The sequence below is a fragment of the Dasypus novemcinctus genome, chromosome 4, assembly GCF_030445035.2.
Source record: "Dasypus novemcinctus isolate mDasNov1 chromosome 4, mDasNov1.1.hap2, whole genome shotgun sequence".
Classification (NCBI taxonomy): Eukaryota; Metazoa; Chordata; class Mammalia; order Cingulata; family Dasypodidae; genus Dasypus; species Dasypus novemcinctus.
In genome coordinates this window covers 83,655,155-83,727,243 of record NC_080676.1, presented here as the reverse complement: position 1 = coordinate 83,727,243, position 72,089 = coordinate 83,655,155, and the positions used below count along the sequence as shown (strand labels likewise).

Here is a 72,089-nt window from a genome sequence, read left to right as displayed (position 1 = left end):
CTTATAAGTTTGAAAAGAATATAACAGGTAAGTGAAACAAGTAGTTAAGATTTTTATAAGGTTTAGAATGCAAGAACTCCAATAATGGTATTTGTTTAAACTGGTATTTGTTTAAAGCAATACATTTAGAGTCCAAATAGTCCTTACATTGTACATTTTAAGTTTTACAACTCCATAAAAATACTTTGAGGACACAGTTTCAATTACATGATTATTTCTTTGCCCATTCTTCTCTCTCTTTTCTTTCCTGAATAACTTCTTTTAGATATGATTCAAGGTAGAATTTATCCTCCTCCTATTTTGTCCACTGCTTTTTAGGCAAGATCTGATGCTTCGTGGTCAGGTCTAGTGCTCTCTTAATGCGAAACATCCTGTCATGATAAAGGTTTTCAGTTATGGCTTCTTTTACATCTTCATTCTTGGCTATTGTATCATCTTGCGTTAACCCTAGTTTATTGAACCCTGCAGCACTGCAATACCATTTTTGAATACCATCCAGCCAACGGCCTCATGCTGCAATAGCAGGTCAACTCGCCATTTTCACCTCAGATCAGCACATTGCTCACAGGGTCTCAAGTGCCATTAAAAAAAAATTATTTGTATAAGCCAGCCTCTCTCTCTCTCTCTACCCTATTGCTCTCTCACCTTCTCTCTCTAGTTTTCTAGCTCTCTATCCTATCTCTATGTCTATGTCCATCTTTGTCTTTACACAATTATAAAGCAAGAAGAGCCCATCATGCATCTGAATCCACATGTTGAATCATCTGTAATCTAGATCTCATATTCCCTGGACTTTTCAACTCCAGTGACTTTCAGTAGAAACCAACAAGGCCTAACACAGTGGGCCTTTTCATTATGAGGGTTGGGTCTACCTTCTAGTCCATGATAATGTGGTTTTGTCTTTTCCCACCTTCTCACCACCTTCTTCTACTCTGCCATCTCTTGAATCTGCTCTCTGCCTTCATAGTAAGCATTACTCATACAAACCCTGACAATTCTTATAAGTTTATCAGCCATTCTCTGACTTTACTTTCCCACAAACCTTGCTTGTGCCAGGCATAGGACTGTCATTTAGAAATTTTCTTTCTAGTAGCCAAAGTGCGGGACAGTTTTTTACCATAATTCTCAAAAATATTAGTAGGTGTTCTACAGACCAAAATAAGTTCTATGATGGTTTTAGATAAATAGTGTTTTTTATTACATTCCTAACTTAGAAATCATTGGTATGTATTAGCCTCTTAGGAGAAGTCCTGTAGTAAAGGAGTTAGGTGAATTTTGACTGACTTCTAATTTCCCAAGTTTTTGTAACCACAGTGTCCTCTTCTATTTGATAATGCCTCAGGTAATTTATGGTTTGTCAGTCACAGCTTGGGAAATTATGGCAAAATAGAAAAAAACACAATTTAAACTTGGAAAATTGATGATGAGGAGGATAATATTAGCAGCTAATATTAGTACTCAAAATATGCCAAGTACAGTTGTCAATGATTTATATGTATTAATACATTGAATTTTACATAAAATAAATGAAATACTATTTATTAATTCTAGTCGACAAATATAGAAACTAAGACTCAGTGAAATTAAGTAATTTGCCCAAAGTGACATAGCTGAACTGAATTGGATTTGATCTCAGATAATTAGGCTGTAGAGTCTAAGCTTTTAGCCACTATACTCTTCCACGTCTGTTACCTACTAGTTGGATAATCTGAAGCAAGTTGCTTTAATTCTCTAGATCAAGGTTCCTATTCATCAGACAGGATGAATGTTCAGTGACATGGCTGTCATAAGAAAATCATAATTTAACAGAGTCTAATACAGTCTCTGAAAAACATAGTAAGTATTCATAATATTTATTAAATAAAGAACTCTAGATTTGCTCATCCTCCTGGCAATGTACACACAACTATTGGTCCCTATCATAATCAAAAGAATGAGCATAAGCTGTGCTGAACTGCTTCAACTAAAAATTCTTACTCTATAAATTCAACTGGATCCATAAAGCTATTTGTTAATTTTTCATTTATCCATGTTGATTGCCTATTGCAATTTGTACCACTGGCACTTCAAACACACTGTGCATTCCTCAAACCAAGGTGGCTCAGTGGATGATTCAAACCTGTCAATTTAGGAGTTATAGGACATCTACATATTCTCTGCCTTGCCATTTCACCAAATGTCACTGTCCTTTCTCCATTGTTTTAATGAAGGAAAAGAATTCTTTCATTCCAAAGCTAATACCCAAAGTATATATATGAATACTTCCCACTAAAATCCATATCCTTCATTTTGCCCATGTGGCTCCATCAATCACTCCACCATCATCCGTTGTATTTTCTCTTTCTTCCTCCACTTCCTTCCCACCCTTCCTTCCCTGACTTTCTTCTCTGTCACACTGTTTTGGTTTCCTAGGCTGCTCATGCAAATATGAAATGGGTCAGATTAAACAATGAGAATTGATTCACTTATGATTTGAGATTGGGAAAAAGTCCAAATGAAGACATCATAAACATGATGGTTTCTTCCAAAAGTCTGGTGTTCTGGGGCTGGCTGCCAGCAATCCTTGTCCTTAGCTTGTCATATGGCAAGGCAAATGGTGGCATCTCTTGATCTTTCCCTTCTCTTCTGTGTTTCATTGATGTTCAGTTTCTGGCTGTTCCTTCTGGCTTTCTATCTTTCTACCCGAATATCATTCTCCTTGCAAATGATGCCAGTGATCAAATTAAGACCCAGCCTGATTGAAAGGGACCACATCTTAAATGAAGTAAGATCATCAGAGGATCCTATTCAGAAGGGGTTCACATCCACAGAAATGGATTAGGTTTAAGAACATGCATGTTTTTCTGGGGTACATGCAGCTTCAAACAACCACACACATACCACCCTCCCACTCCCAATCCATTTCCATACAGTGAAGGTGCCACCCACCCATGTACCACTACCAGCACACAGCATGTTTGATCATTTGCTCTACTCTATGACACCTACTTCTTCTGTATTTCCCCCTTAACACCAAACTTCTCAAAAGATTTACTTAGCACATCCAAAATTTCCACACCCAAAATTCACCCTTCAACCATGTGTGACTCAACTCCATGTATCTTTTGCCAGCATCTTCCTAACTGACAAATGCAATGGGCCTTTGGTCAGTTCTGACTCTCGTTAGTCTCCCTGAACTTTGTTATTCCTACCTCCTTCTTTAAACTCTCTCTTCCTCAAGGATCTCTCTGATACTGCATCATTTTGTTTCCTTTTCCGTCATTTCAGCCATTTTTTATTTCTGTCTCTACTGGCTTTTTCTCTCATCTTGTATTTAAAATGTAGGCTGACCCCTACTGTTCTAACCTCTGCCTTCAGTTCTTTTCCCATTACTCTCTCACCAGGAGATTATCCACTCCATGACTAGCAATCCTTTTATGCATATGATGCAGAATCTACTAAATTATAATAGTAGGGGAAAGGACCGTGTCAAATTCCTCTTTCTAATTTCCTATATATCTATGTCTAGCACTTCATTACACATAATGGGGTTTGTATGTGTATATATGTATATACACACACACAAATTATTTCCTTGATCTAGCATCGGCAAATAATCAAAATAGTGCCTGTAGGCATGGGGTATTTATTAACTTCAAGTGTTAAAACAAATGTCTGGAAATTTGTTTTACCTCTTGGAAGACCTGGGAGGAGTTCAGGTCTGTGATGGCCTGGGGGTTGAAAGCATTGCAGATGCTGCTCATGGAGATGTACTAGTAGTCAGGACACCTTCATTCCACATGAGCCCACTCAGACTGCATGTCAGCATGGAGGAGGATCAATGCAGTCCCCTTATCCCTGCCTTTCCTGACATTTTCCTGGAGAATGACCCTGACGTGGGGCCTCTGCCTGGCAATGGGTTCATCAGACAGTTCAGTTCCTATTTGTTCCCTTTAGGAGAGCATTTGTGACAAAAACCATATAAGGTTAAAAATGGTTGCTCCTAGGCTCTTCCACTTCACATGACTTTTCAGTTGTCCCATTCTTCAATAACTCCAGGTTGTTAACTCTATGTAGGTAGTGGTGAGCACAATCTAAATGGCACTGAACTGTACCTAAAATGAAGTACTCAGGATTATCAGCACTAGAGACCCAAAGAAGAAGAACACGCAGAACTGAAAATAACTTTAATAAAGTCATCCGCAGGAAAAGATGGATTTCCTTTTTATCCCCCATAATGGGATAAACTATAATACATACACATATTGAGAGAGGAAAGGAAAGAACAGAAGCTCTGAAAGGAAAGAGTATGGAATATCATGACATCTGGATTTGTTCCATTTCTATCCAACCAGCACCCAGAAATCAGTAACCAAGTGGCATACATTGCAGCACTCTTATTTAAAAGACCTGACTGTGTACTTCCCCACACACAGCTCACAAAGTAAGGATTCCAAGAAATTCCTATCAAGAAAAAGTCTTAAAATGCACTGTAGGACTCAGACACAGCTGCCATCAATTACCATTTAAGCAGTTATTAGTAACCGAGGTAGGATGCACTAATATTTAGGAAAGTAAATAATTAAAACAAAATCCTGGAACTTTAGACTGAGCATTAATGAGTGAGCTATCTGTGTAGAATTACTTGAAAATTCAGCATGAAATTTCTCAGAAAAAGTGACTCATTCACACATTACACATTTGTCTCATAGACATTCAGTAAATTTTGGCTTCTCTTTTATTGCCTTCCTCCCCTGGAATATAATATGAGTGTTTCACAGTGAGAAGTTTTTGTATGTGCTTCAATGTAGAAGTCTATATATTGGTCCCATAACTGATATATATATATATGTGTGTGTATATATATATGTATGTATATAATATTGTTTTACAGAATACTTGCCATTCACTTACCTCATAATTATCCCCTCAGTTTTGTAGAGTAAATAGCATTAGTCTTTCTTTAAGCATGAGGAAACACACTCAGTAAGGCGAAGTGTTATGTTCAAAACAACACACCTGATGACTTTCCAAAGGATAATCATGTTTAGACCAAAAAACCCATTCCAGGGCTCCTGTTCCAAGTCCTGGCCACTTTGCAGGGTTCCAGAGTTGCAAGATGAGAGATACCATGGGGAAAGCCTGAATATAGTCTATATGTACCCACCTACCCACACATACAATCATGAGCAGAGACTCTTACAGTTGTGAGAGTAGATATCAACATAACATCAGAACTCTCTTTTAAATTTCACTTAATGATTTTTTTACTTATGCGCAACTGAATTGACATTTGTATCTTTGATTTATAACAAAGAGTGGGATCACATACCAATAAAGAAATAGAAATGTGTAGAAGAGTGTTTTACAACTTATTCAGTTATTGGTACTTTCATTTCATTAGAAAAATTAAAAATTAAATACCAAGTTACCTAACTCGTACACTGATCTGCACCTACCACTGGTTCCACTTCCACTTTCCAAAGACAGGGAAGTGGAGAGGCCCATCAGTAAAGGAAACAATTATGGGTGCAGAAGACATGAGAGCGACAACAGTTCTACTGGGATTTAAGGTTATCTTAATTGCCTCATAAACAAGTATTTGTAAGGGCTTACTATATGTTGAATATAAACTTATTTCTTGGTGAGAGAAATATGAATAAGTCAAGGTCAAGGAATTCAACCAACAAAAGAATAGAGGCATATAAATAAATCAGCACATGAATGTGATAGGGTGTTATAATAATTGTGTACATGGTAATGAGAGAGAATACAAAGGAATGAGTGAGGGAAGAATAACACTTAAAGTGACAAAACCAGAGAGTATATATCTAGAGAACCTGAGTGTTGGGGAGATATGGGAAGGGATAGATGCAATAAAGAGAAGACAAATTATAGGAAAAATAAATGTGGTATTTGGCTAGGAAGGGCACCTCAGAGAAGGGAGATGATAGACTTTTGCTAGTGAAAAGTAGAGAGAAATGAAAGTATATGATGAAGGGCGCCAGCTCTTGAGGCGCCTTTTGCAAATGTTAACATGTGTCTCTGTCCATTTATTGGTTAGATCCCTGGGCTGAGGCCATGTTCAGAGGCTTAGACCCCAACAGGGAGACTTATTCAATTATCTACATAACCAAAGGATGTACCACAGGAAATGGTCAAGCTAATTTTCCATTTCACAACTCCAGGTGAAAATAAAACTACCCACAATTTCATATAAAAATCAGTAAGCATAATCTTTCTTGTAGATCAAATACACTATGAGATATATATAAATATAAATACATAAACCTTCTTAGATTTCATTTTAATTTCTTCCTTTCTATGCAAATAAAAATCAATAAAGGAAATGGTCACTCTTCAGGATATATGTATAATTTTATCATAAAACTTTAAGAAACTCTATTCTTAACTAAAGAGGCACAGTAAACTCAGAGGTAGAAACTCTGTCTTAATGACTGGGACCAGAAAGAAGATATTTCTTTTAAAAGATAATTGTCAAGTAATGGAGAAAATAAAGTCAAAGCCTGGTTGGTTCCAACTCTTATCCACAAAGAATAGGTTTTGTGGAGGCACAGCCTAGCTTTAGTTCTGATTTTTCTTTGGATAAACTGAAAAATGAGCAATGGATATAACATGGCATAGAGGAAACTTTGCTGTTGTTGTACTTTCTACCTATGTAAGTTTTACCTGAAAAAAAATTCAGCACTAGAGGTGTTACTATTGAGGAAAAAAAGAAGAGAGATAGTAGCATGGTGGTGGGAATCGTAATATAATGCAGACACACATTACACGGAGATGAGTCTTATTGAGATTGCTCTTAGTTTCCCTATTTTATAAATGAAAACTAAGATACAGAGAAATTCAATAATTTTTTTTTCAAAATCAAACAGCTTATGAATGAGCACTCTACCACATGTTCTATAATAAATTTCTTTTTTTAGTATTTTCAGAAGAAATAAGTAGAATAGAATTAGAGGAACAAAAGGTAAGGTATGAAAATGTAGGAAGAGATTTCAAATCCTAATAGCAAATGAAGGTCAAATTTTAATCATCTGTCACTCATTCCTCTCTCGCAACTGCATTGCACAGAAACCACAGACGCTGTCTAGAGAGAGACACTAATCAAGAAGTCACACTCAGATATCCCTGTCTCACCTCAAAAGGTCATGACGCACCTTGGATAAATCCGTACAATTTCTAGAAAGCCCTCTCTGTCATTCTTTGGCAAGATGCTTGGTCAAGCTTTGTTTTAAGAACCTTGAATGATGGGGCAAAAGAAGGGTAGCAGCACTGTGAGAGAGATTATTCAAAAGGTTAATTACTGTATGAGCAGGGAAGGATGAAAAAAAGGACCAAAAAAGACATTCGGCCTCCTGCTAAATTTGCCTTTCTTAATCCTTAAATGCCATGATGCTTAAATCCATATAAGGTAGAAAAAGGGGTTGTGGGAGGAGAGAGGGTGGTCAGGCTATTTATTTGAACATTTGATAAAAACCTCAATTATATTCCCTTCCTAATCCTGTGTCATTAGGAGCAAAATGGTATATTTGGAGACCATTTAGATATAAATGCCTGCAACCTTCCTATCAGACCTGCTGACTTTTTCTTTCTTTCTTTCTCCCTCTCTCTTTTTGTCATTGTAGCCAATTATGTTGAGATACGATTTTCGGCCAGGCAATGTGGCTCTGGCATCAGGGGTTCCACAATAGCTTGGCTGGAGACCCTCATGGCCTCTAATATTATTATTTTTTGGCAGGGTCATTATGACGATAATAACTGGGAACAAATATCTCTATTCAGGGAAAAGAGAAAAACAAAACAAAGCAATACAAAAAACCCCTACCATCTAACATTTCGATAAGCCTGAATTTGTAACACAAATCCAAAAGATGAAGTCTACATAATTAAATTTAAGGTTAATTCTTGAAATTGGTGAGGATAATTAAAGAGCGAAAGAGGCCAATTTTGTTTGAAATTACTGAGTCCGATCCAATCTTTCCCTGACCTCCATACAAATGTTGATTATTTATAGGTGAGGGTGGTAGTCAGTGATATAGTTGACAGTTTTTACTGTGGCTTAGCTTACAATGTGTCATTCAGACCTAGGGTGTCTTTCATCTGCATTTTAAAATTGAACCTGAAATTAGCAGTGAGCCAAATGCTGGTTCTAAGGTCCAGTGTCTTTTGGGCCTGTGTATCCTCATTCAGCCTCAGGGGTAGTATCCAAAGTAATGAGAAGTACTTTGTCTATATTCAAAGCCTGAGAGCCCTTGGAAACAGACTTGCCTTGGTAATTCACAAGGAGCTCATTCTCTTTGCATGTGCCCCCAATACCATAAGCAATAATTAAATAGTATCCTCCATACACACACTGCATACCCATGCACATACACAGACATTTGCTGAAGGGAAGTTAAGTGTGGCACAGGAAGCATGCTTGTGTCTATCTTTCTAGAGGCAGAATGCCTTTTCAGTTCATATTCCAACTAACTCAAACTTAACTTGTGGGAAAAAAAAAAAGGAAGAAGAAGAGCTTAGATGCTGTTGGCTAGAACCCAGAAACCTCAGATTAGAAAAAGGGTGAACTGGGGCACAGCACAGCCTTTTCTGGCCTAATAAGTAAGGCTGGCAGCCAGCATTATGCAAAGCTCATTGGAGGGAAGCAAAGCCTCCTTGGCAATGCAGTGATAAAGAATTAGAATTTTCTGAAAATAGTAATAAGAACTCAATACAATGACCTGACCAATCCCAGCATGTATGGCATGGAACAAAAAGAAGGTAGACCATGCAGAGGAAGAGATGCCAAACTTAAAAAAATAAAAATAAGAATTCAGAATAGGCCAGAAGGGCAATTAATCTCTTTTCCATTTCTGTCTATGAGTTTTAAGCAATATCTGTAATTAGTTGTAGGTTTAAGCTATCTGTGTAATACACTGCATGCACTTTTCATTACATGTGTAAGTTTAATCTTTCTCAACAACTATGTTTGCTGTTATCACATAAAGTACCAGCTAAAGTATGCTTTCAGGTGTTGTTAGAGAGAGTTACCTGGCCTGAATGGAGCCCCGGCAATCGCAGGCAGGGGTTCTAGTATGCAGAGCTGCGCACCTGGGGTTGGGACACGTTCTATAGAACGCAGCTTTAATAATAATTAATCCTGGCTAAATTTGTGTACATGTGTGTGCACATATAAGTTGTGTTGCTAGAAGAAAGGAGAGGGGAGACTGGGAAAGAATGTCATATCATAATACTTCCTTGGTACTTCACTAAAGAAAATGGCTTTATTACCAAGAAAAGTTGCAGTCTAGTGTCAATCAGTTGGCAAATACCTCTCTCACAGCAAATGCCATTAGGGTCTTCAGGTGCATGAAAAGTTCAAAGCAACATTATTACTTTAAAAAAATGTACAATCCAGTGTGAAAATAGTTATGCACACCAAAATTCATAGGGAATATAAAGCTGTGAAAACCAACTGCTAAATTACAAAGGTTACAATCAATCCAGAAATATTTATTGATTCTCTACTATATGCAAATTACAGGGAGGGGGTGGGTAATTGTGTAAGGCAGGGTTCACAGTCCAAGGAAGCTGACAAGATTTTTGAAGAGATATGGTACATGTCCACACATAAAATAAATTGAAGAGGGAGAGAAACTGGAAGGAGGAAGAGAGGAAAGGATAGATGGGATTTAGCACGTCAGTGAGAGCCACTGAAGGCCTTTGAGCAGCGTTTAAGAACAGAATGAAAAGTTTTAGAAAGATTATCATGGAAGACCAGTTTAAAAAATAATCACTTAAAATGAGCAAGGCAGGGGACTTTTTTTTTCCCCCTATCAGTTACACAGCCTGGTTTAAAGTGTGCAGGCTTGAAGTGGAGCTCCAGCCTCGTGCTGCTCCATCTTAATACTTTTTCCTTTCTACTTGATCCTTTAAAATACTACTGTGGAGGTCTCGTGTTAAAGGGTAAGATGGGATTCTCTCAGTTTTATAGAAACCCATAAAAAACAAGATTCTTCAACATGGAATGAGATCTAAGGAGGTGAATTCCTTAAGTGTGGAGACTCGGGATATTGCTTGTTTGTCTCTTAACTTCCAGATTCCAGTACAGAACCTGGAATATATTAGGACTCAAATATACTTGTGAGAATCTCCTGGATTAGTCATATATTTAGAGAATAAAAAATAAATATTTTGGCATGAAATTATTCATAATTGATGGACCTATGAGGTTGGCCCATTTGTTTTTATAAAGATTTAGTTCTCATTTATCAGGAAATCTTAGATTTTTGAATTAAGAAGAGCCTCAGAAAGTATCCAGGGTACTCTCTCCATTTGATGCCTCAGATATTGCCTATGGATCAGGTGGAAGAGATAATATCTCGGTTTTCCATATGGAGAAAATGAGACTATAGAATGTTAAGTGACTTCCCCAAGGCAAGTTAATAAATGATGGAGCTGGGCCAGGAATCAGAAATCCTATTTGTGTAGTACTTTTTGCACTGTACTGCATGGCATTTTTGTATGACACTTGGGGCATTATATAGTCCAGGCAGCTTAAGACTTTAAACAATTTAGGAGTGTCTGAAACACCATAAAAGATAGTAAATTTTCTTAGTTGGAAATATTAGCCTTTTGTAAATAATGTAATCTGGGTCAATTCTTGGGTTACAGTTCTTATCAGCAAAAGTACAGATACAATTTTTGAGAGACTTCTATGCCTAACTCTTGATAATGTCTTCTAGGAAATTTCTATGGAAGCATCCTTGGTCTCTTACAAATTCTTTCTTTCTCAGTGTACTTTGCCCATTTTCTATACACCTTCCCTCATGATGGCACCTCCTTTGAAAAATTGCCCCTATTAAACCAAATTTCTCTGTCACTGCAAGAGACATAAAATTAAAAACTATCTATCTTTAATCATGCCAGGCGTCTTCCTTATCTCCCAGGCTCCATTTATCAATAATTAATATATAAAGAAGACTGAAATCCATTTCAATTTCAAAGGCCCAAACGTTTCTCTGATTAATAAAAAATTGTGCTCACAAAGATGGACGGACATGCCATAGTGAAATGATGGAGGGCCCAGCATTAGGAGGGATTCGATCTGCAGGGTTACAAGGGCTGTGTGGTCTACCTAGTCAAGAAGTAAGCCACCTAAAAAACAGTCCTACAGGAGTCCTGCCCACCAAGCCTGGCACCTCTGTGCCCTTGCATCCTTGTCAGCAATCATCATCTTGTTCTGTTTGAGTTACATCACTAACCAGATTTTTTATAAAGACAACTAAAGTGTTAATTCAGACTATAAGAAGCTACTCTTGAAATTAAAAAGTATCTGATTTATTGAACAACTGGTATAAATGTTTTATATATAATGTTTTCAGATAGTTTATAATGGGGCATTGAAACCCATAGACATGTGGCTCCAGGGAAAAATGTCTGGCTCTTACTAATTTTCTGATCTCCCCAGTTTGTATCATTGGCTGATGTCTAGATTGCTTGGCATTCAGTTCATATGTTATTTGCTGTCAGTATCTGCTTCCTTCCATAGGGAGTTTCAATACCAACTTCAGGGAATTCAGTGTCCTTCTTTAAGTGTCCCAGTTCTACAAAAGCATGGACTTTCCATCAAATCCTCAAGGTCTAGCACTGCACAGACCCATTAATTTAGAAGGTTCAATCTCCTGGTTTTACTTTCCTCAATACTAACTCAAGCAGTTTGTTGCCAGGAACAGACAAGAAACTCCAGCCTTTCTGTTCTGAGTAGTTTACCTTCTGAGTTTCTCTGTGGTATGGAGAAAAGGGAGGAATTTTTTTCTTAACCTTGGGATCTTTGAACATATAAAGCAGGTTCAAGTAAAGAAATTTACAGGGGTACTGAATAGTATACGGGTGAAATTGGACAGATAAGTGTTGTTTGACTTAAAAATCTTTCTTCACAGAAAGCCTAAATTAGTGAGAGAAATCTCAGCTCCCAGGTTCTTAGAGGAAGAGCATCTTGCATATCTCACTGGTTTTACCTCCTAAGGGCTTTCGCTCATTTGGCAGCCATGGCTGATTTTAATTCCACATTGAGTGCTGTAAACACCAGTACAACCGGTGTATGGATTTTTCTTACTTTTCATTTGATGATTCTGAGGTTCTTTCCTCTTTTGTTTCTACCACAGTAAGAATTCAGACTTACTGCCTGTCCTGTGTGTAGCGTGAAGTGGAAAATGGAGAAAATAAGATATTTCAGGTCTGGATTGTGGAAATGGCCCTAATTATACTTTCTCTTGACATAGCCTCAAACAGAATATTACTGAATCCAAAAATTGGGGATAAAGAAGGGACCCTGGGGAACAAATAATGACATATTGTTTCCCACTAAGACTTTATGAGTCAAATAATAATAATAGCTAACAATTAGTGAGAATATAGTCTGTACTGGTATTTTGACAAGCATTTAGCATGTGTATACTCTTGAAATCTAATTGAACTATGAGCAGGTACTATTATTTCCCCCATTTTACAACTGAGGAAACTGAGCCTTAAAGAGGTTAGGGAATTTGTCCTTGATTTCCTGCTCATAGTGGTAAAGTTAGGACTTGAACCCAGGTAATCAGACTCACATTCCTCACCCTGATGTTCTGCGGTCAAGTGAGTCCTCTATGATGGTAGAGACAGAACTTGAACAGAGCTCCAGGCTTTCTACCCAGAGTGCTTCTCCTGCACGTACGTAGATCACATTTTCCCAAATTAAAATCAAGGGAAAGACAGCAATGATTCAAAAGTGAAAGCATGGGAATCCAGCGGACATTTCAGTCATCCCTGGGGACAACAGGTCAAACGATATGAAACCAAGACAGTTCTCTGTACTTATATCACGTAAGGCCATATCAAAATATTGACCTATTCAAGGCTTTGTTCTGTTAACTAAACATCCTCTGGATTGATATACTGGCACTATTCTTAGAAACAGGGAGGGCTGTGTAAATGTAAAATATTCAAATGTAACTAGTAAAGTACCTTTTAAGGTAAAACCACATGTGACAGCCCTATTTTATCCTCCTTTTCTGCACCTCCCTCTTCCTGCCTGCGCCATCACTTTGAACAATGTGCCAATGCTATGTCAACCTCACTGCCAAGGCCCGGGAGAAACCTCAGCAAAGATGGTATATGAGCCTCTGATTACAAGTCAATAACAATTTTACAAATACGTATTCTATAACAAAATTAGAAATGATGTCATAGGGCCTCAAGAGGAAATAATTAATTAATTAAAAACTATCTTCCTTGTTTGTCCAAAGTAAATATCCTGGAAAGTAATAATATTTCGTAATTACTATGGAATAATATAGGAATAGACCCTGATTGGTATCTAGCAAAACAGCAATCACATTTTGCCTTCTAATTATGACAGAGCTCTAGGGGGGGAGCACAGTGAGCAGTGCACCCTGCTGTTCCACCACAGCAATAACACTCATTACCCCAGTAAATACTATGGAAATGTGCAGTAACACACAGGGGCCTCCCTGCTGGGAGGCTGTGGCAGAATCACTCATTAGGCTGGGAAGTACCACTCCATTGTCTTTAATTACTTCCAAAATATATGGTAACCTGCCCACTGCTACAATGAAGCGATATCACTCATTACTTTCCTTTTTTATTTTTTTTATTATTTTTTTACTTACTAAGGAACCCTGCAGTAGTCGTACTATAATGGTGATGCATTGTAAGTTATAAGGATTTAATCACATAGATTTGTGTGCTTTTAGACTTATAAATACCCAGACTCCCAATGTGAAAGGAACGCTAAGAAAAATATGCAGAACTACTGCTATCTTTCTCGTAAGATCACTTTTCTCATGTTACTGAATTTTGGCAACACTGTTGTAATCCTTCCCTTTTATTCTGGAAATGAGAATAATAATTGCACCATAGCCCTGTGGAATCCAGGGTACTTGCAATTATATCTAGTTACCAAGGAACATAGCAATTTCAAACCTATTACCCACAGGTATCATTTATGTTTATTGCCCTCTTTACTCAGCCACCACTTTCACTCTGAATTCCAAGTGGCAGGATGCTTTAGTTAAGTATTCTCGCTATAGAGAAAAGGAGACAGGAGAGAGGAACAGAAGGACAGGAAAGGGTGTCAGCTCCTTTTCAGAAAGCTCCTGGGTCTGACCCAGTCAAAGAAAGAAAGCAACTTTTGGTTTGGAACTATGTTTTCCTATCAAAATTTGGAGATAGGGCTCAAGGTTTGGGGAGTTTTGTGTTTGACACTTTATCTCAAAATGGGCCATGGTGCATTCTTAGAGGGTGAACTAATTCTTAATCAGGCATTGCCCTGGCATGTGAATTGATGACTTTAAGAATGGCAGTTTGAAAAACAAATGGCACCTTATTGTTACTATTTTAATAAGAAAAAAGAAAATAAAGTGCTATGCTAATGTATTCATTACTTTGATTTGAACATTTTAGTCTAAAAATCTGTCCCTGGGGGAGGTTTTACATGTAGATACTCAATAGTCCAATCTCATGTCAAAAGAAAGAATGATGGAGAGAAGGTTACTATGTTGTGGTAATTGTTGGAGTTATTTATAATATTACGGTTGTATAAGAAGATCTAGTCTTAGAGTTATCAATAATAAAATTGAATCTGAACTGAATATTTAAGATGAGTACTATTTCGTCCTAACAATTACTCTGCAAATTTATGGATGAAGAAACCAAGCTTTCAAGAGGTTAAGTAACATGCTCAGGATTATTCAGCTAGAAAGCAGTGCAATGATATAACAGTCAAGATTTCATAGTTCATGCAAGCTCTAAAACTGGTACTTTTTCTACCCTTCTATCATGCCACTTCTCTTATCTACCTTTGGGTCTAATTCTAATGGCTTCTAATTCTATACTGCTTTCTAAACTTTCTAACAAACTCAGAGAACTGCTCAGAATGTTTGCATTATGAGAGTATTTTCTCAATAAATTCATCTTCCTTATAGGTAAGAAAGACTCAGAGTACACTTAAGTCTAACCTACCAGTAATTGTATTTTGTCTTTCCTTATCCTGAACTAACAGCCACATGAAGAAATATGAAGGCACCATTTTTACCCAAGACTGGGTTTCAAAACTCATTTACCATTCACAGATTTATCCAGAATGTCAGTACAAGTGGGATCCTCACCCTAAATTCTGCTAAAAAGGAAAAGAGCAAAACAGAAGGTGAGAGCTTGGAGGGCATACATTTGGATTTTGGCATCAATTACTGAATCCACATGGAAGACAGATCCAGGTCTTAAGACTTGATTAATCAGTTAAAGAGCAAACATTCTTTTATTTTGTAGGATAACATTTTATTTGTGTTTTTATTGTTTATTTTTCACATTCTTTTCTAATGGCAATGTTTTGTAATGAAACTCATTTTTTTTTTCATTTCAACTATAAAATCGGTCCAATTTTGGAATAATCTACTTGGTGTCTCAAGACAGAATATTAGATAAGTAAATCCAATATATTTTAGAAAGGGAAAAAAACAAAATAAATGTACATATATTACACAAATTTATTTTTCTGGGATCTATTCAGGTACATTAAAAGTGTAGTTTCAGGGTTAAATATGAAGTTCTTTTAAAATATTTTATTTAAAACATTTATTGCTTGACCAATACATTTTAACAATGGAAGTAAATACTACTAAAAATACTTTCTCTGATGTTTCCTCAGAGTAAGAGTGGGTAAAGATTATAAATCCATGAAATCGTTTCTAGTTTACCAAAGCAGCTGTGGTAGTTATAGCGGGTCACCCTTTGGGACTTTAATCATGGGCATTTTGAAAGAAGAGCTTGACACTCTACGGTGGATTTCATGGATGCCAGGTCACCAGGCAGTGAACGAATCATACTGTTTGAGAAAGCTGCATTCATGTGTGGTCAGGTCACAGAAGCAGGTCACCAGGCAAATGTCTTATTATCCTCTGGGGTAAACAAACCGGAATTTCCTAGGAAGATATGACTATTTTTCTGAGAAGGCTATTATTGAAATTATCCAAGAAAACAACTATTTCCCTGTTGTTCAAAAATTTGCCCACATGGAGAGAAACTATTTCACTCTCAAAAAGAAAACTTGAATTTTGACATGGGGTTCTGGACTTGGTAGCTCTACCTCCTTGGTGAAGTCACTTCCTACCTCCAGACTTTGCCACATCATCCATAAAGTGAGAATAATACCTCGAGTGACTAAAATTCAGGGGCTAAATTATTAATAAATGAAATGATGAGACTAGGATTTTGGCTTTCAAATTTTACCTGGAAAAAACTCATTTTTTGGAAACTTAGGAAGTATGCTTTTGTTCCTTCCCTACACTAGACCTGTGTATTTATAATAGCCAATTTATTGAGTTTAATTAATTCACTGATGGATTAGTTTACCTTTTGATTTGGATGCTTGGACTTCTCATAGCAAAGCTGATGTAAAACCATTACAATTTGATTCCCTAAATATCAATGGTAAGTTTTGTATAAGTGTTTCAATTCTCATTGTGATATGAGAGCTGGTATAAATATGTGTTTCCTACTCTTCCAACTTTTTTTTTAAGCTAAGGGTCCCTATAATACACTTGGAAGTTCACCATTTTTTAATAATAATTTTGAGAACTTCAGGGCATTCTAAATGCTAATAGCTTGGGGCTAGATGTTTAGTATTTATGTCCACAGGGTACAAAGTCTTTCTCAGCTTATTAAATTTTGATTTAAGTTATACTGCCATAACTTTATAGAAATAGTGCTCTTTGTTTTAAGTTGAAGCGTGCTGTCTAGAATTTATCTGTCAAGTTCAGTCCTCATTTTAAAGTAGCTCAGAAAATAAGAAAGGGAAGGTTTGATTGTTTAGTTAAATTTATAAAAAGAATACTTTAAAATACTGTTACTTCCAATGACCACGACATCAAATAAAACTTGTATCCAATAAAAAGTGACCACCAAAATAAGTTACTCCAATCCTAAAATCCTACAGTAAGGAATAATAACAACAATTAACATTTGTGTAGCTTTTACTGTCTCAAAGCATTATTTCACTCAGTTTTTTCACTAATTCTGTGAGATAGGTAGAGTATAATAGGCCCATTTTCAAGAAGAGAAAAGTGTGGTTCAGAGAAATTAAGTCAATTGTATCAGCATTATCGAAAAACTAAATAAAAAGCATACTATAAAACCAAATATCTTGATTTCAACTCTGAAATATGAAGGGTTGTAGAATAGATTAATGGAAGTGAGCTGACCTATATTTTATAAAAAGGGGCATAAATGCTTTGATAAAACCTACCTAGGACCATTCCCAAAGTCAATGTTGTATGGTCTTTTGGGGGAACTTTGTGAAGTTACTAGCAGGAAATCAATCATCCTCTAAAGTCCCCAGGACACCCCAGATATAGGTCCTCAATAAATACATTCTTGATTGTTGAAAGCCTATGTTCTTATGTTTTTTCTTCCTCATCTCTTCTTCATTACTTTTATACACAATATTCTTTTCAGCTTACTCCATGCACACTCAGATTACAATGTTTGTTCTACAACAGTGAATGCACAGAGATCTTCAGTAAATCAGTAGATACGAGAGGTAGACAACTGCAAGTATAGTATACTACAAGTATAGTACAACAATTTGATTTGGCACTACATAATATAATATTCTGGCTTTCAATAGACATCTCCATTATGTCATGTGATACATAAGCAATTAATGTCAGATTTCTTGGAATTCAAGGAAATAAGCTTTTTCTCTCTGTTTGACTTCCAGCTCCTCTTTTCAGTTAGATGTTCAGTTGAACATATACTATACACAACTTGGGCAAGTTTTTTGATCCCACTGAAGTCATGACAGTGTCTTGAGAAGAGCATCTCTTTCCTACAATAGACTTCCTTGCACCAGATACGCTAAGAGTGGGTGAAAAGAGAAGACAGCTGGAAGTGAGTTTGTAGAATGAAAACACGCTGACAAAAGCTATAGATTAGTTGTACACAGTTAATAAGGACAAAAGGAAACTATGACATTGGCAAACAATGTGTAAGAAAACAATTATAAAGAAATATTCATCACAAAAGTAACAATAATTTGAAATGAAATTGGTGTCTAGAAAATGAAGATGCGTTTTAAAAGTAAAAAATTTCAAATTGTATAAAAAGAATATTAAATGCTTGAAAAATCTGATTCTTGACTAGTACTCTTAACAAAACGCCTTTGAAATGCTTTTCTGTGGAAAATTTTGAAAAGTAGGTAGCATTTCATGAGCTCTGGCTTCAGTTTTCAAATGCCACTTACTACTGATCCTCTGTGTCTTATGTGGTGGAGCCCCTCTTACTTGGCAAGGCCAAAATAGTCACAGAATGGTTTATGCCATGTTTATGCCATGTAGACAAAACCACTGGAGATATTAATGACAACAGATGCTCACCCCAGTGTTCTGATGGGGCACTGAGAGTGGGCAAAGGGCAGGAAGAATAAGCAAAAGAAAGAGTCTGGAAATCCAGTTTTAGTTCCACCAAAACTCTGATGAGGGATCCTGAAAGGTGTGGTTTATCTAACCAGTAAGGAGTGAAACTCCAGTCAGTAGTTTAGTTCCCAACCTGTTTCTTCAGGAAACATACCTAGAACCTATTTTGTGAATAAGCTATTATATTCTGAAGGACATCATTTGATTACAAACAAGCAAGGATTTGTGAAATATCAATTTTCATTATACTTGTTGGTGAACACCCTACCAAGAACCTTGTGCAACTTTACAAAACATCTAAATCAACCAGTAGTCATTTGGTATTTCAAGACAATGTTTCTTAAAAAAGGTTAACAAGGATTTGCTTAAGGTTGAAAAACAAATTCCTTTCCAGTTTATTCCTCTAGCTATTTAGCCAATTTCTATCATCCTGTGCATGTGCACACATGTGCATGCATACATGCACATATACAGAGTCCTTCATTTGCTCCCAGGTTCCTTATCTGTAAAATGTAGATAATAACTACCTTATAGTGGTTTCTGAATTATTGCCAAGATCAGTGATAATATATGTGTTGCAGTCACGCTAACATACAGGTGGACCTCCCTACACAAAATCGGGTTTAGATGTTATGGTGAAGACACCATGAAGGTATGAAAAATTTATTACTCACATAATGAGAATTCCTGGAGAGAGCAGGCAGGCTCCCAAGCAGGTCCAAAAATGATTTGGGTAAGTAGGAAGGGGTAGGTGGCTTGGAGTTTTATGATGGTCAGTGGTGGATTCTACGATAGTTATGGGGTGGAGGGTTTCCTTGCACAGGCCAGGGCTTGCAGGATTTTAACTTCCTACAGGTGCCAAAGGAAGGAATACCTGGACTTTCTTCTCAGTTGTTGGGCCAAATGGTAAAGGGAAGTGGTAAGGCTTGAAAGCAGTCAGTAGTCAAACATCCAAAAAAGAGTCAGACTCTGTTATGGAATGTAAGAATTCAAAATGATATGTCCATTTGTTGTTTTCATTGCTGTTAATGCAATTAATAGGCCTATGTCTTTTTCTTCTGCTTCCTGGCTGGAATGATGAGACAAGAATTGTAGGACATAGATCTAAAAGGTAATCAGTGTGAACAGGATAGAATTTGAGTGATGGCTTGTGTGTTCCAAATATTATACCACAGTAGCAAATTATTTGGAGTGCTACATTTAATATCATAGGTATAAATTGCAGTGGACTTGGATTCACAATACTTTGGCTTAAATCACTACTGAACAACTGCATCATTCCCAACAAGTGGCTTCCTTACTCTGAAACTTATCTGCTTAATGCAAATAATATCACCTATTGCCCTGGGTTGTTAATAAGAATAATTGAAAGATGATACATGTGGAAGTGTGTTGCAAATTGTCCGATAACCTAGTAGATGCTCAGTGAACAACTGCTGAATATGATTCTGAATATAATCATCCAGTTCACTTAATTACTTTGGGGAGAATTTCCTTTATTTACAATATAATGCTAAGGATAATTACATTTATTTTACCTGATTTTGACAAGAATAAAAAATCAACATTTCTGCAAAGAAGATATACAAATGACCAAAGAGCACATGAAAATATCCTCAAAATCATTAGCCATTAAGGAAAAATCAAAGCCATATGATACCATCTCACAATCACTAGAACGGCTACTGTTGAAAAAAACCACACACAAAATTTCAAGTGCTGGAGAAGAGAGAGAAATAGGAATACTCATTCATTGTTGGTGGGAAAGTAAAATGGTATAGCCACCATGGAAGACAGTTTGGCAGGTCCTCAGAAGTTAAGTATAGAATTACCATATGACCTGGCTACCCCACTTCTAGGAACATACCCCACAGAATTGAAACCAGGGATTCAATCAGATATTTGTACACCAATGTTTATAGTAGTATTATTCACAATTGACAAAATACGGAAGCAACTCAAGCATCCATCAGTCAATGAATGAATAAACAAAATGTGATATATACATACAGTGGAATATTATTCATCCATAAAAAGGAGTGAAGTTCTGATACATGCAACAACGTGAATGAACCTTGAAGACATCATTTTGAGTGAAATAAGACAGACACCAAAGGATATATACTATGTGATCTCAATGATATGAAATAATTAGAAAAAGCAAAGTTATACAGTCAGAAACTAGATTATAGGTTAGTAGGGGTCAGGGTGTGGGTTAGGAACTGGGAGTTAATATTTAAATTGTACATAGTTTACATTTCGGTGATGAATGGTGGTGATGGTAGCACAACACTGTGAACCTAATTAGCAGCACCGAATTATATATTCAATGTGATTAAACAAAAAAAATTTATGCACGTATCTGTTTGAGTTCCTGTTAGAAAAATGCTTTTAAAAAAGGAAGGAGAATGGTTGACAAGGCTGAAAAACATCTATCACACTGGTTAGACTCATTTCAAGATGTCAAGACTGTTAGTCAGTCCTCTGAATTGAGTCAAAACAGTCATAGCGTCTTTCCTTATTTCCTTTCCCTTTTCTTCTTATCTCCCCAAAACTAAACTTCACTGTAGAGATATTCATTGATTTCTTTCTGGAACAATTATTCTGACATTTATAATAAGACAGTTGATAAAGTCAGTAGCAAGTCATCCATTGTGCTCTATTATCTACTAATGCTTGTGCGCTCCTCAACAACTATGGTAGTCAATATAATGGAGAGGTGTGTTGCATAGTGGGAAGATGCCGCATCCTCATGGTTGCCCCATCGAGGTAAGGAGGACCCCTCTGCCTTACTATGCCAACTGGGGGATTAATCCAGGCCCCCTGGCAGTTTTATACTTATTTAGTCAACGGCAATTTTATGCACTTAAGGAAAGTAACAATTTGGAATATATATAGCTTTCTTTTATTGTAAGAGGAAGACGTATTTATTGATAATCATTTTCCCTCAGTATTTGGAAAACCCATAAGCTAGCACCTATAATGTGAGTACTTAGTACTGAAACCCTCATCATTACACAATGTCCTTGACTTTAGCTCATCAAGTTATGTGTCTATTCAAGGATGAGCTATATTATGGTATTTTGTATTAGTGAATATTTTTCCCATTTTATAAAATTTTATTGAATCTGGAATATGCTGAAAACGAGTCTATTTTTGGGTACTTTCTGCTTCTCTGATTGGAGAAATTTCTTGGAGGATAAAGCAATGCTTTTCTTTACATCCCAAAAGCAAGTATGGTTTTGGTACTTAGTTATAACATAAGAAATATAGTTATCAGACTAACTGACTGACTGATTCCATAGCTTTTACTTTTTCTAGAAGTTAAATAGTGTTCAGATTTCAACAAGGGCTTGTTCCTCTGTGGGTCATACATTTTGAATCACAATTTAAAACAGCAGAGCCTACCTACCAAAACAACTTCAAATTAATAGCAACTTTTGTTGAAATATTTTGGAACCATATTTGCAAAAAGCAACTGACACTGGCATATAATAGAAATAGTTTCAACAAGACAAGAAATGGCATATTGACTGACAGGAGGATGCTCTGTTACCTTGACAAACAAGCAAGAATTCAGCCCCAATCTGTTAAAGTCTCAAGGCTCACAAACCTGCCAGATTGCCATCTTTGTACTGAATGCAAAATAATCACGGTTGCTAGAAATGATAAATTGTGGATGGCTGGGATGGGAAGAAACATTTAATGACTCTCTGCTTTTTACTCCACAGCTTCTAACCACTTCTAACCTGTATTCCCCACTAGAAGAGATTATTGTCCAGTCTCAACTTCTGAAAGTAAGAATGTTTTGTTCTACTATACCTGCATTACCTAACCCATGGCTTCCCTTCATAATCCACATTTATGCTTTGCTTGTTAATAATCACAAAATGGGTTCCAGTGACTCACAATTGTCTATAAAGTATCAGTGTTTAGCTCTATAATTTCTTAGGCCCTTCCCAGTCTGGCTTCTCCATCATTACCATTTTGCCATCTGTTGTATTAATGTTTTATTGACTTTTTACAGTGTGCCAGGTCTTGTGTTAACCAACTATATTCGTTAGTCAAAGTGGTGCTGTTACCAAGTATCAGAAATATGTTGGCTTTTATAAAGGGTATTTATTTGGGTTAAAGTTTACAGTTACAAGGCCCTAGAGAGTCCAACTCATCTGTAAAATGTAGATGATAATAACTACCTTATAATAATATCTGCATGGCTGCCAAGATCAGTGATAAAATAGGTGTTGCTATTACTCTTCACATACAGGTGGACCTCAAAATCTTTTGCCATGGGTTTAGTCTTCCTTTCCTTCTTATGGCTCTGTGGGCTCAGCTTCTTCAGATCTCAGCTGTAGGCTGGAGGGCTTGTTTCTTTCCAGGCTCAGCTGCTCTGGTCTCTTCACAAGGTCAGCTGTACCCTATCAGGCGAATGGCTTTTCTCTTCCTGGGGATACAGGATCAAAGTTCATTCCTTTACTGTGTCTGTGGAGCTCTCTCTATTCTTCTGTGTATTTCTTCTTCTGTCTCCTTGATTGAGCTTCTCTTTGTATAGCCCACCAAGGGTGTGCGACTCAACTCTGAGCATCCCTAATGAGGCGGTCAAATCAAATCCCTAATCTTGATTTAATCAAGTAAATGTAAAGTCTTTGAGTTTAAATCAATAAAGGGTATCATGTCTAGAAGAATAGACCAATTTACAAATATAACCAAAACCTCTTTTTGGAATTCATAAGTAATATCATCCACCACAGCAACTTACATACCAATCCCCTGGTTTTGTTCTGGAAATAAAATAAAAAGGGCATTAAATGTATTAAGCAAAATATAAATTCAAGTCTTCAAGGTATTATTCCTTGAAAAGTAGACTAATTTTTTTTGTTCTTTAGGAGGTACCTGGGATTGAACCTGGGGCCTCATACATGTGAAGCAGGCACTCAACCCCTGAGCTACACCCGCTCCCCTAGACTCATTTTTAAGTCTCTCATTAAATTTGTCAGATCAAAGAATTGTAATTTAACCATGGATTTTTCAATAGTTATTTTTCCCAGTAAATATACCCTTATAAAAAAGAAAAACAATAAATCTTAACATGAAAATGACATTATAAAAAAATATTCAAATTACCACACTTTGTCTCTTTTCTTCTTTCCAAAGATTTCTTTCTCTGTCATCACTTTCATCTCACACTTTTTTTTCCTTTCCTCTAAATACACACCCTTCATTTAAAGAAGTTCATCACTGCCATCTCACATTCAATATATCACAAATCAAACATATGCTTATTCCTGGACAAACTTAAACTCTATTTCTGTATCACTGCTGATTCCCATTCTGCATACTACAGCTTATAGCTAGGTTGCACTACAGCCTTCTTCCTGGGAACAAAATATACTTCTAAAACACATTACTTCTTTCTGCAATTCCTCCATGGAATGATAAGGAACAAGTTCTTTAGTCCAAATTGTTACTTTTTCTCCCACACACATGTCCCTACTATCCTTTTAGAGACGAACATTACTATAACTATTCCCAGGAATTAGTGATTGAGCATATGTGCACAAGTTATATACTAATTCTTTTCTCTTTAAGTAATAAACTTTACTTTTAGAACTGTTTTAAGTTTATGGAAAACTTGCACACATATTACAGAGCTCCCATATACTCCCCTCACACACAGACACACATAGTTTCCCTCCTTATTAACATCTTGCACGAGTGTTGTACATTTCTTGCAATTGATGAAGCAATATAGATATATTATTCATAACTAAAGTCCATAGTTTACATTAGGGTTCACTGTGTGTTGTGCACTGCAGGTTTTGGCAAATGAGTAATTCATGTTTCCACAATTACATTTGCACATGGTATACTTTCAGTGTCCTACGAATGTCCTGGTTCCACCTATTCATTGCTCTCCCCTATCCCTACTAAACTGATAGCAACTAATGATCATTTTACCTTCTCTAGTTTTACCTTTCCACAATATCATATAGTTGGAGCAATACAGTTCATAGACTGGATTCTTTAACTTAGCAATATGAATTTAAGTTTCCTTTATGGGTTTTATTTTTTTATGGCATGATGGTTCATTTCTTTTTATCACTGAATAATATTCCGTTTTATGGATATGTTACAGTTTGTATATTCACTCACCTATGGAAAGGCATCTTGGTTGTTTTCAGTTTCTGGAAATTATGAATAAAATAGTTATAAACATTTATGTGTAGGTATGTTGGCATAAGCTTTCAACTTATTTGGATAATACCTAGGAACTCACTTACTGGATTGTGTGGTAAGCCTATGTTTAGCTTTGTTTCAAAGCTTTATCATGTAATTAATCTTTTGCTTCTTTGCTATGTATCTTCATATATCCCCATTTTCTCTTATGCTTTTATTACTCTATCACCCACAAAATATCTTTACATGGAATCTGTAAGTTTCTATAGAAACCTAAAACTAGAAGGACATCAAGAATTTCAGGTAGGTATTGGTATTGACAATGATGGCTGGCAGTAGTAGGTGGGGATATATTAGTATTGTTCAAGATGGTTGTCCCACTTTTTCTCAACTCTTGGAAAAATGTTAGCATTCTTGAAGAGTAGAAAAGACACAAGTCCAGGGGTATCAGTTCTTTTCTACTCCTTTTAGGATCTTTGCTACAGGTAAAAACAAAATGACCCCATACCTAGAAGTCTCAAGTCTTTAAAGGTGTCTTTTCCAGAGTAAAAATACTTGGAAATGTTACATTGGAGAGCATACATTACAATGCAAGGCCCACTGACAGAGTGTCAAATTCCTAAAATTGTCTGCCCTGCCTATAGTGCTTAGATGTCCCTAGAGTCCCAGGACATTGTTTACTATGGCAGTCATCGAGATCCTGCTGAGACAAGCATGAGCATAACTTCTGGAATGACTTCCCAGCTCACTTTGAAATCTCTTAGTCATACAAATTCATTTGTATTTATTATTTCCCCCTTTGGGTCAAGATCTTTTTCCAAATGCATTGCTAGTTGGAGCTTGGTAATAATCCTCAGTGCCAGGGAGGCTCATCCCTGGCAGTCATGTCTCATGCCAAGGGGAAGGTAGTGCATTGCCCCTTTTATTTAAACCTATAATCAGCACTATATTTATTAAATATATGTCCTAGAGATTTTAATCTTGGTCTGTTCACATACCCATTGAAACCTGAATTTCAGCAGAGTGGTGATATCTACTCTCCAGTTCATTGATCTTGCCCAGGAGAACTAAAAAAAGGATGATGATGGACAATGCCTATCCCAAAATCAGAGAGTATCAATAACTGTTTCATCCATTTGCCCCATGGGATCTAAGATCCCTCTCAATCAGAAACATAGTAGGCATCACCACCCCAAAATCCTCAAGATTGAGGAATGAACAAACACAAGTGGGGAATGCAACTATGGACTAAAAGAGACTTATTATTATTATAGCAATGGAAGAACTTGTATCATTGATATAAAGACAGAGGTTCTGAGGGGAGGGAGAGTGAAGGATAGGTATAAAATGGGGCATTTTGGGGACATTGGAATAGTCTTGCCTGGCATCACAATGATGAATACATGCCACTATACATTTTGTCAAAATCTGTAAAATTGTGCAGTACAAAGTATAAAGTATAATGTCAAGTATAGTCCATGGTTACTAGAAATGCTTCAGTATATGTTCATCAAGTAATGAAAGGTTTTGCTAATAGGGAAAGTGTGGGAGGGGGAGGGATGGGCTACATGGGGATCCCCTATATTGTTTGTGTAACATTTATGTAATCTAAAACTTTTTTAAAACTGAAAATACATAATAAAAAAAAACTTGGGTATCTTGAACTGAATACAGCTCTTTTCTTGTTTAAAAAAAATTTTAGGATAATTATCCAAATATCTATCTTGGTAGCCTGATTGCTATTACAATAATTTTTATGTTCTGAGGCTATAGGCTCAACTGACATGTAGGGCAATTGTTATGCATGTCAGAGTCTTCCTCTTTTAAAGTGGACTGGTCATTTTTTTAGTCTTCTCTTTTTCAGAGAAACAATTCCACTTTTTACCATTCCTCATAGGATACCTCTTCTCTACTCTTATTTTAAATCATTCTCTTCAGCATGCCATCTACTTTCTTTTTGTTTTTACTAATACAGAGATGAAATGCAGACACATGTGCCTAGCCATTGTAGCTTCATTTGAACTCTTTACATTCCAGTGTATAAGTTCATGAAAACAAATGATGTCCAGTGCATTCTCTGACTTCTCTCCTGAAGCTTCCAAAAGTAAACCTGTCCATATCAGTACTTACTCAGTCATGTAGTCACAATCTATTATCTGATCTTAAGTGTAAGAATTATTTGTCAAAAGTTATAAGTATCATCACCTATATCCTAAAAATAAATTAATTTTTTTTTGCAGTCAAAAAAGAAAATTTACTTTTTTTTTCCTCATGAGAAAGAGGTACTTTTTGCCTGAAGGGAATGGAAATTTCATAACAAATGCAGCAAAATTAACCATTGAGCAGAATAGGTTGTCAAAACATTGCAGGATATTCAGCTGAGAGCGATAAAGTATAATTGGCCTGATGAAGGAGAGGAGTTGTACTGCCTAAATCTCCAATTTTCAGATTTGTCCTAGTTAAACAGTTTGTGGGACCAGGGAGTCAGGACTAAAAAACAGGAAATGACACTTGATTATTTCTGGAACAACAGCCATTGTCACCTATGGCACTGTATCAAGCAATAATCTTCAGGCTTTTAGATACTTTGGGATACATATAGAAATTGATGGTGAGAAAAAAGTAATAATATATAGAAGAAATCACATTGTTTTAGTCATCCATTATAAATATACTTACAGAGTATCTTCTAGGAATAGGATTCATTTCCTCTGTAAAGTCAGAAGAGGTTGCAGGCATGCTTTGCACCCATTGCAATCTGCATACATATGTGTGTTTATACACACACACACACACACAAACACAGACTTAGGTTGTGTATGATTTTGAATGAAGTTTTCCATCTCTTTGGACTTTGTCATGTGTCCTCCTTTGTGATATACTGAGCAGGATGGATTAAGAGGTATTCATGTTTGTGCTGCTCATTTCTGTCATAGCCTTAAGGAGTCAAATCTCGACACCACAATTCTGTTAGAAGTTGATGATCAAATAAATTAAACTGATCTTCAAATTAGATACAATGTCTGACTAGAAAGTTACTTTATGCCTGCGTGGTTTTTTACTTTGTGTTTATATCTACAAGCTAAGCTTTCTCAGTCACACAACAACATTCTTAAGTGGGGTTATTTTACATGAGTAACTTTGATCTCTGTTAGGTCAATCATTAGTTTTTCTGATTTGGATGCAGGAAAAAAAAAAAGAAGCTAATGACAGAGATACTTGTATACCAACTTTCACCTTAGAAATTATAGTTTTCAAATACTCACAAGTGAAAATACCATAAACTTTAATGACTTAATTAAACCAGGATAAAAAACAACATATCTAAGAGGGCCTTAGTTACAAGCAGGGAAATTATATGGTTTTCAGCAAGGTGGTCTAGAAAGAAAACAGGCTTTGGAACCAAAACAATTTGACTCAAAATATGATTCCTCTATTTAATGGGACTTTGCTGTGGTTTACTTTTTCTGTGAGTTAATTTCCTCATATATAAAATGGTGATAATGTTCCACATTTTGAAGGAGAACTGGTAGGCTTTCTAAATCATCCAACATGGTACTTGTTTCTTTTCTCCCCACCTCCACTTATATGAGAAAGACAGAGAACTGTGTGGGGTCAATAACCATTATAATAATAGATGCTGCCATGCAGCACTGAGTTATGAAAACCATAAACTGAGTTCTTTTTCCTGATGAATCTCAAGCTTTACAGAGTACTATTTATTTTACTATTTCTGAGTAAACAATTAAAAATAACTATTTTAAATGAATGAAGGAATGAATATTTCTATAGATATTTAGTGAAACTTTTACATGGCCAAATGTCATTCATATATTGTTTATCTTTTGAAAAGAATAATGCATCTGCTTGCAAAGCAAAAGATGCTGTGACTTAACAAAAATATTTGGCTGCCTTTTGCATGATATTTGTTGCTATGGCAAGAGATATTCTAAGACTGTCAAGAAAACATAACATGGGAACATGAATAAAAGAAAGAAAACCAGTTGTTATGGAAATTGATTCTCCCACAATGAGGGATTGAATGAGCTCTCTCCTTAACAACTTCTTCCCATTTTCCTGTTTTTGATCTAAAGATCATCTCCATGCATTCAAAGGAGTATTTAATAAGGTTTTTAAGTTTATTATTTTTTTAATCTCTGCAATTCTCTTGTACTTTGACTGATATCTAGATTGTGACCATATTTTTTTTTATTGACTTTGTAATAATATTACATTAAAAATATATATGTGAGGTCCCATTCAACCCCACCCCCCCACCCCACCTCTCCCCCCTCCAGCAACACTCATTCCCATCATCATGACACATCCATTGGATTTGGTAAGTACATCTTTGGGCACCTCTGCACCTCATAGTCAATGGTCCACATCATGGCCCATACTCTCCTCCATTCCATCCAGTGGGCCCTGTGAGGATTTACAATGTCTAGTGATTGCCTCTGAAACACCATCCAGGGCAGCTCCATGTCCCAAAGACGCCTCCACCTCTCATCTCTTCCTGCCTTTCCCCATACCCATCAGCCACCATGTCCACTTTTCCCAATCCAATGCCACCTCTTCTATGTGGACATTGGATTGGTTGTGTCCATTGCACCTCTATGTCAAGAGGAGGCTCAGATTCCACATGGATGCTGGATGCAATCCTCCCACTTTCAGTTGTAATCACTCTAGGCTCCATGGTGTGGTGGTTGTCCTTCTTCAACTCCATCTTAGCTGAGTGTGGTAAGTCCAATAAATCAGATTGTAGGTGCTGGAGTCTGTTGAGGCTCAGGACCTGGCTATCACATTGTCAGTCCAGAGATTCAAATCCCCTAAATATATCTTAAACCCCAACATTAACTGCACCTCCAGCACATTAGCATGAAAGTCTTATGAAGGAAGATCCCATCTGAGTCCAGATTCATCACACATAAACACCATTTCCAAAGAGGGGCCATCTGACCTGGTAGTTAACCCCATCGGCCATGACCATAACTCCCATGGGTCTCTTTAGCCCTCAAAGGAACCAATATCTGGGGGTTGCATCTGCTTTATCTGTCTCTCTGACTCTGCTCAGTTGTGCATGAGAGCAATCCTTCTGCCAGCCTTCAGACTCTTTTTTAGAAACTCGTAGCCATATAAACTCATTTCTCCTTTCCATTTCCCCCTTACTTTAGGTCAAACAGCATTTTAAAGTCATGTTATTTTATGTAGACAGGGATATTCTGCTGATCCGCATTGAACCTTCCGTTTAAGGTCATTTTCCAGTTGCATCATCAGTTGGTAGTTGATAGTGGTCCCTCGGTGCCAGGGAGGCTCATCCCCGGGTGGATTGTGACCATATTGTTTTACTATCTGATCATTAAGAATAATTATTTACAATGGAGATGGTTGTTGGCTCCAATCAAAATCTTTCCCTTTTCTAGAAAAAACTGTAACCTGAACTCCTGCCATTGAACTCTGCAGATATTGGGCTAATAGTTAGCTAACTGATCAGAGCAGTTTGCAAACAAAAGTTAGAATCCTGCAAGGCAGGTCGTATGGGTCACAAGAGATCAAGGAAGTTATGTAGAAAATCCAAGTAAGCATCAGTCTGCCAAAGGGGTGCTGATGCAAAGTACCAGAAATCTGTTGGCTTTCATAAAGGATATTATTTGGGGTAAAATCGTAGAATTACAAGGCCTCAAAGAGTTCAACTCAAGGTTGCTCTCTCACCAAAGTCAGTTGCTACATGTTGAAGTTGCTGATCTCTGCCTGGTCCCTCCTTCCTGAGCTTCCTCTTCTTAAGGCTCCGTGAGCCCAGCTTCTTCCTGATCTCAGCTGTAGGCTGGCATAGGGTTTCCTCTCTGGAATTCCTATATCAGCCTGGCATAAGGCTCATTTCTTTCCAGGCCTTCTCAGCTGCTCACCTGCTCTGGGCTCTTCACAAGGTCAGCCGCTATCTATTAGGCAAATGGCTCACCTCCCCCAGGGCCCCAAGATCAAAAATGAACAGAGTTCTCTCTTCCCCCATGTGTCTTCTTGAGTGAGTGTCCATTTATATCAGCCCACCAAGGGAATGGGGACTCAGCCTGAGTCACACTTTGCTGACATGGTCTAGTTAAAGCCCTAATCTTAACTGGTAATTTAATCAAAGACCCCTCAACTGAATCCAATATAATCAAAAGGGTGTTACACCCATAAGAACAGATTAGTTCATCAACAATCTTTCTCTTTTGAGGGTTCATAAAATAATCTCGAACTGCCACAGTATCCCTGAACCCAAGTTACAAGATTGAGGAAGCAAGGCTTTTAGTTTCTAGGTTCCGGCAGTATCTGAGAAATCTACAGGGCAGCATTAAGAGCTAGGGGTAGAGAGTTAATATTTGACAGATTGAGACTGTGGGAATAGTTCATGATTGCAGCCATCCCAATAGCGGAAGGGGCTTTCACTTAATTTTATACAGAGACATTGACTCGCCTGGCCCTAAAGGACCTTGCTGAACTCTGAATGAGTCCTCCTCCTGGTTCTGTATTCTTTAGCATTAGCTGGCTTCTCTGTATTGGTGGTAAAATAAAGACCTAAACTTAAATTAGTTAGAAACTGAACTTTTGTTTATTGTTTTAATCAAAGGTCCATTGAGGGCAAAGGCCCTGGGGATCTGGATCCTAATATGAGAAACTGATAGAAGATAGAAATTATTCTCACAAGGTACTGGTGAAAAGACAGCAGGTACCAGGCAGGCATGACCACTTCCTTTGCAAATGGAGCCCAACCAACCTAAGCGTAAGCAGCTTGAGAGGTTCCACTTCTGCTCCTGGGACTGCTACTAACTCACACCTCAGGAGCGAGAAGGCTACTGATTTAAGAGAGCAAGGCTTGCTTCATCCAAGAATGGCTTCAGAAATGCTAACATTTCTTGAATGTTGTCCTACTAGCCACAGAGAGGTCATTTGGAAAGTCCCAATTTCCCCACCAGCCCTATTAGGGTCTATTGTTAGCACCCCACTCTCCTCCCACATCTTTCAGGAGGTAGAAAAAATAGAATATTTAAATTTTGCTACATATGCTTCTCAGAAATGTCTTGTTTTTTCTTAGTATGATCACTGCAGGGTTCTCTGCTTAAAAATGCTCCCGCCTCTCTCTGAGTCTATGGATCAAATTTTTCTTTGATTTATTTCAACAAGCTTTTCTTGACATACCTTTCTATAATGTTATGAATCATATGAGCAATCAATAAATATTGGATGATGATGGATAAAGTTTAAGCCACAGAGTAAAGACTGTGTTGCTAAGCTGAGGGAGGTCAGTTTTTATCAAGCATAATAAATAATAATTTCATTTTATGTACAGATTTCAGATGGTCAGATCATTCAATAGGAGAACATAATTGAAACAAAATTCCCTCAGTGGCCACTGGCCACTGGTGAACTTTCAAATACATAATATGATTTGATATGACTACAATAAACAGGTAATAAAATTTTGGCCTTCAATCTCCCATGACTATTTGTTTTAACTACTTCATTGCCCCAGGAAGCACACACATCCTTGGATATGTGTTTACAGGTGGGCAAGTATTCTCTTGCATTTTCTGACAGTCGTTTACAATCAGTGGGCCTGTCAGACCCAATGCTTCAGTTTCATAACTGTAATTGGATTGTCTGCCTTCCTATTCAATTGGTACATGCTTTTTCTTATTTCTCTTTTAAAAAAATCGATAAATGGTTTATGGTACCTATAATAGATAGAAATCAGATTTTACCATATTATGGAGTTGACATCTTCACATTTTCAACATTTATCCCAAAAAAAGATCATTGGATCTGTCAGGCCAAAGGCACAGATTTGGAATTAATTGGATTGTCTGGTTTCAAGGTAGTATAATAATGTGAATACATTTCATTATGGAAATAAGGATCTATATCACAATTTACCTGAACTATAATGCTCTGAATTCTATGCACCTAAGTAAAAAAGCTTTTTTTATCCTTTCATTTTAACCCCCCCACCCACCTTATAATGGAGATATAGAAAACATGGAGATTTTTACATTTAAGCCTAAGAATGATGATAAAACCACTAAAACACTACTGGTACATATGGGTATATACATTATATATATATATATATATATAAAGTCCAATATATTTGTACATACATTCACCACACATGTATATATGTCATGAAGAACTGAAGCAGCAGGTATTTCTCTGTATTTAAGAATAAATTATATTCCGTAAAATTCAACAAATATTTACCGGCTCTAAGGCACTGTGCTAAGAGTGGAAGTTGCAAAGATGAATAAGACCAAAAGCCCTGAGGGAGAATGGAAATAATGTTCTGCAAAATAATGAGTAAATTCACCTCTTGGATCTTGGTTAATAGCTTGGGTCCTCTTAGGAACAAGTTTGCACCAGTGGTTCTGTACTGACTTGAACAAAATACATTTCAAAATAATATAGGATGTTGACTAAAGACTTGGGGCTACCTGCTTAAAAACAGATTCATGCCACATTTCCATGACAACTATAAGAATTCATTCTGCAGGAGGTAGTTTGTCCACTGCATAGAGAACATCTTAGAATATTTCCATCTTCCTCTGAGGCATTCACTACTAACTGCTATTAGAGATAGATTTCTAGACTGTATAGACCATTGGTTTGTTTTGATAGGACAGTTCCTGAGTTTAATGAGCATATACTATTTGGAAAGAAAAAGAAAAAAACTATGAGAAATAAACTTTAATATTTTGAGTAGTACCTAACTGATTAATTTGGTCAGTAGAATAGCATTTGATCTTTAAATTTAACTTAATTGCTAAACTTGAAGCCTTGAAGCTCAAGAAGAGGAAAAGAATGAAAGTTTCCAGGTAATGAATCTTCTTCTTTGAAAAATCTATTTACTTAACCCTGCTGGGAAGTCAGAGTCTCACATTTTTGAGTGGGTTTGTTAGGAGTGGAAAGAGTTGGGTTAGAAAACAACTCTGGATAGGGATGCAGTACCTTAAGGACTCAATTTAGGGAAGGGATGAGCAGCTTTTATAGACCAGCTATCTGACAACCGAGATTCCCACTTATTTGTTATGCCTTTTGAATATTTATTTGCTTTCATCCTCAAGAGCCCACGTTTTCTGCAATCTTCCTGTGGTCTCTGAAAAGGCAAGGCAATGCACTATATCTTCACATGTCAAGGGAAAATTTAGGCCTGTGATTTGCATGATTCAGCTTAAAACCAGTCATGGAGAAAAGGTATCTTAAGAGTAGCTTGAATTATCTGGGTTAGATTTTTACTTTAGAAAAATTCACTAGAGAGTAGTCTTCCATTTTATTATACAGATCTCCTTTATTTGTGTTAATTGGTTGAACCATATGAAATTGTCATATTTGTAGAACAAAACTTGTCAAATATTGGCAATTTCGTATGGTTTGATCTAATGTAAAAATTGCTTTTGCTCTTTGTGGCTGTGATAATGTGAGTTGAATTCCCATGGAAAAAAGGCCCCCAGTTACAGAACTTGAAACGTACAGTGAAACAGCTGATATGGGGCCAGAATTACATTGGCTAGGCTCTGTATTGTCCTGGAAAGTATCTTACAAAGTACTGGCTGACTCGGGGGTGATCACCGGACATCGTGGATCCTCACAGGGCCCACTGGATGGAATGGAGGAGAGTATGGGCCATGATGTGGACCATTGTCTATGAGGCGCAGAGGTGCCCAAAGATGTACTTACCAAATCCAATGGATGTGTCATGATGATGGGAACGAGTGTTGTTGGGGGGGGAGAGGGGGGGGTGGGGGGGTGGGGTTGAATGGGACCTCACATATATATTTTTAATGTAATATTATTACAAAGTCAATAAAAAAAAAAACTGTAAAAAACAAAAAAAAAACAAAGTACTGGCTGATGTTCTATGGGAAAAAATTCTCTGTTCAATAAATTTTGGGATACATTGTGAAGGAAATCCTTCTCTTAATTATCCACCATGACCAAATTCATAGTAAAGTCTTTGGAAAACCCTGAAGCAAATCCACTAATTTATTCAACTAAATTCCTTAAAGAATGCTGTGGTGGATACCATAATATCTTTTCTGGTAGTTAGGGTATTAACTAACAACTTGAGGTTACCTACTTAGAATCAGATTCATTCCCTGCCTCATTGCTATTTGCAAATATTCGTTCTGCAGGAATTACCAACATTTTATAGGAAAGTAATACTTTATCATTTCATGAAATGCAGTTTGGGAAATTCTGCAACAGACTGGAAGCTTCTTGAGGACCTGGCGCTTACCTGTTCCTGCACCTCCAAGAGCAAGCACTGAGCCTGACTCACACAATATTAACTTTCCAAACCAGAAAATAACAGTTTTAGGGATATGGTTTGTAAATCAGCTCCCATTTGTATATGCTATTTTGAAGGAAATTATATCCACTCTGCTCATTCAGCTAACTGACATTTCATAAGATAAACTATGCACCCTGCTTTGAATAAATCCAGATATTTTCCTTAGAATACATTTCACAGCTAGGATATAACATTCTGAACAACACTGTGACATTATCCTTCCTTAAAAGGTATATGTCTTCTTTTCATGTAACACTTCCTTTTCTATTCTATGTGTATCTGCAGTAATTGCCTGTGATTGTTAGAATGGGTATAATGTGGGAGTCTCTTTTTTCTGCCTTAGTCTATTCTTAAGCATCCAACATGGAAACTTGATCTATGAATATTATCTTACAATATCAATACATTTAAATCCACAACCCACAGTGATTACTTTCTTTATTCTGACAATGATGGTGGCAGATTTAGACACAGTTGTAAGCAAACAACAAACAAGATGCCTTAGTAGGGACTAAGTTTCTGGGTGACATTAATAATAGTGGTATGAAATTACCACCACAAAGAGGTTTTTAGTCTCTTTTTTATTTGTGAATAAGGCTGTAACTTATTTTCCCTTATTTGGTCTTGGGATGAGGCCAGCAGTTCCATCAAAGGCTAATCCTTGCATCTGCATTAGCTGTTCCTTCCTCTCCAACACTCCCAGGAGACTCCTTGCACCAGCTCTTTTCTTCTTAACCTGTATCTTCAAATTCCCCTTTCTAGTGGCTTCATCTTCTCAAAACGTAAATATATTAAACCCTTTCTGCTCTGAAACAGAATCCACCCTTACCTCCACCTTCTCCTACTTGATGGAATATTCTGTATTCTCTTCTCCACTTCCTCACCTTCCATTTGCCACTCCACTAGAGGTCAAGCTCTTACTAATCTTTCAGGACTAGTCTGTCTCTATCACAAAGTCTTTACTTAGTCCTCCTCCATTTCTTCCACCTCCCACTTTAGATCTGGAAGTGTATCACTAACTGTGCTCCCATTTTATTCTGAAACTGTCTCTGTTATGGCACTTACCACCCAATACCATAAAACTTTTCATGTTTTTTTCTCTTGATAACAGGAAAAGATTATGTCTTAATCACCTTTGTATCCCTACCATTCTGCATAATGCTTAGGGGCAAATTGTAGGGGCTTAATAATACCTGTTATTAGAGTCCAGCCACTTTGTGTCAAATTTCTAAAGCCAGTATGGGCAAAGAGAAGTAGGCAAGCGCCCTGTTTGCAAATCTGTTATGTATTTTGTGCTGTAAGCCTGTGATAAATGCAGTGGTGTTATCCAATTAACTTTCTAGTACTCAGGAGAGAGCCTCACAGGTTCTGCCAAGTTGCCATCGACTAATCTTAATTGTCTTTTGACCTATGCTCATTGCATTGAGAGTAGGAGTGTTGTTGGCAATGCAGCAGTTTAAAGTATTAACATTATATAACATATAGATTATATAAAGGATATTTGGGCCCTTAAAGCAAAAGATAATAGAAGTTAATAAATTGCAAACAGTATAAATTCATTTGTTAAATCAGTACCTCAAAAAGTTTTAATATAGATTTTCTTTTAACTGCCTGGGTGAACTTGAATAATATATTCAGTTTTCTTATGACAGAATTCTTATTTATAGTATCTGTACAATTTTTTTTTTTTTAAATTTTATTAGAGAAGTTGGAGGTAAACAGAAACTCATGCAGAAATTATAGAATTCCCATATAGCCCCCTGAGACACACAGGTTTCCCTATTATTAACACTTTGTATTAATGTGGTAACTTTATTATGGTTGATGAAATAATATTATGATTGTACTATTAACTATAGTCCAGAGTTTACACTAGGGCTCACTATATTGTATAGTCTTATGGTACTTAAACATTTTTTTTCGTCTAGTAACATATATACAACCTAAAAATTACCCCCTTGAACCACATTCATATATGTAATTCAAATGGTGTTAATTACACTCACAGTGTTGTGCTACTACCACCTCCATCCATTCCCAAAACTTTTTTATCACCTGAAAGAGACAGTTGTAAGCATTAATTCCCTAGCTCCTCCCCCTAATTCAGCCCCTGATAACCTGTACTCTAGTTTCTGACACTATGAATTTGCTTATTCTAATTATTTAGTATCAGAGAGGTATATTTGTCCTTTTGTGTTTGGCTTATTTCACCCAACATGATGTTTTCAAGGTGCATTTATGTTGTCACAAAAATAATAAGAACTTCATTCTTTTTATGACTGAAAAGTATTCCATTTATGTATATACTACATTTTATTTATCCATTTATCTGTTGATGGTCACTTGGGTTGCTTTCATCTTTTGGCAATTGTGAACAATGGTGCTATGAACATTGGTGTGCAAATATATGCCCAAGGCCCTGCTGTAAATTTACTGGACCTACATCTAGAAGTGAGATTGCCGAGTCATATGGTAATTCTAAACTTAACTATCCGAGGAACTGCCAAAATGTCTTCCTCCATTTTACATTCCTACCAAAAACAAAACAAAACAAAACTAGTATTCCTATTTCCCCACATCCTCTCCAAATCTTGCTATTTTCTGATTTTTTAATAGTAGCCAATAGAGTGAGTATGAAATGGTATCTCATTGTGGTTTTAATTTGCATTTCTCTATTGGCTAATTATTTTGAGCATATTTTCATGTGCTTTTTGACATTTGTTTGTCTTCTTTGGAGAAGTGTCTATTTGAGTCTTCTCCCTATTATTTTTGATTGTATTGTTTGTCTTTCTGTTGTGAAGTTGAAGGATTTGTTTATATATTCTGGATATTAATCCCTTATCAAATATATGGTTCCAAAATATTATCTCTTATTCTGTAGGCTGCATTTTTGCTTTCATGATGAAGTTACTTGATGCATCTTTTTTTTTTAACGTTGATGGGTTCCATTTATTTATTTTTTCTTTTGTTGCTCATACTTTTGATGTAAAATTTAAGAATCCATTGCTTAACACAAGGTCCTAAAGATGCTCCCCTATGTTTCCTTCTGGGAGTTTATAGTTTTTACTTCTAGATCTTTCCTGCATTTTGAGTTAATTTTTATATATGGTATGTGGTAGGGGTCCACCTTAGTTCTCTTGCATATGGATATCAATTTTTTCTAGAATATTTGCTGAAGAGACTATTCTTTCTCCCTTCAGCGGCCTTGACACTGTGGTCAAAGATCAGTTGTCCAAACATGTGAGGGTTTATTTCTGAACTTCCAATTTGATTCAATTGGCCTATATGTTTGTCCTTGTGCCAGTATGATGCTTTTTTAATTACTTTAGCTTTGTATTAAGTTTCAAAATACAGAAGTGTAAATCCTTCAACTTTACTTTCTTTTCAAGAGGGTTTGACTGTTTGGGGTCCCTTAATTATCCATATTAATGTGCTGATTGGCTTTTCCATCTTTTTAAAGACTGCTGTTAGAATTTTTATTGGAAATATATTTAATGTGTAAATTGCTCTGGGTAGAGTTGACATCTTAATAATTAATCTTCCGATCCACATATTAATACATAGACTGTCCTTCCATTTATTTAGGCCTTTGATTTCTTTTACCAATGCTTTATAGGTTTTCATGTATAAATCCTTTTATATCCTTGGTTGGATTTATTTCTAGATATTATTGTATTTGGATTTTTTTCCCCTTAATTTCCTTTTCAGATTGTTTCCTACTAGTGTATAAATACTCCACTGCTGTTTGTTTTTTTCCTTATTGATCTTAGACCTCACCACTTTGCTGAATTCATGTATTTGGGCTAGTAAGTATAGTGAGGATTTTTCAGGATATTCTAGATATGGGATCATGTCATCTGAAAACAAGGAAAGTTTTACCTCTTCTTTTCCAGTTTGGATGCTTTTTATTTCTTTTTCTTGCCTTTACTTTTTTTAAAAATATTTTTTATTGAAGCATATCATGCATACATGAACACGTATAAACAATAAGTGTATAGTAAAGTTGTGAACTTATAAAAGAAACATACATACCATCACACAGGGGTCTCATACATAGCCCCTCCACCAACACTTTGCATTGCTGTGAAACATTTGTTACAAACCATGTAAGAGCATTGTCAAAATATGACTACCAACTATAGTCCTTATCTTGTACTATTTGACCCACACTATTATTTAAAATATATATATATTTTTGTTACAGATGTTCTGAACTTACAAAACAATCATACAGATGTGAAGGAGACTTCCTCTACATAATAAAGGCATATATGAAAACCCCAGAACAAATGTCATTATCAATGGTGAAAGCCCAAAAGCTTTCCCTCTAAGATCAGAAACAAGAAAAGGCATCCTTAGATCTTAGAGGGAAAGCTTTTAGGCTTTCACCATTGATAATGACATTTGTTCTGGGGTTTTCATATATGCCTTTATTATGTAGAGGAAGTCTCCTTCTATTCCTAGTTCTCCAAGTATTTTTTTATCAAGAAAGGGTGTTGAATTTTGCCATATACCTTTTCTGTGTCAATTAAGATTATCATGTTTTTCCCTTTCATTTATTCATGTGATGCTTTACATAAATTTATTTTCTTATGTTCGACTTCCCCTGCATATCTGAGATAGATTTCACTTGAAAAAGGCATGTAATTCTTTTAACAGGCTGTTGGATTAGGTTTGCTAATATTTTGTTGGGAATTTTTGCATCTATATTTGTATGGGATATTGATCTTTCCTTATAGTACTTTTTTCTGGCTTAGGTAGTAGGGTGATGCTGACTTCATAGAATGAATTAGGGAGTTTCCTCCCCTTTTCAGTTTTTTGGAAGAGTTTGAGCAGGATTGGTGTTCATTCTTTTTGGAATGTAAGGTAAAATTCACTGGTGAAGCTCTCTAATCTTGGGCTTTTCTTTTGGAGGAGATTTTTGAGGATTCAAACTCTTTACATGTTATTGATTTTTTGAGAACTTCTATTTCTTCTTGAGTCGATGTAGGGAGATTGTGGGTTTCTAGAAATGCATCCATGTCATCTAGATTATCTCATAAGGCATGATTTCTTATAGTATCCCCATAATCCTTTTAATTTCTGTGGGGTCAGTAGTAATGCCTTCCTTTTCATTTCTGATTTCAGTTATTTGCATTCTCTCTCTTTCACTCTTTTTCAGTCCAGCTAAAGATTTGATGATCTTATTGATCTTTTCAAAGAACTTTTAGTTTCATTGATTTTCTCTATTGATTTTTTTATTCTCTGTTTCACTTATACACATTCTAATCTTTATTTCCTTCCTTCTTCTCATTTTTGGTTTGTTCGTTCTTCTTTTTCTGGGTCTTCCAGTTGTGAAGTTAGATCTCTGATTTGAGACCATTCTTTTTTTAAAAATCTGTTTCAGAATTTATTTAACCAGTAACATTTTTTTTAAATTAAATTTTTATTTTTAAGATTGCATAAATTTTACATAAAATATGTAAGGGATTCCCATATGCCCCACTCCCTCCCCCTCCCACACTTTTCCACATTAACATCCTTCATTAATGTGGTACATTTGTTACACACTATGATGAACCCATACTGAAGCATTGCTACTAACCATGGACTACAGTTTACATTATAGTTTACACTTCATCCCGCACAATTTAGCAAGTAACAACAAAATATGCAATGACCTATATCCATCACTGCAATGTCATGCAGGACAAACCCAATGTCCCCAAAATGCCCCCATATTGCACCTATTCTTCCCTCTCTCATCCCTCAGAACCTCTAGTGGCCACTTCCTTTACATCAATAATAAGAGTTCTTCCATTCCTAGAATAATAATAAGTCAATAGTAGAATAATAATGTCTACTTTAGTTCATTGTTCATTCTCCAATTGTGAGAATTCTGGGCTGGTGATGCCCACTCTGTTTCAAATTGAGAGGGGGTTTAGATTCCATGGGGCTGATGGATGGAGCTATCTTGCTTGTAGTTGCAGACACTCTCTGTTCCTTGGGATGGGCATTGTCCATTATCATCTCCCTGTTAGTTGTCCTGGGTGAATCCAATGACCTGGAGAGTAGGTGTTGCAACTCTGCTGAAAATCAGGGTTCAACTGGCACATGGATATATCAAAGATTTAAGTCTCTGGGACATATATTTTTCAAGTATAGTGCTAAATATGGCTTCAAATAAAAGGAGCAGAAGAGCCATGTGCAGAGAACCTATAGATGAGTCTAATACTGTTACACTGGGGAGCACAAATTCCAAAGTAAGGCCCACTGACAGAGTGCCAAATTACTGAATTGTCTGCCTGCCTTATAGTTTCTGGATGTCTCTAGAGCACTCAGGAGCCCTTCTATTTGAGACACTGTTTACTCTGGCAGTCAATGAGATCCTGCTGAGGTGTGCATAAGCGTAACCTCTGGAATGACCTCCCGACTCATTTTGAAATCTCTTAGCCATAAAAACTCATTTGTAATTACCATTTTCCCCTTTTGGTCAAGGTCTTTTTCCAGATGCACTGCTAGCTGTAAAATCTACAACAAAGCTTCTAGAGCTAACAAATGAATTCAGTAAAGTGGCAGGATATAAGATCAATGTGCAAAAATCAGTAGCATTTCTGTACACCAAAAATTAGGAATCTGAGGAAGAGTATTCTTTTTTTAATGCAAGCAGTTAGAGGTGTGAATTTCCCTCTCAGTACTACCTTTGCCACAACCCATAAGTTGGGGTATGGTGTGTTTTCATTTGCCTCAAGATATTTCTTAATTTCTCTTGTGATTTCTCCTTTGATCCATTGGTTTGTTTTTTTTTTTAAAGATTTATTTTATTTATTCATCATACCCCTCCCCCTCCAGTTGTTTGTACTTGCTGTCTGATCTATGTGTCCATTAGCTGTGTGCTTTCAGTGTCTGCTCATCTCACTTTAGGAGGCACAGGAAACTGAACCTGGGACCTTCCATGTGAGAGAGAGGCACTCAGTTGCTTGAGCCATCTCAGCTCCCTGTTTTCTTGTGTCTCTCATTGTCTTTTCTCTTTGTATCTCATTGTTGTATCATCTTGTTGCATCAGCTCGCTGTGCCTACCCACCATACCAGCTCACTGTTTTGCTCATCCCCAGGAGGCACTGGGATCCAAACCTGTGACCCGCTATGTGGTAGGTAGGACCCCAATCACTGGAACCACAACCACTTCCCTGATTCATTGGTTTTTAATGAGTGCTTTAAGTTTTACATAGATGTGAAATTTTCAATTCTCCCTCTGTTATTGATTACTAGATTCATTTCATTGTGGTCAGAGTACTTTGCATGATTTCAATATTTTATTTCCTTAGCCTTGCTTTGTGTCCTAACACATAATCTATCCTGGAGAATGATCCATGTGCAGTAGAAAAGAATGTGTATTTTGCTGCTTTGGGTGAAGTGTCTATATATTTAGGTCTAGTTGGTTTACAGTGTTTTTCAAGTATCCCATTTCCTTATTGATCTTTTGGGGAGATGTTCTATCCATTATTAAAAGTGGTGTACTGAAGTCTCCTACTAGTAATGTAGAACTATGTTTCTGTCTTCAAGTATGTCAGTATTTGCTTCATATATTTTGGGGCTCTCCCATTAGGTGCATGTATGCTTACAATTGTTAGCTTTTCTTGTTTAATTAACCCCTTCATCAGTATAGAATGACCTTTTTTTGTCTCTCATAACAGTTTTTGTCTTAAAGTCTATATTATATGATATTAGTATAGCTACCCCAGCTCTCTTTTGGTTACTATTTGCATGGTTTATTTCTTTCCATCCTTTCCCTTTCTATCTACTTGTATCTCTGAATCTCTTATAAATAACATATAGTTGGGTCATGCTTTTTTAACTTATTCTGCCAATCTCTGACTTTTGTCTAATAATGCAGGACTTCCTTCTGCCATTCTGCTATTTGGTCTTTATAAATTCTACACCTTTTTGTCCCTCAATTTTTTCCAGTAATTCCTATTTTCACATTTATTTGATATTTGGTAGTGTGCCATTTTGATTTCCTTCTTATTTCTTTCTGTATATATTTTTTATGGCTTAAATTTAACATCCTAAATCTATAACAATCATGTTTAATTTGATATCAACTTAACTTCAATATCTTATGCATACCCATATACTACTTATACCCTTCTACAACCTGAGCATTTTTAATGAGTAAATGTATGCATGCTTAGTAATTATCAAAGCCTGTCATTGATAACCACCAGCTATCAAATAAAAACAAACAAACATCAGGCCTTAGCTCTTATCCCTGATCCTATTTTCTTACTATTTTGAGATGCTGGACCCAAAAAGTTCTATTTTCTCAAAGAGGTATCTCAAGCCACCATAGAAGGAGGGACACTTTCAGGAAACCTACTCTTCCAGAAGCCTCCTTACCTCAGACAATTACCATGCCACCCCACCCCCACCCCACCCCCTGGCAACAGAGCATCATTCTATAACAGAGATCCCATTGGGGCAGGGCAGGGGGAAGGAATTCTCTTTCTCAAGTCAATATGCAAATTGGGGGAAATCCTTAATCCCTCAGAGAAAGAAGGGACATTGTTTCCTCATCAAGGAATCTACAAGCAATAATGTTCTTGGTTTCCCCAACTGGAACCAAGAACACATTGACCCACCCTGAGATAAAGGATGACTCCATACTTCTGGATTCTGCTATTCTTGTTCTGCCACAGTACCCATTAAGCTGATGTCTTTGAGGTGGCAAAGAAACCTAATCCAGATGCACATAAAATTTACCATATCAGACAAGATTTTCACAAGCAATATTCAGCCCAATTTTCTGGCTCATAGATCTAGGATTCTGTTTCTCTTATACTATGGAGAGAAGCTGTTGAAGATTTACATAAGAAGGAAAACTGGTCTGCACCCCATTACTCCATTCCTAGAGTATCCTGAGTAGGTGAATTCAAGCATCAGGCTAATGGTGATTTCTTTCGTATTATTCAGAGAAAGCCTTAATAGATATGGCTGATCTCCCTGACATGACAAAAATTTTTTTCAGATTGGAAACAGTGAGTCACAGTCGTCAAGCTGTGAACTCCCACTCCCAGATCTCCCCTAAATCATTCAAATGAGAGTTGGCCCCTAAAATATAAGAGGATGACCACCTTCAGAGAAGTGGAGGGTCAAGGCATTAATCACATAATTGATGTAAACAACATACCTTTTCTTAAACAAAGACTTTTTCAGACAAGCATACTTTTTAGGCTTAAACTCTCTGGATAATTTCTCCAATTCTCCTCTCAGTTATGTGTAGATCAAGGTACCACAACTTGACCAGGGACAATTAAGAAATTAATAACCGAAGCAAGGGTTTAAGAAATCCATAGTAAAGATACAAATGAGACCAATCAAATTAGAAAATCAAAATGAAAACACACTGAACACTTCAAGATTTAATTGGAAAAAGTTCCAGGTTCAGACCACACTGAGGCCATTTCACAGCAGCATGCTAGATTGGAACCTGAAGAGGAGTCATTAGGGTGGAATGTGACCTTGGGGAGGAGGTAAGATCTGTAGGATGGCTTGCTGCCTCCTTCGCTCTGCCTGCATTTTAGGGCTAGCCCCTTACCATTTGAAGAAAGGCAGGACTACATAAAAGAAAAATGCAGGCTTCTCTTCAATTTAACCTTCACAAGAGACAAAATTCAGTCTTCTGTTTTTTCCAACAATAATAATATTGCAATGGATTTGAAACCTCTCACCGTAAACTATCTGAAAATATTTTTCAAATTAATACACAAGCTATGAACCATAAATTGGCTGCTGATCCTGTGAACCATTCACATTGACTTTTAAGTCCAATACAGTATATCAGTTGAGAATCACTTTTTTCCCCTGGCAACAGATTGGTAAAAATGGGGGAAAAAAGCCTTGTGGTTTATATATGTTTAGAATGAATCATCTTTCTCTTCTACGGCCTCTTTCATACAAATTGTATATCTTCCAAATGCTTTATAGAGTTTTATAATATAGGAGAGTGTAAAGAACATATTACAAGGAAAAAGGGAGAAGACAAGCTTCCAATCCTATCTGAAGTTTATATGGTACCTATCTTGAACTCCCTATATGCTTTGCATTATTATTACACATCTCAGATTTTAGCCCACTTTCTTATGCATTTCTTCCTCACATTATCACTGTGTGACAGATCAATATTGCCATCAATCACATTTTTATCAGTGAGGGATCAGAGGCAAACAGAGGTTTATGCAAGGTCATTGTCCTGATTTGAGTCTTTTGTGGGCCCCCTGAAAATCGTGTTCTTAAAGTGAAGTCATTCATGTGCATGTAAATCTATTTTATGTGGGGACCTTTGGTTAGATTCAGTTAAGGGACCTTTTGATTAGATTGTTTCAGTTAATGGCCCTTGGTTAGATTTCAGGATCCAGGATGGATTAAGACCTGGAGTCTTATATAAACTGAGGACAGAGAAAGAGAGCTGCTATTTTACCCTGCCATGTGAGCAAGGACTCCAGAATCATCTGCAACCCAGAAAGACAGAGAAACTCTGAGAGTCTGAGAGAGAGGCCAGAGGTTGGATCCGTAGAGCAGCCTGAAGCTAAAGTAAAAAAGCCCAGGAAAGAGAGGAAAGATGAGCCATATACCTTATCACCCACAGTTGAGCTTGGGGAGAAAGTCAGCCTGGAAGTGAAGGCAGAGACTGGCTGCCATTTTACTCTCCCACATGGCAGGAGCCCAGGATTGCCAGCGTCTTCCACATCTCCAATGATGCCTTGATTTGGACATTTTTACATCCCAGAACTGCAAGATTTTATCTTGATAAATTTCCATTATAAAAGCCAACCCTTTTCTGGTATTTTGCTTTGGCAGCCTTTAGCAAACTAAAACAGTCATGCAATAAATATAACAGCTAAATTCTACTACTCAAACCAGAATAAAAGCAGAGTTACTTTGGGGGGTGGGGAGGAAGTGACAGGGTTGGGTTATTATAACACACAATTTACTCACCATTCATCCCAAACCAGCCTTTTGATTTGCAAATTGTGCATAATGTGTATATATATACAGTTTCTGGCCAGAGGTATATATTTATAAAATAGTTACAGGAAAATTTAGAACCCAATTCTGTTAAGAGCTACTTGTGTGCTTGCATTAAAGTCAGCTTGAGAACTGAACCAAGCCTGCTGCAATCTTGTAGCCCTCTGTAATTTAGCATCCCCTCTCTGTACTATCTTTCTAAGTTTCTTTTCTCCTTTTGCCTTGGCCCATTCAAGCCTTCTTCCATTCATTATTTGCTGCTAATTCTCACTGCTCTATTTCATAATATCCTTTAAAAGTTTAGGTTGAAATTGTCCCTCAATCCAATATCCCTAAGGAAAAGCATACCAATTTTTAAAATACTGCTAATAGCTTTCCTCCTCCACCTCTGCTGGACAAACTGCCTCACATCACCTAGTTTGTGGTTCTTTGGTATATCAGCTTTAAATATGGTGAGAGTGGAGAGTCCATGTACCTTATTTCTGAATTCCTTTTGCTCTTGCCTTACCATCACAGACAAGCCATCATGTTGGGTGGGAGGGAGCTGCTTGAGCAGGATGGAATGGGGTGAGGTTCAGGTAGCCTCTGCCTGAATAGTACCAAAGAAAAATGGCTGTCACTGCACCTGGGAACACTTTCTCTTTCAGAAAACAAAGCTGCTCCCTAGGGCAGGTGCATCTATAAACTAAATCAAGAGCTGTCCTCTCATGAGCAGTGCCTAACCTTTTTCTTTTTAACTTTTATTTTTTAAATACTTTAGATTACATACATGTTACATAAAAATATAGAGGATTCCCATATGCCTCACTCCCTACCTCTCCCACACTTCATTAACAACATCCTTCATTAGTGTGGTCCATTTGTTACAACTGATGAACACAAATTGGAGCATTGCCACTAAGTGTGGGTTATAGTTTACATTATAGTTTACATTCTATCCTGCACAATTTTGTAAGTTATAACAAAATATATAACGGCCTGTATCCATCATGACAAGGTCTGAAGACTCTGTTTCTTTTAGCAAAGCTTATGCATTGACATAGAGAAGCCTGAATTCTCCTCATTCCACAATTCTTTCAAGATTTTGCATACAAGCAAACCCTTATCACTTACATACCTACACACACACATACACATATCCACAACATCTGACTAGGGTTAGTAAACATTTTGGTGAGGTAGGTGTGACTTATATATGAGTAGATTAAACACCACAAATGACTATCTGTATATTATAGTTTAGAAACACATTTTGTACATTTTCTTAGTGAGATATTTTAACTGCAAATACAAATGCCTTATGGTAACACGATATTCAATACTGGTTATATCTATAACGATCCCACAGGAAAAAGTATGCTTCTTCTAGTCTCACCTCCAAGATACTAGCTTTGTTTACATCACAGTTCAAGGTGAAAGTGGAAAGTTAGGGTGGCTCCAGAGAGCCCAGTTACCACTGTACAGGCTTGGAGGATCTTAGGATGTAAAATGCAATTCAAGAAAATAGTTCATTACTCAAAGATTGGCTCCCTCTCTCTTCAATCACCTCCTCAGTCTGGGTGGTGAACTGGAAGCAAAGTCCTAGATAGGTAAAGATACTGGTCACCTCTGACCAGAAACCAGATCTGAAACACACCAAACAACTTCCCTTTCCAGCTTCCCTTGCACCAAATAAACTGGCATCAGATTAACAAAGCTGTGATTTTTTAACATCACAGTGGATTACAGAAAGACAAGCTTAAGTGACAGCTAAGCAACAGCGAAGGAATGAGTTTCCATAAACACTTATTTGTTTATGAAGAGTAGATGGAAGGTAGAATAAATAAACCTGCAGTCATTGTTTCTTTTCTGAAGTTTGTAACTTGTCATCATAGGTTAAGTAACTATCAAGGTAGCTCATACTTGTGATATTTTAAATAGGAGCTCATATTGGTGTTTCCCTAGAGTCATAAATGTTTTTTACACGTTAATATTTCTTTCTTTCTTACAAAAATTATATTTAAATGTGAAAAAATAAGAATATAAATCAGTGTGTGAAAAGGGATCAAGAGGTGGAATGAAGTGAGGGTGTGAATGGAGGAAGGTAAATTTATGTTAGATGATTGCCCCTCATTTGCACCTACAATATTTTTATATATTTTAGCTTTCTGAAGGCTAATATAGTTTATTTTCAATTGTTTCTAACTATTGACTTTAATAGAGCTCTAACAATAAATTGTTTTACTTAACTGATCTTAGAAAATTTCATATTGTATTATAGTTAGTGTCAAGGGACACAGCTTACAACATCTTTTCTCTTTTCCTCTTATTTTGTCCTCTAAAGGAGTTCCTCTTCTAAGTTTTTTCACTCTCCTCAATTTGCTTTTCATGTTGTGATTGCCTTCCCACTTTATTTGTCCTCTCCTCTATCCATTGCACTCTATTTATTCTAAGAGTCCTGTTGATTTTCTCTTACTCTTTTTGTTGCAACTGAAGCTTTCCAGTTTTCTGTATGCTGCTGCTTGCCGGTATCACAAAAATTCTTATTTTCTTGTGTCTACCTGTTTTGTTTTGTTTTTTTGCTTTACACATACATCCTTCCCATTCCTGTAGCTCCATTAACTTGTAGGTTTTTAGAAAAGCAAAAAGAACAAGAAAATTGAAAATTTCAAAGTCACAAGAAAACAGAAAACTCAAGATTGCCTCAGCAGAGATTGTATCTCCATTTCTATGGTAGAATTAAGATGGGACCTGTTGAAAAAGTAAGAGGATGTAAAGGGAAGCTGTGCTATCTTGTATATCATTTAAATTAGAGAACTGAGATGTTAAATGAGTTGTTCACGTGAGTAGTCAGCTTAGATACATTGCCGAAAAAAGAAAGTAGGCAAGTTCCATAGTGTAAGTATAGTGGCAAGTCCATTTCACACCAGCAGATAAATAAGTTTCAAAGGGTGGCAGCAGGAATTTTGTCTTTCTGCTTCATCATCCAATTCTATCCAGCTAATTTATACATCCTAGGAAATCTGAGGATAACAAAATTTCCCTTTGGCTTTAACAAAAACCATCTAAGCAGCCCTCACAAGAGGACAATTTTAGTTGTGCACCAAACACACACACAGACATGGGCACATTGGATAGTGTCCTGAGAATGACATGTGTACAGATGAAAGTGAAAAGACGATCAGATATTCAAATGAATATCTAGAGAGGGTAAAGAATGGAGCAAATGTTTTAACAGTTTTCAGATTTTTTTGCAGTTTTATTAAGACATGTGTTGCCATATAGACTCTATGATGTGGGAAATCTATAGACTTTTTCAGTTTGCACATAATCAAGTAGGAGGCTTCCAGTTTCTTTTCATTTCCTCTCATATCAACAATGCTTAAAAGAGAACATTTTTACATTCTACCTATAGTCCCTGGACTATGCTAGTACATATGCTCAGTGTCTATGCGTATGTGTGTGTGCACACATACACGGACTTATACATTTTGCTAAGCACAATAAGGCTAGTTCAGTATGGCACCCCTAGAAAAAAGACAGGTGGACTGATTTGATTTTTCTGATTTCAATATGCTGTGCTATCAATAGGTTGAGATAGCCCAAAGATAATGCTGAACAAGATAAACAACCAGTGGCATAGCAGAGTTCCACAATAATCCCAACGTTTGCCATCCCCATCACTCCCATTGCTCCACAGGGAGGATCTGGTGACTGCTAAACCCAAAGTAGCAGGCATTTATAATGTCCCCAAGACATAGGGACCCAGTGCGCAGCCTTGTTGGACAGTTTCCTGCTTCTTGTCATTAAGGGAATACAGGTGTTGAAATCTACAGATCAGTACTAGAATAAAATATCAAATGAAGTATAAAACTCTAACCAACCAACATTCCAAGCCTTACAATATTATCAGCTGCCCCTTCCCACCCTAATCCCACTTTCCACAAAGCACAGAACTAACACTGAAAAAGGATTTTATGTTACCATATTTACTTAGAATTAGATGATCATTCTTTACCCTGATTTTGAGAAATTCACAAGCAATATCTTTGAGGACAATTAACATCTATTTCCAGTCCATTATTCCTTTTCAGGAAAATGGCAGTATTTCACAGGTGTTTAAACAGGATATGGACATCCTATCATATACCGGCCACAGCTCTGGCATCAGGAACACTGCCTTAAATGTGACCGCATTTAAAATGTAAGAAGCTAAATCACAGTCCTCTTAAGAATGGCCTAGGCCAGGTGAGGCATACTCACTGACACACCCAGGCCTCCTATCTGTCAAATTCATGGTTCACTCTCAAGATGAGAATTGCGGTTTCTCTTGTGGTTTCTCTACGAAGTTGGAACCAGAAAGGCACTGAGCATCTGAGGTAAAAATGAAAACAATTTAGCTGTGCTGAATGTCACCCTCTGTTGTTGATCTCCACACATCTGTGCCTTTGTTTCTTTTTCCAAGTCTTCATTTACATATGCTGGTGTCTGACAAAGATGGGGAAAATCCACAATCAAAGTCCTCTTGCTCACTCTATTGAGTTTTTCACAGACCAGGGATCTAGAATATGCTACTCATAGAGTTACCTCTCCTTCAGAAAGTCCACATTCTCTCAAATGACTTGTGTTGTGGTAGTGGCCGTGGTTCTGATTGTTTTTCATAATACTCTGCACCAAATGTTTCACTTTGGAAAGGTATCTCATCCACATCACCATGGTTAACCCAGAACATGGGTTCCATTAGGGAGAAAATAAAGGCCCGGATGCCAAAATGCAGTTGGTGCAGTGGGGGATGGGATCCTCTGGGGAAGGCTGAGAATGCTGGCGGCCATCTCCATTTGCTGTTTGCTAATGAGGCCAAAGCATGCATGTCCCCACCTAAGCCCTGACAACCTGAGAGGGGTGTGCGATTCATCTCAGCTCTTTTCCCAGATGACAAGCAAGTTGTAAATTGTATTCAATTCCACTCTCCCTTGTTTATCTGCCCTGACAGTCCATGGCAGCTCTCATGTAGCTGGGAGCCCAGAGGGCATATATGACCTTTCTCAAGCTGTTCCCAGCTGTCATAAGTGCCTCGATCCCTCTTTTATTTTTCTATCTGTTGCTTCTTTCACAGCTCCTTCTTCTTGATTTCCTGTCTTGCTCATTATACATATTTTTCTCTCCCTCAAATCACCTGCATCTTTCAATTTCCTTACCCTACATACTGCTAGTTTGTTCCATCCTTTTCTTTTCTTTAAAAACCTTTCTTCACCTTTATTTTATAGTCTGTTTGTACTGTTCTTCTTTGTTTTTGATAGAAGTTGCTCAGTACTTGACCCAGGATACTAATGCTTTCAGAGAATGTTGATGAAAAAGCAAATAAAAATATTTCTTATTTTTCTCTACTTCTCACTTCCAGTTCAACATGAATATCCTCATCTCTATTTCACTCCCCCCCCGCTACCTTTTTAACTCCACTTTCTCCTCTTAAGCATTATTTTCCCTACATTTATCTGCTATTTCACATCTTTAAATATGCTACAGTAGTCAGGATGTGACTGAGTACTGACCTGTGTTACTTATTGCCAGAAATATTCTGCAAGTTCAGGCTTTTGAAAGAAACAACAGAACTATATATTATGTTTTATATGTCCATTTGGGAAACTTAAAACATATGGGGGCTTGGCAGAAACATCATCAACTTTGGAGTAGTGCTCAATCATTCCCATAGAGCACATTCTTAAAACCTACACCATCTTCTAGAAAGTGGGTACTGATGTGGATTGAAAACATACGGGAACAGAAAAGCTTTAGGAAATGTTTCGGTGTCTTTTCTGGAGGACTGGATTAATAAGAATGGATTAATAAAAATTGACAGAATACTGGGATGGGATTGCCATTTTTGTGAGGCAATATGCCACGGAGCCGTTACCTTTGCAATGCTCATTCTGTAACATAAGGGTTTATTTAAATAAAGGAAATCTTTTCTCATACTCAGGGCTTAAAGGTTTAAATTTGCTTTTTTGACTTTCTTTTTCTTTTCTGAAAGCTGTCCGGAACAACTTTTTCATATCTCATTCTTTACTTTTAAAATCTGACCTTTAGCCCCAAAAGATTCTCTCTAAACAAAAGATAGAATTTCTGAACTATGAAAAGCAGGGGCAAATATAAAATTCAACCAACGCCCTGAAAATTAATGCAGAAAGATACTTTTCCTCTCCTCCCCAACACAATGACCACATATGCTTTTCTCCTAAATCTGGAGAAAATTTGGATGCACGGAGTCAGCAATGAACAGGGTACATTTTCTCAATGTAATCATGGACCTGTTGCCATAAAGTGAGAAAGTCTGCTCAGTTCTATTTTCTCCATAATTTACCTTTTTCCTTTGTAGATCACTTTGTATTTTTAGTACTTGGTTTTTTTGAAACAATAAAGAGCTTTCTCCATCATATTATATGATTCAATATGTTCTTGCCTCAGCAGAGTTCCAGGTCTTTCTCCTTTCACTAATGGCTATTTTAAGATGGAATTATGGTCTAGGATCTCAAAGAGCTAGCTATTCTTAAAGTCATTGTTATTATTATTGCTTAAAGTCATTGTGCTGATTGTAAAATACTTAGCAAATTATTATGAAGTAGAAACACTAATCAGAGGCATTCATAAGTGGTGAAAACTCAAGAGATTTCTCTTTTGGTTCAGGGTATGAAAGAACAAAGACAAGTTCCTGTGTCAGAGCCCTGATGACCAATTGCTCTTGCTGATTCTCTATATGCTGACAGCAGTTTCTTGTTCTTTTTTCTCACTTCTTTTGGTCTCCCTATTTTTTTTTCTAAGTCTTAAAAATGAGACTCATTTTTGTTGCTGGGTGATGAAGGAGAAATAAATGCCCGTTTCACTGATCAAAAGCAAGCCATTGCTTTAAAGCAATGCTGGCAGAGTGCCTTGTGTCATCAGTCTCTCTGACTTTATCCATCTTCACCAGCAGTTTGTCTTTTGCAGCTTTGAGGTTGATGGGGGACAGGACAGATATTATTACCTGAATACAAAGAAACACAGGGGTGTACAAGAAACCCTGGATCCAGAATCTTAGTATGTCAACACCCAAACTAAATACCTGGAGATGCAGAGGTTTTAAGAATGTGCACAAACAGGTGTTTGTTTATTCATTTATTTACTATTATTTTTTAGTTTCCACAATCCCTGGATTATCACAATAGTCTCCTAATTGGTCTCTCCATTTCTGCCCTTCTTCAGTTTATTCTCAACTCAACAGTCAGAATGGAACTTGTAAAAACGTAAGTAATCTTCTCTTCTCCTCAAAAGGTTCTTCGGTTCCCTTTAAGTTCCTGTCCTTACAATGACCACACACAAGATCCTTAGTCGTCTCTCTGACCCAGCCCCTTTTAGCCTTCCCTCACTTGCCCCAATCCAACCCCAAAGACTTGCTCACTTTTCCTCAATGTCACCAAGTGAATTCCCACCTCAGGACTTTTGCACTACCTCTTACACTCCTCATGCACCTGTATATGTGATATTTGCTCAGCATCTCTGGGTGTTTCCTCCTTCTCAGTTAGGCCTCCCCTAGTCACCCTATCTACAACTGCAACCTCTTCCCCAACATGCTTTTTTCTTGCTTTATAGCATGATCAATATCTCCCATATAGCATATTTTATTAACTTATTTAACTTGTGCATTTTTATGTTCCTGACTAAACTGTAGGTTCAATGAAGACAGGGATTTTTGTTTGTTTTGTTCTTATATCTACAGTGCCTAGAAAAGTGTTTTACATAAGGTAAAGACTTATTATCTTTGAGTAAATGAATTAGAAAGGGAATTCAATGGTCAACAAGACAGACATCTGTAGGTCACTGCCCACAAGGACATCCGAGTCCACTGGGAGAGAATGTACACACAGAAAGAGACACATGCAGCCATAATTTCAAACTCCAAATAAGTACTGTCCACAAGCAACAAGGCACTGAGCTAGAGCATAATAGGAGAGAAGATGCAGTTTAGTTCCAGCAGTCACAGGAGGCTTTCCTGTGGGCAATGACATTCAAACTGGACCTGAAGGATGAGAGAGCTAAACATGGGATGGATAAACATGGAGGAAGGACGAGGCGGACAATAGGGAATGGATCCTTCTGGGTAGAGGGAACAGCAAGAAAAACACTTTGGTGTGTCACTTGTGAGGCTGCATTAAAGCTGTCCACTAACAGCAGTTGCCTGATGTCTGGGACCTGTCGATGTCAGACACTGTACTGAAGGCTGTTCCCATCTTTCCTCAGCACATCTCCTGACAATCTATGCAGTGGATAGTGCCACATTTTCCTTTCCGGATAGGAAATGAGGTGCACAGCTAGTAAATGGTAGGACTGGAATTCCAGAAGCCAGGCTCTTACTACTTCACTCTCACTACCTTCCCACAGAGGCCACATTCTACACTTAAATGGGTGTCTCAAAGAGGCAAAGGAAGGTGTTTTTAAACACTATGCGTTTATGCAGGGAGGATGTAAAGGTCAGGCAATGAAATAATCTAAGTACAAAGCTGCGTATTTCTTTAACCTGTGGAAAAAAAGAATTGAAGTTAGGCGAGCAATGTATTATCGTGATTTTACAAAGGAGGAGATCGCAGTATAACTTCTACAAGGTTAGGGAGACAAATAAGCTGAGTGCAAGCACGAAGACCCGTCTTCCCTTAGACCCCACAGGTTATCTGCCCTGGATCAAGCAGTCGTGCTGCTCCACGGCCTGCACGCTCACAGGTCAGTGCCACCCCCAGCCCGTGCCTGGGGCCACATGCACACAGGCATACAGGCATCTTGTTCTCAGCCACCTACTTGAAATAACCGGGAATGCAATCCAACAGGAGTCCTTTGTGTCTCTGAAAATCCTCAAAGAAGCTTTGAAAGACTTGAAGAGAAATGATCTTAACAAAAGAAAAAAAAAAAAAAAGAAACTTGAAAGTGAGCAGAAGTTCTGAAGTGTGTGGGGGAGGAAAAGCTTCCTCAGAGGGAACAGCGAAGAGATGATAGCTAACTCAAAGCAACCAGAACAGCTTATTGAGCAGAGTTTTTACCTTCCTGGTTCTGCAACATTGGGAAACCACTGGTTTCTGGCAGAGCAAAAACTATAGGTTACTATGCTCCAAAGCTAGGTCTGCTTTCTGGAACTCACCAGCCTCCCTGCTGTGCATGAAGGACTAGGATCAGGGAGAGGGGACATCCACGTCATATATTCTGCTACTCTCAGGAAACAGAGGGAGTGATTTCCTGGGGCCTCCTGGCTGACCAGAGATGATTCTATGTGAGAGCTATGACAGCTATAAATTCCACTGCGCAGTGGGCTTTCTTTGCCAAGTTGTATGAGGATAGTGGTCCTTGCCATCTTTGTGCAATCCAGGACAGCCTGATTCCCAAAGTTGGCTTTTTACAGCACCTGTGAATTTAAGACTTCTAGCAGAAGCCCCCTTGTGGATTAGGGCACTGGATTTATGCAATAGGCATTTTTTTTTATAGTGTTAATTGTTACCTGTAGCAAGAACAAGCCAAAAAAGGCACAGGCAGGAAAAGGCCAGGTCTGCTCAATTAAAAGCTGGTAAATGGCTTGTCAGCGCACAGCAGGGTGCTGTGAACACAAAGAGCAGGTAGAAGAAGTGACCTGTGGTGGTGAAGTTTATCTGTTTGAACAGCTGGGAATTATCTTATGACCCATGTCACCTCCGTAACAGGTGGCCCTCCCTGTCTGGGTCCCATAGAACCTGGTCGGAGAGAATGTCAAATTTCATTCATGTAGAAAAGATCAATTTTTTCCTTCCTCTAAGGAAAAGAAAAGGCAAAATGTCTTGCTGTTCAATTGTAATTATATATTTGAGTCTCTGCGAGAAAGGCTACTTCCTCACCTAGGCCTCAGTTTCCACATCAGTAAAATATGGAAAATACCAGTTGTATCCTATTTCCTTTCAGGGAGTAATGGAGGCTGTTTTTAGGGAAAGCCATGTAATGTTGCCAATGCCAAGTAAAGGATCAAAACCAGGTTAAAAATGTCTGCAGCCAGTAAAAGTGCAGTCAAGGAAAAGTGGCACCAGGTTTAAAGAAGTTCAAGGCTGTGGATTATTTGATGAGAATTGGTTTACCAGGTGGCCAGAAGTAAGTATTGTAGAATTTTTGTTTCCTACCTTTTATGACTATTTTGCACACGTTGGTTAAACTTACCACCACCACATAACACACATGCCTTCCTGACACTTAGCACTGGAATCTTTGCACAAAGAGGCTTCTGTCATCAGTTGGGTCCTACCATGCAAGGCTTTTGGTGCCAGCTTCTTCACCAGGGTATGGGTTGGGGGTTGATTTTTCTGGCACTGCTAGTGATGACTTCTGGGTCAACAGAGCCAAGAGGCACAAACACAGCACAAAGATACTAGACTTGGGCAAACCCTCTGTGGGGAAGCAACCAAATATTTGCCATTAGGGAAAGTTTGTGAGAGGGCAGATCAGGGAAGATGAAACTGCAAACATGGGAAGGGGCAAGGAGCCCTAATGTATGACCTTAGGTGAATTTCCACTAGAGATCCTGGTCACTGAGGGACTTCCACTCCATGGGAAGGGCTGTGGGTGTGATGGTGACCCCCTACCTCTAGAGCTGCCTTAGCCTTAACCCCATTAATACAGTTAACTGCTGGTGAAGCAGCAGTGGGGTTCCTTGCTGCACTGGCAGGACCTATGCCACCATCTAGGTGCTCCTCTCTGGACTCACTTTGGATCAAAGCCATCTTTGTCTGGGTAGCCTTGCCCCCAAACCACTGGCTCCTCTCCTCACCCTTTCCTCCCTTGGATCAGGTGCAGCACTCGGAGAAGTGACAGGGTGAAGCCTGCAGAGGCGGCACCACGGCATGCTTTGACGCTGTGGCCTGACGGGCTGTCCGTGGGCATTCACCGTCTACCCAAAAGACACGCCTGATTACAAAAAAAGTGTCAGAAAGAAACAAAACTTCCAATCAGGATAAAGATTTGGGAAATTGCCACTGAGAAACCCATCAAAATAAACACTATCAAGAGTCACAGATTAAAAAAAGAACGTGTGGCAAGATAAATAGATAAAAAGCATGGCAGTCACGCTCATATGCCCCGCTCGCCCACTGGTGAAGTGCTGTGTATACAGAGCTCTAAGTGTCATTACTGGCATTTATGAATCCATCATATGTGCAGATTTTTACTTTGCGAATCAAATAAAATAAGGAAAGAGTAAGAGAAACATGCTGAGACCCCTTGCTGCTTGAAGAAAAACACCCTCATTTGTATTCCTAAGCCCTTGGCCATGAACTGCTGATGTCCCCAAACAAAACGGAAGCCCAGGCGGTTTCTGTTCTGGTAGATTAAAAAGCCCTTTAGTTTAACAGCAAAGCATCTGTCTACCTTGTTACACATCTGGCATCTAATAAGAATGCAGGATGCCGGGGCAGAGGGGAAGGAAGAAAGTGACAAATATCGGGGTGGGATACTAAGGGGAGTATAAAAATTATTTTTGAAGTAAACTAAGGGGGAAAGAAATTTTATAAATAAAAAAGGGGAATTAGAATACAAGAATTAGGAAGGTAACCAAAAAGACAATGTCAGAAAGGGGAGCAAGGAAATATGAAAGGAAAGATATGCAAAAGTGAAAGGAAGTTAGATGAAGATGGGAAAAGAAAAACATAGGCGAGCCACAGAGAGAGGGCAGCTGAACAGAAGGAAAAGGTTTCTGATGGACTGCAAAGTCTGGGGAACTCGGTCAATGGCCGTGATGGTCTGTACAAAGGACTGAGCTCTGCTCACGACATTTAGGGCCGTGGCAGAAACACTGGATGGAATCATGATTCTCCAATTGATATCAGCAGTCTTTGCTCCTGTGATGCATCACCACCCAGAAACTGACAAAAGAGGCTGCTCTGTGAGGAGAACTTTGGTGACATTATTTTCCAATGAGTACATTAAAACTTGGAGAACCCCTATTGATACAAGGAATGAAATGCCCTAGATGCTATTTATTTGAGGTACCCTGGGAACAGAAAAATAATAAAATAAAACATGAAGGAAGAGTCACGATACATTGTACTTCTGCTTCTGAGAGAGCAGAAGCAAGTCATAGGTTTGCTAAGATTTATAGAGACTGGCATGTCAGTTGATGATGACTTGCCCAACTACCTCTGGCTCTTAAGCAACTCACCTTTCACTCTGCTTCTTCCAGTTCCCTATCTAGATGGAGTGATGAGACATACAGAGATCTTGGGGAAGTGTGGACCTGACTTTAGTCTGGCTAAAGTGGTGGGACATGATTCTATTTTGGCCATGACTCTTTTTCAGAGCAGAGGTCCTGCCTTCTTTCCCCACGAAAAATAACCAGCCGTGTCAGGAGGTGCTGGTTGCAGCCCAGTGGAGCCAATTATCCATCAATTTCAATTATCTGCACTAACGCTCCCCTTCATTGGTGAGGGTAATTGGGAGTTGAATGTATTTATGAGGACAGGACTATAAAGCCTAAACAATTTTACAGGCGTGGTATGGAAATGAAAAGGTAAAAAGGCACTGCATTTGAAAACGTATTCCACATAACTCTAGGAAGATTGCTAGGTCCTGAGGGGAGAGTGGGTATTTCAGAAGAGCTCTGAGAAGTGCTATTACATTTTAGGAGATTTTTGCAGTTATTGAACTTTTCATGTTTTAAGTTAGGATGAGGATATTATCTCTGAATCCAATTCCTTTGTCTCCTATTTCCAGGCATAATCTGGGCTCATCCTGCCATGGTGCCTTCGCCCCCAGGAGCAATCTAGCATCCCAATGGAAAGTGGCTGACCTAAATGTAGCTCTCCAAAGACAATATTTTTATTCTAAGTATTTTATGATGATCCAGATATGATACAATATAAAATAGAGAGAATATATTACTGTGGGTCCCGTAATGTCTATTTCAAAGCTTCCTAACCTAATATCTACTTATAGTATAATTATTTTTTGGATCCACCTCTTCCTTTACAATAAATGATTCCATGATGACATACACATTTGGCTTTATTACATTAACTTGCAAAATAAGAAACCACAAAATAAGAAACTTTTGCTTTTGTTGTTTGATTTTTTTAAAGGTATGCAAAAAGAATCTGATTTCAAAAATAATGAAACCATTGGGTTTCTACCTTCTTGAAATACCAGTTAGTTCTATGATAAAAGTAAGACTGAACTAAAAAGTATGAACTTATCAAAATTCCAACTCCTGATCTGCAGCAGGACAATTTGATGATAATGATGCTGGTGAGATAAGAAATAAACCATGGAATTTCCCCTCAGAACCTTTGCACGTACTCTGGGTGTTTCTACTCTGCTCTGCACATGATTGTTTCTTTTCCTCTGGATCTTGCCTAAAACAACACCTTGTCAGGGAGGCCTTCCCTGATTTCCCCTGCCTAAAGAACATTATTCTCTCCACTCTGTGCTTTATAGTACTCACTATGATTTCTAAATGGTTTATTTATTTGTTGGTTTAAATATGGACCTGTCTTCACGGCTAAACTATAAACTCCTGAAATCAGGGGTCATGTTTCTTATGGTCACTCTTTCATTCCCAGTGCCAGCAATGAGCCTGGCCTGGCACATCATGGATGCACAACTAACGTTCCCTTGAATTAATGTATGAATGAAGGATACCTGAAATGTCATTCATCGCTACATTATTCTGAATCCCATCACCAGTGAGATTTTACTGGGTTCTTATTCATTGAAAGAAAAAAACTCTTAACTTCCAGAAATACTTGAAACATTTTTTTTTCCTCTAGCACTACTGCTAATAATAGCTAAGCTATTGAGCAGTTACTAGTTTCGTGCCTGCCCTTTACATGCACTCCTTTATTTAATATTCACAACTGCCCTATAAGGAAGCACTGTTATTATCCACACATTATGCATAAGGACACATAAGGTGGGGGAGGCTAACGGATTTGCCCATATCAGCTATTAATAAATGACACATTGAAATTTAAACTCGAATTTATCTGAAGTCAAAACTCATTCTCTTAACCACTGTTACCTACGTTAAATGAAAAAGTCAATGTTACCACCTTCTAATTACATCTATATTATAAATATTTACCCTGTTTCCAGTTGTAAATCATAATTCGATAAGAAAGGGCATCTTCTTTCTTATTTTCCCATTCTTTCTCTTTCTCTCTGTATGCATACACACATACAATAATTCATTTATTTACACATGTACTTTTAATTCCCATAGAAACTAGCACAGGAATCTGCTCTATGAATACAGTCACACCAATAAATGGTTCTGCAAGGAACACCCTCAAAGCAGCACACCTTACGACACATGCCAACCATTAGGTGAGATGAAAAGCCAAATCTTCAAATTTATGTTTTCATGCTGCTAATGGCAAGGATTTAATTAACTCACACCTCCCAATGATATTTATGTAGGTTTTTGTCCAGAAAGAGTGGAAACTTTCCAAACAGTAAAAGTCATCCTGGACACTATATGCATTATTCATTTATTTTAAAATTAACTAGAGTTAATTGAATGCTATCCCATTCACAGGTCATGGGAAAAAAACAGCAAGAAAACATATTTCTTGGTCCCCAGGTTTACATGGGCCTATTTATCAAGAGCCCTGCACTTCAAAACAGTGTTTTTAACAGGGCACTTGGATCTTATGGCACATTACCTTGCAAATTCATCTGCTGAACTACAAAAAATGTTCGACAAGTTAAATTATATTTTCCTATAGAAATTGAACTATTTTACCAGCCATTTAACTCTCAGAAGTTTAATGAGAGCACTCATGTCCTGGATTTCTTTGTGTGGTGTCTCATGCATAGTATGAGATAGACTCTGTACACATTGAAGCAGTGCAAGTGTTTGTTGAATGGAATTTCTCTTAAAAGGGATTCATGTCAGAATAGTAGGATTTCTACTGCAAGTCTATTTTAAGACAGAAAATATTTGTTCTGTCTAATCAACCAAAAGATTGTGGGATGGATTTTTTTAATGCCTATTTCTGCTAGGAGACACCTAGGCCAACTGGATTTATCTATGTAAGAGAGATAAATGAAGATTTGACAAATTATATATGGTAAAATTATACCAAAGAGTCCGTCCTAAAAAAATATGGCCTACAAATTCCGTTTTGTACAATAGTCTTGATCTTTGCCTAATTTATCAACTTTCACTTTGGATAGTGCATAGTAAATAGTCAGGAGAAATAGGTTGAAGACACAAAACTATCCTAGTGCTCAAATAAACTGTTGACACAATTATTATAATAATTGTTTCTATTCAGAAAATGGACTTGCAAACATTCCTACCAAAAATAGAAGTCATTTTAATAAAAAGTAAAATACAATATTTTAAAAATACTTGACCATCAAAATGTGTATGCGTGGGTGTGGGTGTGGGTGTGTGCTTTTCAAAAATTCTTACAGAAATGGTACTATAGCTTCTCTAAAGGGCAGGATAAGGAGGTACAGGGGCTAATTGTGTAATAATTATGATTACTACAAAGAGTGGTCTTGGCAATTCAGAGCAACAGCTTAAACTTTCTGTGAGGTCCTTTTTAAATAATGAGCTTTTTTTTTTTTAGAATTTTGTTTACTTCTGACCTGTATTTGCCAGGAAAAAAATTCAAAATTATTTTTTCTTTGAGTGGTATTGCAATAAGCTAGAAGATAAAATCTTCCCAAAGACAAAAACGATGGTGTTTCAGAGCTTTCAGAATAATATAAGTTAACAAATTTTTTACAAATGTGTTAAATACAGAATTGCAGTGAGTTAATACATGTTAAAATGCACTTGCTGTGTACTAAAAAAGGTGTTATTTGTATTGCTTAATTGTTTTGAACATATTTTTCTCACCTAACAATTTTGTTTGTCTAATTGTGTTCATAGTAGGGAGTCAGATCTCTCTCCATACTTCAGTGATCAGACCATTTACAATTGAAATATTTTTATGCATATGGATCATAAGAGGCAGTTGCTGAAAAAAAATGCATTCCTGATAAAAAAGAAAATGAAAACAGTAGTTGTTGGAAAAAAATGCTGGCAATTAGTGTTTTCTTTGCTGCTAAATTGCATGACCTATATCATAGAAGAAGATAAATACTGTATGTTCATTCATTTAACATAATTTTGAAGCAACTTCTCTGGCCATGGTCTATCTGGAGATTCCAGTTTGCTAATGCTTTAATCAACACAGTCACAAAGAAACAGAAAAAGTTAGAGAGCGAGCTCTGGAAGTAGAGTTGAAATGAATTATTTGGGGACAAACATATTTCTAACTTCAGAAACTCTATCTTTCTTTTCAAATGTCCAAAGCGAATGGTATATTGATTTTTGCAGCATACCCTGCACTTTTCACTGATAGGTATCACAGTTGTGAAGGCATCTATTAAGTTAGCTCAAAATTCTCTCCAACATGTAAACAAAATTCACAGTTTTAATCAAATTTAATGTTTTCTGGCCTGTATGTATCTTGTGAAAGTCAGAATCATCTACTGGCAACAGAATTGAAAGCATATATTATAAAATCCCTCACCTTTAAGATCTTTTGAAAGCAAAGACTGTCAGAGGTATTGTCTATATGTTCTTTTAAGTCACCTCTGAGAAGTCAGCAGGGGCATGGGGAATGAGATTTGCATTTCAGAGCTGGGGCCAACATCAGGTTACAGAGATATGATGAATTAAAATACATCTATATCTGAAGGACAATGAGATCCGGTGGCACAGGAGTTCATTTCTTACGGTAAAAAGAGCAAGGATTTCAGGTATTCACATCTCAAGGTCCCATCTCAGAAGGTTCCCAGCAAGGAGGTAAAATGCTGCTTGCATACTGATGAAGACTCCTTATCCAAAAACGTACTGGGCCCTGCTCCAAACAAAAATGTTGTTGATGCTACTCAAGCTGAATTAAAAGTATGTTTGCTCATCAAGCTCAGGGAGTGCTAAGGTGATATGCTGTTTTATTGAATTTCCGTGACTAGTAAACTTAATGGTAAGAGGGAAATTTTTCAGGATAATTGCTTTTAGTCCATTTATTGAAAAGTGAGATATTGTGTTTTAGTATACATTCCGAAGATCTTTCCCACTGGATTTCTACTAACACAGATGTCTGTAGCCATAGATAGGAAGAGGGTCAAATATTGTCAACAGGATTACATAGGGAGGATCAGTGAAAAGAATATTAAGTATTCATGCAGCGAAAAGAATTTTGGATTTAGTCCAAGAATGATGGAGTATGGCATAGTAAGAGGGGAAAGTAGAGCTTTATATATTAATTTTTTATGTAACCCAAGGCAAGGCATGCATACTCACATTGGACTCTGATTTCTTATTTATTAAATTTGGATGAAAGACTGTCAGCTCAACAGTTGTTATGAGAAGAAGTGTGTTCATGCATAATTATTTTTTATGGTGATGCTTCTTGTTATCTACACACATTTTTATTAAGGCATTCTAAATATTATTTCCCATGAATCACAAAGCTAAGCCTATGACCAAATGATTACATGAGAGGAGGGTATTCCCATAAGAACCCCCTTTCCCCAGAAAGAACTTGCTAACCAATCGCTTCTTGTGAAGGAGCAGGCTGGAGAACCAAACAGGCCACCCTAACATCACTTCTCACAGCTCCTAAACTGTCATGATAATCAGATTAACTGCTCTCTTAGTTGGAGCAGGACAGTAAATGGGAATTAGCACAGCGTCTTCTTCCTGTTATCAAAGGGAACACAATAGCCTCATCTTTATAAATCTTCTAAAGGATTCAGCTACCTTTTGGGATAAGTAACAGCTTATTGTATTGTGCCCTCATTTTTCCTCACACACTGATCAGTGTTGAAACACTGTGAACATGCTGTAACAAATACATTCACGTACATGCTTACGCCCATACAAATATGTGTGGTCCCACCAAGGCCCATTTGAAAAAGTTTTTTTTTAATGTCATATATTGTTTGCTTGTTTGTTTGTTTTGTAGTTTGATCTGTGCCTGTCCTTTCTTCCTTATTGGATTGTAAACTTGACAAAGTCATTGACATGATCTGAATTTATCTGTTTCTCTTTAAACACACAGCCGTTTTATTTCATATATGTATTTATTTGCAATTAACACACTGGACTTCTTTTTATACCTATCTCTATAACTGCCTGTCTACCTCTTTAAATTAGCTCCTTGAGAGCAGAGATTATACTGTTTTGAATTCCCCAACTCAAGAGCCTAGTACAGTATCATACATATAATATGTACATAAATATTTATACATTTGAATTCTGTATTTTGAATTGCTACATAATAATTGATTCTTTGCATACACAATAAGAATACAGAGAGTTCTTTAGCCTGACCAGACTTCCTGGTATCAAATATGAAGTATGGATGGTGATTCTGAGTCCACAATGACCAAACGTGTTGATAAGAATCTTTGCACAAAGAAGTAATTGCTCGTTTTTGCCTTTTTGCCTGGTCAAATACCCTTGCAAAGGCTGACCCTGTATTCTCCCTGATTTCATTTAGTCATAAAATAAAGTACTGGGTTCAAGTTTTTCCAGGATGATTTTCATATTTAAAATGGGGTTATTGAAGCACATTAATTTTTTTCAAGACACAAAATTGACATATTTTCCCAAGTGGACCAAACCAACTAGCAAGGTCATACCCATGCAAAATCCTTCCCTTTATCACCTCCTCTCCTCAAGCCCACATCTACCCATCTATCACAGATGCCAGAACTAAGCAGAGGAAAGGAAACGGATGATTAATTACAGAGCAAATGATACACAGTGAATGAAAATAAATCACTGATTTCTACTGAGAAATATATGGTTATTACTGTTGTAATTGATATCAGAAAAAGTGATTTGGCTACAACTAAGTTCCATGGTTCCTAATTACTAAAAAAAAATCCCGGAATAAAGAAGAAAGAGCAAGGCAAGATCCAATTTAGTCCTTTATGCTTTATGTCCTAATGATCTGAGTATCTACCTTGCTAGGTGGGGCAGTCTTGTTAATGTACTAAACTAGATTTGTTTATCTTGTTCCTTACCAACTGATAAACGTAGGGAACTGAATGGTGAGTGAGTAGGGGAATAAGCTGCCCCACCAGGCCAGAGGCATGGTGTCCCTGACTAAAGGGTCAGGTAGTTTTATAAAGTAAAATTATAATAATAAAATAAAATAAAAATCTCATTATGCCTTATAAGAGTGAAAAGATTAGAAGCTGTGTCTTATGCTTCTTTTTCATTCTTAACTTGACCCAATATAGTCCTTGGACCAATGGTTAAGAGTCACCCTAGTTTTGTTTCTCTTCTTTGGTAAGGCTCTCCAATGCTATTTACATTCAGTGACTAGTGTTGGGATTCAGAGGAGAATTCTAAATTCTTCATTAAATGCCTGTACTCTGGGGTCTTTGATTGGTTCACATTTGTGCCTGACTATTCCTATGGAATTACTATTTGTTTTGAGTCTAAAAATCATTCCTTCTACTTATATATGCTTTATATGTATATGATTGTTTAGCTATTTAATAGAAGCTCAGTAACAGATCAAAATGTCTGATTCTATTGAGATCCTATTTGGGGGTTGAGAATGGCCTGGCAGCCCTCCCTCCTACAGGTTCACTCTGGCACATTCTTCCAGATTGCACTGAAAGCAAAATGAACTGGCAAGGACCCCTCCTTCTTGCATGGAGATGGAATCCACAGGCCTGTAACTGAGCCAGGGCTTTTTTTTTCCCTCCCTTCCTCCTTGTGACTTTTTTTTTTTTTTGCATGCTGTCTGTTCTCTGTGTCCATTTGCTGTGCATTCTTCTGTGTCTGTCTGTATTTATTTATTTCCCCCTCCCCCCAGTTGCGGCTCACTTGTTGTCTGTTCTCTGTGTCCATTCGCTGTGCTCTTCTGTGTTTTTTTTTTACTTTTTTTTTTCTTGCATTGCCTTGCTGAGTCAGCTCTCTGTGGTGCTGGCAGGCGAGTCTGCCTTTGAAAGGAGGCCCTGGGATGCGAACCCAGGGCCTCCCCTATGGTAGATGGGAGCCCAACTAGTTGAGTCACAGCCGCTTCCCAGAGCCAAGGCATTTTGATGGCCATGCTTTAAGGCTGCTCAGGAACTGAGCAGAACTGAAATTGATTTTATTCTGTCATGATCTTTATCCACCAGATGATACCTTGCCCTAAATACTGCAAGTTGGGCATAATAAGCAGGGGCTGGAATAGAGACTGAGCATGTGCACTGCACATGAATATGACAGTAGCAGCTAAGTCAATAGTGGCTGCTCATCTGCGGTGAAACTGTTGTCATCTTGTCATCCCGCAAGAGCTGGCAACACAAAGGACTGCTGGTTCCCTGAATTCCTGCAGGACTACAGAGGTAAAAGTCAAACTCAGATGTGCATGGTGCTATCCACTATGGTGCCTACTGGTACATTGACACTTTTTCTATCCTTTCTGTTTTATCTGCACAGAAGATATGTATGGTGTTTTTTCTGCACTACAATATAGGTTTTTCCTGGCAGGTAATCCTCTTCCAAGCTAACATATGCTTTTTTATTGGTTTTAGTTCTGGCCAAGCTACCTGTTTCATTTGTCCCTCATATACTCCTCCAGGTAATAGATGATCTGCAGGGGTTTGAAGTGCAAGGATTTGTAGAACTGTATCAGCAGCTCTCAAACCATGTTTGTAAGGTCCTGGATTCTGTCCTGACTGCAGAGGAGCTCCTGGGAGCGCTCTTGATGGGAGGTTGGCACCCTGTTGGTGGCATAGTACCAGCTGGGGTGGTGTTCCATATTGCTAACATCAGCAATGGAGAGCTTCTTCCCATGCCTGCTGGAGGGTGGGAAACACCTGTTCCCAGGAAGATGATGGGCTGCTGGAACACTGAGGGCCTTTGATGAGGTACAAGCACACTGTTAATTCCTCAAAGTTTTGCATTTATCTTCAGGCAAAGGCTGGAAAGAGTTTAGGTCTTCACAACATTTTTTACCAATGCACACTGTGTGGTCATGCCCAGAAGGGTATCTCCAATTCGTTTCACTTCTGCATATTCTGGTGTCTTCGGTGGCCAGATGACTACTACTACCTGCAGGCCCATATAACTCATTTTCAGATGTTTGCACATGGGTTCCACACTGTGTACACCTTGTGCATACCTGTGAAAATGTAGCTGACCCTGGACAGGCATTCCCACATTCTTAGAGATTTTACATAGCAGGTCAGTGAAACTCGTAAGCAAATCTTTCTATATTGTTTCCAAGGCACAAAACAAGCAACTGCTCAAACTTTAACTTCAATGCCAGCATAAAACTGTTTTCCTCTCATGTCCCAGACACCCTCATGGGATGTGGCTACCATGTTATTCAGGCCTCCATAATGCAGCATCAGTGCTGGAAGCTCCCTGCTCGTGAGCTCTGCCATTGATTTCATTCTGTTCAACAGCACCAGTTTCTTTAAGGTATGGATCAGATCCATTCACCATGCTGTTACTCTTCACCAGTCTGCTGATTTCTTCCTGTCAGGAGCAGATCTTGCTGTTGTTTTGATCATCGTGGAAGTCTGATGGTCTGTGAGCTTCTAAGTATGTCACTGTCCTGCCACTACATCACAGACCTCAAGTGGCAAGTATGTTTTAGTTCTTGTCCCACTTGAAGACAGGGAAGATGGGGGTATTTCAGTGGCAGACTTTTGCTTAAAATCTTGAGCTACTGTACATTCCACAGTACGACCATTTCCTAGCTGTAAAGGAAAAGTCTGATGACTGGCTGGCCGTCTAGTCACATTACAAACTCCGTATCTTCATTTCATCTCTCCACAGTGAGTCACCTCAACTTTAAGACCTCTTATTTCTTTGGTAAACCTGACAGGCTGGAAGTTCATTAGAGGTTTGGTCTGCTCATTGATGTTCTACATGTCTAAAACGTCACATGAGCTTAATGATGGGCTGAGATGATGGTTGTAGAAAGCACTTGCAGATACATCAGTCTTGAGCACCATATTTCAACTAGCAGGTCTCACAGACTGATGAAAACCAAACCAAACCTCCCTGCCTCCTCCCAGAGGTGGTAGTAGCCTTCAGGAGGTGAGAAAAGGGAACAGCCCACCAGAATGTACCTCAAGGAGGGAGGGTATCTTGTGACAACGTCAAGTGCTTGTCCTGGGTAACTGGATCTTCACTCAAATGCCCGCCAAAGTTTCTAATCACAACTGATGGCTCAGGACTGATACCAACTGAACAGACACTTTAAAGGCTTGGTCTTCACCCTCACCTGGAAGGGTCACCTCCATTGGCAGTAGACATGTGTGTGCATGTTTCTTTTGCCATCCTAGACTGGCTAACTGACACCAGATACTTGCATCTTGAAGTGTGGCTCAAGATGCCACACTCAAGTGTGGCTGAAGCAGGCTTGTTTGGAGGGCCAGGTCCAAGCACCTCCATTGTCGCATGGGGGACGCTTTGTGCCTGTCCCTGGTACCTCCTGCTCAGTCCCTGCCCCGCCTAAGTGAGGCTTGAGCTCCAGAATATTGGCCCTGGAGGGGCGCCACGGAGACAAGAGCACTGGGCAGGGGGCAATGTCCAGAGAACAGGGACCCAGCTCCCGCGGCTCGTCCAGCTTTGGCGTACCTATGATATTCAGCAGGAAATAATGCTAGACCAGAACACACAATGTATCTATGAAGATAGGAAAAGATGCTTTTTAATGTATGCTATGTGTTCTTACAAAATGACTACCCTTCTATGCATCCATTCACATCATAAAATATTCACTCCTCTTAAGTAAGTGGAGCACCCCTGTTTTATATTCCACATTCAACAACAATTAGCACCAGCGTTTCTAGCCTTGTGCTTATCATAAGGAGTAAAAGATGAAGAAGCCAATTTCCTGGCTTTGAAGAGCTCATATAGCATAAAGCCTTAATTGAATTCTTAAAACAGGTTCCAGGGTGTTATGGGTTAAACTGTCTCTCCCAAAAAGATGTGTATAATTCTTTACCACTGGTCCTACGAATGTGACCTTATTTGGAAATAGGGTCCTTGAAGATACAATTAGTTAAGATAAGGACAAACTGGATTAGGGAGGGCCTTAATCTAATATGACCGGTGTCCTTATAAGAAGGGGATGTTTGGACAGAGAGTCAAGCAGATACAGGGGAGATGTGATGCCATGTGATGCTGGAGGCAAAGATGGAAGTGCTGCCGTTTGCCAGCAAACCACCAGAAGCTCAGATGAGGAAGGATGCTCCTCTACAGGTGTCAGAGGGAATCCAAACCTTGACTTTGGATTTCTAGCCTCCAGAACTATGTGACAACCCATTTCTGTTCATTTAAGCCATCGTGTTTATGGTGCTTTGCTACAGTAGCCCTAGGAAACAAGGACTTAAGGGAGGACGGGACCAGGATAAAGGAAGTTCAGGCCATATTCACATTCAGAGAAAAGCACAGAAGAGTTTCAAACAATTCATTAAGAAAAAAGCTATCTTATACTTTGAGATATTGTAACTTGTCCTTTTTTCCCCCTTGTGTCACACTTATCTGGAAGCAGGGATAAATGCAAACGTCCCCTTCCAGAGGAACCGCCTGTCATTCACCTACAAAGAGCTCAGGCTCCCTTTGGCTTTTCCAGGCAGTGGCAGAGGAGCTACTCAAGGCTGACTGCAATCACAAAGGCTCCTGCTGGGATATTTGATGGATGCCACTGAGGGCAAGCCCCCGCAGAGCTATGGGAGGCTTTCAATGGTGCTTGTGCAAGCTGCTCCCCAGGGGCCTAAGAAAAACAAAGCCCCAGGCTTCAAGTTCCAGGGGCTAAAAGGGAGTTTCATCCTTTGGGTCAGTACCTTTGGTGAAAAGCTCTCGCCTTTCCTCTTTTCTAACATCTCCATGAAACCTTTAAGCTAACATGAGTGGGAGAAAGACAAATTTGCTATCTTATTCCATGCTCTGTGGGTTCTTACTGCTATAATTGGATGGTTCCCTCACTGTTCTTCCTTTTATCAGTCTATTCAAGAGAAACTGAGATCAAAATCTGAAGTTTGCAACCTGGCTGGGCCAGGATGCCCTTACAGGTATTCTAAGAAGAATACTTAATTTTACATTTCCATACTCATGAGAGATGAGAAAGAATTTCCTCTGAATGACAGCAAGGTCTGAAAATATAAAGGGCAAATGGAAAAGAATAATAGATTTAAATGTATAAATACTTAAACTTCCATGAGAGTAAAATACAAATAACTGGGAAAGATAGTTGCATGAATAGACTATTTATAAGAAAAATATACAATGCTAAAGCAAATTAATAGTCAAAAATGATAATTAGAAGAATATTAAGGGAGTTCGCAAAATTATGGGGAGAGCTTTAGACTTCTCAGCCTGTGGAATTGGTGTCTGAGTCAAATTTGAGGTAAATCTTCAAGGTTCAGGGAAACCCCAGTAACTAGTATTAACTTAGTTAAACTCATTCCCACTCTCTATCTTTACATTTTCTTGTGTCTCTCCAGAGTACACTATTTTGTTTTCTCTCCTCTTATTCCACTTTCTTGTACCCTCTTTCCCTTCTTCCCCCTTTCCTTCTTGTTTCTCTGCACCCTCCCTTTTCTCCCCTCCTTCTTCTCCTTCTCCTCCTCCCCCTGCACCTCCTCTGTCATTCATCTTCAATACAGGGTGGGGGGGGGCATCTAATTTAGATAAAGTGCAGATTATAAGACAATTCTGTAACTAGAGCCTACCAGCACCTTCTCAAACTTCTGCTGTGCAACATTCCTTACAAAAAAAATCACTCACCTCATACTTCTCCTTTTATTTAGAAAACACATTCATCTCCCCAAGACTTCCCTAAATAGGAGAATATGAAAGTTAATATTATACTTTTCTCATGTTTTCATTAGCAAACCACTAGCCCAGGGGACAGAAACAGATCAAAAACCTATTTTCTAAAAATCTAATGAATTACTAGTGGAGTAAAAATTCTACTTAAAAGTTGTGTTTAATATCATAGCTACAAATTAGAGTCTTCATTGTCTTGTTGAGAATGAAAAAAAAAAGTAGAAAAACAAACCTAAAAATATTCTAATTCTTTTTCTGGTGGTTATTAGGGAAAATCATCTAAATTATTTAGAAAAATCAGCTAAAGTTATTAGCTCATAAATGGGGACTACGGTAACAGAAGAAGAAAAACAAAATCTTGGATAATGACTCTGGACAGAAAAGGGGAATAAAAGTTCATATAAAAGATACTGAAGTAGAAGATTTGTGGGGGAAATGACAAAGAATGACTCTGGGTAAGTGGAAGAAATTAGGCATGATAGAGAAAGGGAAAAAAGATAACTCAGATGGTTGCTGGATGGTTGTCCTGCCCTGGGGAATGTCTGTGAGTACAGATCTAGTGAAGTTTCACTGAAGCCAAATTGAATGTCTTTAAGGCGAAATTATATATGGAACCAAGGGATGGTACCTTCATCCCTTGGTGACCTGAGGAGATAACGACAGACATTTCACTGGGATGTCACAAACTGGAACTATGCAGGTAAGCCTGATTTATACTGACTACTAGCCAGATCTAGTGAGCAGTAGAATTCTACTCATACTCATTCACATGTTTGTTGTGTACTGTAAGTACCTTAGAGACTTTCTATTTGATAACTTCCTTGGTCCATTTATGTCTCTGTACATAAGAAGTTTGTTTGTTTGTTTTTAAAAAAAGGAAAGAAAAGAAGATGTAAGTTTTGTGTCATTTGATATAACGGTATCTGCCTGATTATAACATCAGGGTATTATGGTCAGGATTCTACATGCCACTTTTGACTAATTACATACCATAATATAACAACTAAGCTGCTGCTTTGTAGCACTAGAAACAACCACAAAATACACATTCTCTGCTAGATAACATACTCAAAAAAAAAATCAACTTGCATATAAATGAGCATATATCTTAGAATGTTTCTTTAAAAATGGGATACCTATTTGAAGTGAAAGAAGAAATTTGTTAGACCTCTTAATATGTATGTCTCTGGTTACTTGCAACTACCCTCTCTCAAGATAATTTGCTATTTGCCTCCCCCCTTCTCAAGAGCTATTTGTTCTTAGATAGGATCTGTGTTTAAATTTACATCCACCACTCTGATGACCACTACCAAATAAACTTCTC

At 37.7% G+C, this 72,089-nt stretch overlaps 1 long non-coding RNA gene and 1 pseudogene across 1 annotated transcript; one reads left to right on the top strand and one right to left on the bottom strand.

Annotated features, from left to right (window-relative positions):
- Positions 1-22,193: 22,193 nt before the first annotated feature.
- LOC131278250 (uncharacterized) lies at positions 22,194-58,808 on the top strand. The gene is made up of 3 exons (XR_009185555.2): positions 22,194-22,249; positions 53,179-53,219; positions 58,684-58,808. It is a non-coding gene; the product is annotated as an uncharacterized lncRNA (long non-coding RNA).
- A 6,443-nt stretch (positions 58,809-65,251) lies between these two features.
- LOC101427755 (protein argonaute-4 pseudogene) lies at positions 65,252-68,232 on the bottom strand (annotated as a pseudogene).
- Between the last annotated feature and the right edge of the window lie 3,857 nt (positions 68,233-72,089).